Source organism: Apium graveolens, chromosome 8 (genome assembly GCF_009905375.1).
Source record: "Apium graveolens cultivar Ventura chromosome 8, ASM990537v1, whole genome shotgun sequence".
NCBI classification, from domain to species: Eukaryota; Viridiplantae; Streptophyta; class Magnoliopsida; order Apiales; family Apiaceae; genus Apium; species Apium graveolens.
This window is the reverse complement of record NC_133654.1, coordinates 231,499,917-231,572,005: the sequence shown is the minus strand read 5'-3', so window position 1 is coordinate 231,572,005 and position 72,089 is coordinate 231,499,917. Positions and strand designations below refer to the sequence as shown.

Below are 72,089 nucleotides of genomic sequence, written 5' to 3'. Positions count from 1 at the left end.
TTTTATGATTTTATAATTTCAATAATTATTTTTAGGATTTTATAAAATTGAGAAATCAATATTTTATTAATTATTTATCTTTAAATGATTTTCTGAATGCTTTTATTTGAAAAATCCATATTTAATTCAAGAACTCTTCAAAAATTATAAAACTCATATTTATTTAATTTGGGAATATTCCGGGAATTTTAAAATTATTTTGGAAATTTTCGGGATTAATTTCACCCGCACGTTGTTTCGTTTAATTGTTAAACGCGGGCATAAAGTGCATTTTAGAAATTGTTTTAAAATTTCAAAATTTATATTTTTATAAACTTCGGGATATTTGTAACCTTTTAAGGCGATTTTCGTAATTTTCTGAAGTTATTTTACGTGCACCTAGGTCCGTTAAATTCGAATTTCGAGATAAAACCGGGTCTCAGAATCTTCGTAATTATCCAATAATACACGTGATTAAATTACAGGAATTGTACTACTAATTGTACTGTTAATTGTACTACATTGATTTGTACAACAGAGATATTAAAAAAAGAAAAAAAAGAAAGAAAACAGACAAAAATGCAACACAGAGATCCTGTGTTTCTTCCCTTTCACCTCCATCTCGGTTCTCTCTCGACCCTGTTAGTCTCCCTCTGCAATTCTTTCTCTTAATTAATAGTTCCCCAGTCTTTCTCTTCTTAATTCCTTTTTCCTTTCATGTTCCCGTGTTCTTCCCGGGTGTGCTGTGATTATCTGCGTTTCCGGTGAAATTCCAGCCGCCTTATTCTGGTTGGTCACGATAGCTGCTGGTTTTCTTCTACTTATCGATATATATAAATATATATATACTCTTGTTTTATATGTGTATCTGTCAGTAAGGGGAGCCGCCTGTTGTGCTCACTGTTGCCGCTTGATTTCCATTTTTCCGGTTGCGCGTGTGCGCGTGGGTCGGTGGTCCTATGAATTGATCTCTTTTTGCTGATATTTTAATTTCTCAGTTAATTCGTGCTGAAATTATTTAATAATGTCGGGTTTTAATTATATATATCGGGGAAATTCGCGTAGGACACCCGATATAAACGGGAACCCACGAATTTTACCGCCGTCCGTGATGAATTTCAACGAGCGGACGGTGGACGATGATGATGTTTATATGAGTCCTAATATTTTAAAATGAATAAATTAATTCATGAAATTATCTTTGAAACAAGAATTTGATTTTATATTAAAGTTGAGTACGTAATTTAGTGAATGACTTTGTAATTAAATTGATTGTTGGGTTGAACTGGAGATTGTTGTGTAATTGATTGTGGTTGGTTTGACGTCGATTAATGTATCAACGGGTAGTCCGATAAACAGAGGAGACGCTGCCCGATTTCCAGAAAATTTACCTACAACAATACGGGCGCGTATCTAACGATTATCGGGACGTCAAATGGTTATATAGATATATATGTGTTCTATATGAAACTTGGTTGCACGATGTGATAAATAATTTGCTAAAATCCATAACCCTGATTTGTAAAATTACAAGTATACATATTTTCGGAAACCGAACACCAAACTGATTTCTCAAGAATGTGAACCCTGACTGTTGGGTGTGTTGTTATATTATAATAATCCATATAATTATGAATCGAGTTTGAATATCGTTGGGTAAGAATTAGTATCGAGGATATGTCAAGCATACCTAGACGTCTAACGTAGGGTATTTCTACCCTGTAGGTTATAGTCGGGAACCTGAAAATGGATGATGGACTAAAGATAACTTAGTGGTCAGTCGGCGAGCTCAGTAGAGTTTCAACAGGAAGACCTGAGTGCCGAAGTCGAATCCAATGGGATCTAGTGGTTGGACGTTAGAGCCTGAGCAGTAGAGTCGGCTCAGAGTTGATCAGTAATAGTTGTAAAGCCTTGTAAGGCAAGTGTTTCAGAACTTTTCTTCAAGATATATTACCAATATTTTCGAACTGTTTCATAACATGTGGCTATTATTAAACATAACTCCTGTTTTATAATACAAGTGCTTTAAACCGTTTAACCTTGTACTCTGATTTTCTTGATTTTGAGCCATAAGCCTTACTATTTGTAAATCATCCTTTGTTGATCCTCAGACACCAAACTACACAGATATGATACTACTTCCCAAATGTTTAACTACCAAACACCAAACACTAGAAGAAAATTGTTTGAAAACACAGAAACTTTTATACTCCAACCATTCTTTATAACATCAAAGAACTATACCTTGAAAAATCAGCATTCGTCTAACACCTGGTCATTTTACAAACTGAAAATCGTTTCCTACACATACCCTGATATACCCTTGAGATATCCATGAGTTTCCTTACGTTTTTATTCAAGTGTTTAACCATCATTGATTATGATCCTGTTTTATCGAATTATATTGTTTACCATATTGAACTGCTTTAGGATTGGATAGTTTTTATATATGTGGACTAGATTCGTGGTCAGACCATACCAATGGTCAAGTTAGGCCAATGTGTGCCTTGGATCCAGTAATTAGAGCAGTACTGTGTGCTTGCTCGGGGTTAGTGCGTAACTGATCAGCAGCCTAACCTTGGTTTTTTTTAAAACTTAAAATGAATATCCAATTCTAATGACTAGTTAAAAAGAAACTTGATTCCTCTGAATCATCTCATTTGATCATTGTTTAATCTCAGTTATCGTTATTGTGACTTGTTGAGCTAGTTAGCTCACTCTTGCGAAACTTTTTATATATTTTACAGTTAAAAAGGATATGGTTGATAGAGAAGTTCCTCAGTCCAAAATACGGGCTAAGGTTCCAGTTTGAGTTGGATCGAGCTAGCAGGAGCTTCGTGCAGTGGAAAGAGAGTGTGATTGTAAGAAAAACTTTATTATCAATTGTAAGTTAAGTCAGTCGGGTTTTGGTACGATGTAATAAATTAAGGTTGTGGCTTGTTTTCATACTTTAACCTGTTGCGATCATGGTTTTATGAAGTAGGGTCATTATAAATAATATTTCTTATACAGATTAATATATTGTGTTTGTGTTGTGGACCCCAAACTTCTGACCCGGGTTTGGAGGGCGCCACAGGTTGGTATCAGAGCTACAGGTTTTAAGTCATTGAAACAAGCCTAGATTGTCGGGATTGGGTAGAGGGTTAGGATTAGGATTAGGAAATAGAAAGCTAAGACGTCGTAAGGATGAGTGCGACTACATAGTAGGTCTCCGGCACGGTTCGTGTTGTGATTCGGGATTCTTAGTTTACGATGTGATTCCCAGACAACGGCAACGGCAGATCCTGATTTCCCTATATCATCTGATCGTTTGGAGCTTCTCGTTCAAGGATCGTCATCTTCTTTTAGATTGGATTTGCACCTTGTTCCTCCACCAGCATTAATGGTACTACCTTCTGTTATAACGGTTGCACTTCTTCAAGATATTCTACGCTAATTTTTCCGCCTCTTGATGCGAGGTTACCTATTCAAGAATTTCCATCTGTTTATTCTTGTTTTACTGGACATTCGGCTGTGAGTATATCTTTTTAGTTTACCTTATATCATGTTCTATACCCCCAGTTTAGAACTTGTCCTATGAAGCGATTGTACCTACGAGGATGGATTCGAGAGCTACAGTAAATGGTGAGCGCTTGAGATATAAATAAAGGTGAGAAGAAGTTTAGAGAGAAGATTTAAGTATTTCAGAGGATAGCTGTTATCGGGTTAAAAGAAGCCATTAGTGACTAAGCCACCGGTGAATAATTATGGGATGAATTAGATGAATTTTGAAAGAGTTAGGGAGAAAGGTATAAATCTGAAATTTTGGTGGAATTAAATGATGGTGCGATGATAAATGCGATATGTAAAGTAGTGATGTGATGTGATATGAGCAAATTTTGGTTCTATGAAATAGATTTGTTGATTATTTGATAGTCTGTTCCACTTAATGATTGCAAAGTTGATAACGGGAGTATTACCGGTATGGAAATTTTAATGTGAAGCTACGAATATAATAACATGTAACAACACTTGAAGTGATCGTCGATTAAGGAAGGCAAATGGACCCAATAAAGGAGAGAAGGTAGATTAAAGTGAATGGACCTTTATATGATCGTTCCATTAATTTGGTACCTTGTTATAGGTCGGAAGGACAACAACTAACTCATATAGTAAGGTCAACCAGGTTTGTGATTTTCCAAACTTTTTAAACAAATTTTCGAAAAAGATTTTCCTTTAAAAATTTCTAAAAGCCCTTTTCGAATAAAATGATTTTTAAACATTGGTTATCAAGTTACTACTTGAGTTCCTTGTTTGTTAGAAAGCCCGGATCACCTAGAAGGATGTTGTTTCAAACTTAGTATTGCTAATTCTGAGAACAAAGTAACCCGTGATTATGAAAAAGCTGATTATTCCTATCGGTAAGGTGTAAATGTTGTTTGACAAGGTTAATAACAGAATCCGTGTACGGAGTGATTATTCATCAAGTTGCAGAGACCATTAAAATTTAAAAGAATTTATCAATTTAAGAAGAGCCTGGGCGTGATCGAAGGAGATTGGGAAGATTTTCAGACTTTCCTAAAACAAGAGTATTATTAATAAAAAAAGATCGTTATGTTGAATGATTCGTGGTTATTCTAAATTAAAACGAGGAAACTCGAAGTTATCTGGTAGGATCGCCATTAAGATCGAATTGTTAAATTATTATCCGTGTGGGTGCGATATTAAAGACGCAAGACGTGACAAGTAGGAATCTACTATAATGCTTAATTTGCGAAGGCATTTCAGCGTACTTTCTAAAGTTGTTATCTGACACAATTGGGATATGATCGAACAAGCTCGGGAGATGAATACAAGTGAAATATGGATGGTGACCAATGGTATCGTTCTAGTTTTCAATATTACAGCGTATATTCCTTCTCAATTCCTAAAAATGTATGAACTTCTTTTCTTAAATAAACTATTTTCTATGATATCGAAAAGGAGGATATTCCATTCCTTTCAAACTTATTTGCTTCCCTCAAGTTTTGCTTTCTGATTGGGACAAACAGTGTTATGGTGAGACACTTTGTCAGAATGACGAAGAGTCGGGTGGGACGCCACCTAATCATGTGTTGTATGCCATATATTATGAAAGACTGGCCATCTTAAGTACCAATGTGGTTGTCTCATTCATATTCAAATCCCTGTTTCTCCTTTCTTTTCAACTCTATTTTTGTTGGACTTTGAATCCTTCTAGTCGTCTCGTTGTACTGTCGCTCTTTGCAAGAAGTTTTCAAACAGAAATTAACGTATCCTGAATTAAGTGGACGAAGTTCCATCTACATTTTACGCATGGAAAGCAGACAAAGGCATATGATGAAAATTGCAAATCACTAGCCCAGTCAGAGATGCACTAAGAGTCAAGGGAATCTACTCCAATGAGGAATACATCTCCAAGAACGAGAAACTGTGATGACATAGATGATTAAGGTGAATACCTTATGTGTTAAAGTATTGAAAGATGTGAGAGAAACTTAATTGTTTATCTCTCAAAGTTTTGTTGATAAGATGAATTACCCTATTGAATTGATAAGATTGTGATTAAAGGACTAGCAAGTCAAGAACGTGTAGTTGTTAAATAAGTGAGTACCAATGGTGAAATTGAGATTCCTGGAAATAAGTTGTGCATAATTTATATCATGGAAGATAAGAGGATTTGATATTATTCTAAGTAATGGATTGAATACTAAAGCGTGATGTCCAGACAGACCGTCGTGATGAAAAGATAATTCTGAGGATGCCAAATGAGAAGGTGAGGAGTTTCAAAAGATGAAAGAAGGTAAATAATTTGTTAATGATGATTATGATGATCAAGATATGAGCATTATGGTGATTATGGGGTACATAAAAGTCAGAAGCAAACAAAATTTGAAGATTTAATAGCAATTAAGGAGTTTCAAGATATGTTTTAGATGAGTTATCAACATTTCTTCCCGATAGAGAAAGGAAGCTCGCGATTGACTTAACGCCTGAGACGAAGCCAGTGACTACGGCCTTACCCAAAATGGCACCAGTTAAAATGAGGAAGTTAGCAAAGTAGACGCAAGAGATATTCGAAGAAGAAGCGATTAGACCCAGCATATCATATAAGGTGCACCAGTACTAATTGTTGATAAGAAAATGGAAGTATGAGATTATGCGTCGACTAGCGAAAGCTCAACAAGTTTACTATCAAAAGCAAGTATCTATTACCTTGACCCAATGATTTGTTTGATCAAACGAAGGAAGCAAAGTACTTTTATAAGACTGATTTAAGACTTGGTATTTCACCAATTAAAGATTAAACCTATGGATGTATCAAAGATAAATTTTCAGAACCAAGTACTGTTCTCGTATTGTCATTTGGATTAACCAATATATCAGTGATATTTGAACTTGATGGACATAATCTTTAAGGAATATCTGGAGAAGTTGTAGTTATGATACTTAAAGTCAACGGAGGACCAGGAAAAGCATTTAATGATGATTGGAAAGTTAGAGAAGAAAGAAGTTGTATGAAGTATAGTTTTTAGCATAAATAGTCAATGTGGAAAAGATCAAAAGGGATTCAGTATAAATTAAAGTTATTGTGAATGAAAAGAAACCAGAAACACCAAAAAAAGTAAGAAGTGTTATCATAAGCCGGTTACAATAAAAAATATTTCTTGAAAGTTTCCATCTTGGACGAAGCTAACCAGGAGAAGCAAGAAGTTTATATGAAGTAGAGAAGGGTAAAGAAAGTTTTACGGAGTTAAGTGAAAGAATGGTTACCAAAAAAATAACACAAGTCATTTTATTCCACATAATAAGTCATTACACCTCAAGAAGGTTCTGAATAAATTTACATTTCTTTGTCATTCTTACAATTCATATTATACATAAGTCTGGTTTATCAATAGTTGAAAACATAGCCTATTGGTAGCTCCTACCTCAGCTACGACGGCATCAACGCTTCCAGAAAACTGCGGAACATTTTCTAACCGCTTGCGAATTGGAAGCTTGGTCCTGTTCATCTTGTCTATCTGATGTTGTGTGATGAAAGAAGAAAGCAAGGGTGAGCAACAAGCCCACCAAAATAATATGTATAATGATTTACAATATATGAGCATTCTCATAGTACTCGTGAAAGTCTTGGTCAAAAGAAATGAACCAAGTTTGATCTCTTAATGCGATGAAGTCGCAAAATATTCAGTATATATACATATATACTTTTCAAAATCTTGGAAGTCCTCTTCCATGTATAATATACACAAAGTTCCAGTTTATAACTGTATAAAAATATCGTTGCAAGGTGATCTCATATATCTAACCTTGTCTCAACATTTTTCTGAAAGTCTTTGATATGCATAAGTTAATCATTTATTAGATATAAGTTTAAAAGATGAAGTTACAAGATACTCCAATATACTTATATCTTTTCCGAATACTACTTGAACTACCACCGTTCAAGTTATAATTAGTTTCAAAAGTTCATCACACTGATGAGACTACAAGATAAGACTTGAATAGATTCAATCTTTGAAATATTTTGAAGGAAATGAAGTTATGATATACTTCATTAAGTCCCGATATATATATATACACCTATATATATACATACGTTTCCTGAAAACCTCGGTCATGTAAAGTATGAACAGAATTGCAATATCCAATAAATTTGGAAAGGAAAGAATTTTGGCATAAACCTGATATCTTGTTGATCAGGCAAAGATATCAATAAGTAACATTTTCTACTAGTAGATGGACAAATTCCCCACTGGTCATCACCCTGGTCGCAATAGGACCTTATGCTGGACTGCCACTCAGCCACTTATGCATTTGATGGACTCCCACTGAGCCACTTACACTATCATGGACGCCCACTGAGCCCATGTTGCTTATGCTGACTCGATAGATGGACTTACTTCCCGAACGTTGGGTAAGTAATCAATTCATTTACCAAAATTGCAACCTTGTTGCGAATATAAAATACACCATAGAGCCGGATCCCTCAGGTTTTGAGCGAGTATTTAAATCCCCTTTTTAAAAGGAAGATCTTAAATATAAAAATGAGTTTTGGGGTCCGCTCTAACTTTTAAAAATCATTTTGAAGACTCGAAAACACTTTAAAGAGTGTTTGGAGTAATGCTGATTTAATGAAGTAAATCAGTCCCAATATATTTAGAAAATGTCTGAATATTATTATTTAAATAATATTCCCATAAAGAATAATCTTTATACAAATAATTGAAGTAGAAGTTGTAAGACTTATACTTGAAATGAGTATTAAATAACCAAAGATATACTTATACGAAAGTACTATCTTTATTTGAATAATCGAAAATAAGTTTGATTATCGAAACATTATTCTTTAATAAAATAAAAAATATTATTAAATAATAAGCGGAGTCATAATACCTCGAATTAATATTATAAATAATATTCATTAAATAAAATAACGGAGTCATACATCCTCAAATGAATATTCAATTAATAATCATTAATAATATAACTGAGGCATAAGCCCTCGAATGAATATTCGAAATAATATTCAATAATAAAATAAAGGAGTCATAAGTCCTCGGATGAATATTCGAAATAATATTCAATAATAAAATAAAGGAGTCATAAGTCCTCGGATGAATATTCGAAATAATATTCAATAATAAAATAAAGGAGTCATAAGTCCTCGGATGAATATTCGAAAATAATATTCAATAATAAAATAAAGTTAAAGTTATCGAATAAACCTTATTCGATTAATAGTTTTGAAAACTATAACCATATATATATAAAAATATATATATTATGCTCGGGAACATCGACTCCCGGTTTAGAAATATGTTCACCTTTTGATCCCCTATACTAAGGGTAAACTCAATACCGTTTATCTCTAGCATAGGTATTATGCAACTGTAAGCATTTTAACCAACAGATATATAATCCAAGAATATGAAACAGGCATGCATATATACCATATCACATGCTACAATATATCGCAAGAATTTGCTAATAACAAATATGCATTTATCGCAAGATCATGCATATACACATATACATCACAACAACTGTATAACGGGTAGAAAACTTGCCTGAGTGCTCCCGGATAGACTTAAGCTTAGAGTGGGTCCGATAACCTATGAACAACAACATAAGTCGGAATTAAACCCCGTTCGCTTAAGAAACTAGACTTTAACCATTTAGAGTCCTAACGTTCGCTTTCGCGCTTAACGATTCACTTAAGTCGCTCGAGTACTCTCGGCCCCACCATTTTTCATAAATTAATCATTAAGGGTTTTAAGGCGATTCTTTCGCAATTATCTTACCAACTGCCTATTACACCTTACTTAAATGTTTCATACTTCAATTAGTCCTTTAAGGTCTTTAACCTATGTTTCAAAGTAAGCGAGGGGTAATGATTCGTTCGCGAAACGTCGTTACTTAAAACGGCCGTTTCTCCTAAACCGTACATCGGAATCAAACGAACCACATATCAAAACGAAGCTCGTAACATGAACTATCTAAACATGGCAATGGTCAAAACCTAGCAGGGAGTTCTCGGGTCCTAATGTTATGAACAAAAGCAGTCTAAAGTAAATCGGACATTACGACGGCTATGTTTACGCGATTTCCCAAATTTAAACCATTTCAAAACAACCACCAATCAATCCCAATTCACAACCCAATCAAAACTCCATCCATCCTACATCATAACAGCCCCAACAACTCCACATTAACAATTTATACTTATTCCCCGCATGAACTAAAAGCTTTACTTAGGTTCCTTAACTAATTATCAAGATTTACAACCCCAAAAAATACCACAAAACCAACTAATCTCTACAAACTCAACCAAACTTTAAACAATCAAGCATCATGCTTCACATATACTATATCAATCATATTCATTCCTAATTACTCAAAACTAAAGCTAGGGTTTGGAGTTTATACCTTCCTTGGAGAGTGGAGAATCAAGAGAATGGCTTGGAATCACCCTTAAAGTCTTTATCCAAGCTTAAACTAAACAAAACTTCAAGAACAAAAATTTTAGTTCTTGAAAAACACTATTCACCATCTTCTTTCATGATTTATAGAAAAAGATTGGCTTAGAATTAGAAGCTTAAACTTATAGAAAGTATGTAACTATCCATGGGGAAGCTTAGATAAATACCTTGCTAAATAGTAAGTGGTGGAGCTTGGATCTTCATTTTGCTAAGAAAGAAGCCGAGAGCTTCATGAAGAAATGGAGGGTTTTGTGTTTTGTTTGGTGAAAATGAAATGTTTGGCTTGGTTGGTTGATTATTGATTTGTTTTGTTTTTGGTTAATTACCTTAATAACCTTGTCTTTGTGTGGTTATCATTCAACCACACTTCCTTCCCTCCTATGTCATGCTTACATCACATTGCTATGTCATCATCCCTTTCTTGCCCTCTTCTCATTGGTTGGATGACATCATCCCCTCTAATTTCTTTGATTAGCTTCTAATTGTTTGCCTAATGACCGCTGATCTGTTATACGGTTCGCTTAACTTTCGTTCTCGTTTCTTATTTGAGGGATCATACCCGGGATCTTATTACTTAGGTTCCCTTAACCTTTCTCAATATATTATATTCCTTTTATGATCCTCTCTTATTATCCTTTAATTTAAATCATTTTTATCCTGTTACCTTATTCTCGTTTCTCGTTTGAGGGATCATACCCGGGATCTTATTACTTAGGTTCCCTTAACCTTTCTCAATATATTATATTCCTTTTATGATCCTCTCTTATTATCCTTTAATTTAAATCCTTTTTATCCTGTTACCTTATACTCAATTCTTTCCGTATCTAGTGGATTTCCGGGAAAAATCAAAGTGTTCGGAATTGGATTCTGACGATCTTTACATACACTTATATACCATATAGAGTACTAATAAAATCTCAGAATATCCATAACAGAACCCCTACATAGTGTGGCATGAAAAGTTTTCTCATTCAGCATAATCTGCAAAATCACTATTCATAAGGGTTTCAAAAATTTCCAAAAATTGGGGTTATTACACAAACAATAAGCAAAAAGGAGAGAACGAATATAGAGACTGCACCAGAAGAATTAACTATAGAATTCTGGAGGTTGGAATGGAAAGCTAAAGTTCATAATCCAAAAGGAACAAAGATGGATAGTATGACCTTTCAGTTGAAGTTGTGAAGGGAAAGATAAAATGTCAAGAGAAGATACTGGATCACGGTGTTAACAGTTAGTAAGAGGAAATTTATGCGCCCAGAAAATGATCACGATATTCCCCGATTTTCTTCCAGCACTTGGATGCTACAAGCAGAAGAATTAAGAAATGAGATCCCATAGGGAATTCACAATATCGAGTATTTAATCTATTGAAGAAATGCCAAGATATATAGAAATTTAAAGAAAAATAGTGATAACCAGATATAAGAAGGGAAATTCAAAATATATTGGGAAGTGTTGAACATGTCAAAGAATTAAGGTGAAGTATCGGAGGCCTAGTGAACAAGGCAGACCAAGGAGTGGTTTTACAAGAAGCGAATCGTGAAATGTATCAATTGTGTTGTTAGAGAAAAGGAATGAAATTATGAGATTATGTACTGGTTAGCAGGAGTTCAATAAAATAACAAATAAGAATAAGTGACCCCTATAAAGATTGATTACCTATGAGACCTAATCCAAGAAGTGTGTTATGTCTCGAGGATTAACTTAAGATCCGACCTGAGAACATATCAGAGATTATGATAAAAGTGAGTTAAGGGTATTGCAAGCTCGGATGATATTATGTGAAATAACAAGTGTATCAGGTAATTATAAGAAATTAGGGATCATAGTGTATAAGGAGTATTTAGATGAGCAAACTGTATTTATTGATAACATCCTCAACTACTCAAGGAATAAGAAAGTCTGTGTGGGATGCCCAAGGATTTTTCTCCAAAGATCAGAAGGAAAGCAACTATACGTTGAGTTTTCAAGGATAAAATTTTGACTAAGGTTAACAAAAGATTCTGAATTAATCCATTAACAACTACCTAAGCAAAGCCGTATGGTAGCAGATGCATTATGCTGACAGAAAGGATTGGATGTAATTAAGACCACCAAGGAGTTAATAGACGAATTGGAAAAAAAATGGAATCTGAAGTTCAAATACTTAAAGATGATAATACGTGAATATATGAGATTACTTTTCAGCCTTAACTAATGAAAAGGAGTAAGAAATGTTTAAATGTTTGGAAACCAAGTTGAAAACGAGCACCGCCTATCATCCTTAAACGAAGAGTCAAAGTACGGAAGTGGTTCAGGAACTGTAAGATATGTTGAGAGGTTGAGTTTTAAGGAAACATTGGAATGACCATTTATCAGTGATGTCAGCTTTGGAATGCCACTTTACCAAGCTTCATATAAACGCAAGTGTAGGTCCCCATTTCTATTAAAATAAAGTGGGAGAAAGAAAGCTATCAAATTCTAAGTTAAATCGGCACACCAAGAGCGTAGTGATATTGATTGAAGCAGCTTGGTGTAGACAAAGAAAGAAGGTAAAATTGTATCGAGAGAGAATATGAGTATAGAAATAGGACCGTTAGTGTTAATACCAGTTTTATCTTGAAAGAGACTGCATAAGTCTAGGTAGAAGGGACATGTCAAGTCCTAAAATTAGTAAACCATTCGAAGTATTGATAAATATAGATAAAGTTATTCATGAGTTGATGTTACCATCACAATAGTGTGCACATATAGTGTGTTTAGCCTGTTAATGTTAAAGCGTTAAGTATCTGATTTGAATTAAGTGAGTGATTAGACCAGATTCTGAGGACAGAATCTTTTTAAGGAGGGAAGGATATAACGACTCGTGTGTTTTGAAATTATTTAAATATGTGATTATTACGGAAATTATTAAATAAAATATGTGTATTGGTTTTGACCGCTCTGTGTTGGTTGATTATTATATAGGTGTAATTTATGATGTACAGGGTTGTTCGTGTGATTAATTAAGGAATTGCATTGAATTGTTCCACTTTTAAAGTGAATTTAATGCAAATTTATTTGTATAAATATTTGAAGTGTCTCTAAAATAGTTTTATAATTTTATAATTTCAATAATTATTTTTAGGATTTTATAAAATTGAGAAATCAATATTTTATTAATTATTTATCTTTAAATGATTTTTTGAATGCTTTTATTTGTAAAATCCATATTTAATTCAAGAACTCTTCAAAAATTATAAAACTCATATTTATTTAAGTTGGGAATATTCCGGGAAATTTAAAATTATTTTGGAAATTTTCGGGATTAATTTCACCCGCGCGTTGTTTCGTTTATTTGTTAAACGCGGGAATAAAGTGCATTTTAGAAATTATTTTAAAATTTCGAAATTCATGTTTTTATAAATTTCGGGATATTTGTAACCTTTTAAGGCGATTTTCGTAATTTTTTGAAGTTATTTTACGTGCACCTCGGTCCGTTAAATTCGAATTTCGAGATAAAACCGGGTCTCAGAATCTTCATAATTATCCAATAATACACGTGATTAAATTACAGGAATTGTACTACTAATTGTACTTTTAATTGTACTACATTGATTTGTACAGCAGAGATATAAAATAAATAAAAAGAAAGAAAGAAAGAAAACAGACAAAAACGCAACACAGAGATCCTGTGTTTCTTCCCTTTCACCTCCATCTCGGTTCTCTCTCGACCCTGTTAGTCTCCCTCTGCAATTCTTTCTCTTAATTAATAGTTCCCCGGTCTTTCTCTTCTTAATTCCTTTTTCCTTTCATGTGCCCGTGTTCTTCCAGGGTGTGCTGTGATTCTCTGCGTTTCCGGTGAAATTCCAGCCGCCTTATTCTGGTTGGTCACGATAGCTGCTGGTTCTCTTCTACTTATCGATATATATATATATATACTCTTGTTTTATATGTGTATCTGTCAGTAAGGGGAGCCACCTGTTGTGCTCACTGTTGCCGCTTGATTTCCATTTTTCCGGTTGCGCGTGTGCGCGTGGGTCGGTGGTCCTATGAATTGATCTCTTTTTGCTGATATTTTAATTTCTCAGTTAATTCGTGCTGAAATTATTTAATAATGTCGGGTTTTAATTATATATATCGGGGAAATTCATGTAGGACACCCGATATAAACGGGAACCCGCGAATTTTACCGCCGTCCGCGATGAATTTCAACGAGCGGATGGTGGACGATGATGATGTTTATATGAGTCCTAATATTTTAAAATGAATAAATTAATTCATGAAATTATCTTTGAAACAAGAATTTGATTTTATATTAAAGTTGAGTACGTAATTTAGTGAATGACTTTGTAATTAAATTGATTGTTGGGTTGAACTGGAGATTGTTGTATACTTGATTGTGGCTGGTTTGACGTCGATTAATGTATCGACGGGTAGTCCGATAAACAGAGGAGACGCTGCCCGATTTCCGGAAAATTTACCTACAACAATACGGGCGCGTATCTAACGATTATCGGGACGTCAAATGGTTATATAGATATATATGTGTTCTATATGAAACTTGGTTGCACGATGTGATAAATAATTTTCTAAAATCCATAACCCTGATTTGTAAAATTACAAGTATACGTATTTTTGGAAAACGAACACCAAACCGATTTCTCGAGAATGTGAACCCTGACTGTTGGGTGTGTTGTTATATTATAATAATCCATATAATTATGAGTCGGGTTTGAATATCGTTGGGTAAGAATTAGTATCGAGGATATGTCAAGCATACCTAGACGTCTAACGTAGGGTATTTCGACCCTGTAGGTTATAGTCGGGAACCTGAAAATGGACGATGGACTAAAGATAACCTAGTGGTCAGTCGGTGAGCTCATTAGAATTTCAACAGGAAGACCTGAGTGCCGAAGTCAAATCCAATGGGATCTAGTGGTTGGACGTTAGAGCCTGAGCAGCAGAGTCGGCTCAGAGTTGATCAGTAATAGTTGTAAAGCCTTGTAAGGCAAGTGTATCTGAACTTTTCTTCAAGATATATTACCAATGTTTTCGAACTGTTTCATAACATGTGGCTATTATTAAACATAACTCATGTTTTATAATACAAGTGCTTTAAACCGTTTAACCTTGTACTCTGATTTTCTTGATTTTGAGCCATAAGCCTTACTCTTTGTAAATCATCCTTTGTTGATCCTCAGACACCAAACTACACAGATATGATACTACTTCCCAAATGTTTAACTACCAAACACCAAACACTAGAAGAAATTTTTATGAAAACACAGAAACTTTTATACTCCAACCATTCTTTATAACATCAAAGAACTATACCTTGAAAAATCAGCATTCGTCTAACACCTGATCATTTTACAAACTGAAAATCGTTTCCTACACATACCCTGATATACCCTTGAGATATTCATGAGTTTCCTTACGTTTTTATTCAAGTGTTTAACCATCGTTGATTATGATCCTGTTTTATCGAATTATATTGTTTACCATATTGAACTGCTTTAGGATTGGATAGTTTTTATATATGTGGACCAGATTCGTGGTCAGACCATACCAATGGTCAAGTTAGGCTAATGTGTGCCTTGGATCCAGTAATTAGAGTAGTGTTGTGTGCTTGCTCGGGGTTAGTGCGTGACTGATCAGCAGCCTAACCTTGGTTTTTTTTTAAACTTAAAATGAATATCCAATTTTAATGACTAGTTAAAAAGAAACTTGATTCCTCTGAATCATCTCATTTGATCATTGTTTAATCTCAGTTATCGTTATTGTGACTTGCTGAGCTAGTTAGCTCACTCTTGTTAAACTTTTTATATATTTTACAGTTAAAAAGGATATGGTTGATAGAGAAGTTCCTCAGTCCAAAATGCGGGCTAAGGTTCCAGTTTGAGTTGGATCGAGCTAGCAGGAGCTTCGTACAGTGGAAAGAGAGTGCGATTGTAAGAAAAACTTTATTATCAATTCTAAGTTAAGTCAGTCAGGTTTTGGTACGATGTAATAAATTAAGGTTGTCGCTTGTTTTCATACTTTAACCTGTTGTGATCCGTGGTTTTATGAAGCAGGGTCATTATAAATAATATTTCTTATACAGATTAAAATATTGTGTTTGTGTTGTGGACCCCAAACTTCTGACCCGGGTTTGGAGGGCGCCACAGTACCTTCATCCACATGTTCCCTTATGAAGTGGTACTGAAAGGCATATGTCATATCCTATTTGTTTATTCGAGGATTTAACTCAACTTAAATAAGAATGTAACAAGAAAATAGTGGATCTACCGTCAAAGAGATCTCACAAAGTAATATCTGTCAAAGGATTCAGAAACAAGGTTCATCTACAGACTTGAGGAATTAATTCACTGGAAGAAGTTCAAGAAATTGATCAAGCCTCAGTGATATAAATCAAGATTGTGGATTTAATCAAGTGACAAAGATCTTGTCAGGGTATCAGATAATTACAGGGATTTAATCTGAAGAAAATCAAGTGATCAAAGTCAAGACATGAAGAAACGTCGCGGAAGTTAGTCACTCATGAACCAGACAGTACATCGAGTGTCAACATTGAAGTGGTGGAATTGATTCATAATTTTCAGAAGATTTTCAGAAGAATGGTTGCAGTTCAAGAGTGGTATTAATTCTTTATTAATTAATTAAGTCATATAATTTAATTAAAAAAATAAATTATATCTGCAAAGATTAATTTATTGATTAATTGAATTAATTTATTAATTAATTCTGAATTAATATTAAGAATTTTCAGAATTATAATTGAATTAAAATCAGTTTAATTCAATAAGACAATTAAAACTTGAACTGGCATGACAATCGGATGACAATCTGGATTGTCATACCGATTGTCATGCCAGGTCATTTCAATTGTCTCACCGAATGTTCTACTGGTTCAGCATATTATCTTGCTAGTTCAACAGATTGTCATGCTAGTTCAAGAGATAGTCTTGCCGAAAGTCATGGTGGTTCAGGAGATTGTCATGCCGATTATCTTGCCAGTTCAATTCTATTCTGCTGATTGAAATATAAAACAAACGAAGCAGAATATAATTACAAGACACAGAACACAAGTCAACCATTCAAGAACAAAAAGAAAAGAAGCAGCAGCCAATATTTCATCTTTCATCTGCTGAATTCAAGATCATAATTTCTAGTTATTAAAGTTAAATCCAAACCACTAGAAATCATTCTCTTGTTCTTGTGTAACTATCTAGTGGATCAAAATCCCTAGAACTTAATCTCAGATTGCGTTTAGCATTTGATTCCTTTTATTGCAAAAATAGAAAAAGTTCATGTCGAATTCATTCTAGATTTGTGATAATTAATTTGAGATTAATCCCTTGTAATCGATACCGTTGTTGTAACACATTTCAAGTTTAATAATATTTTTATTTAACTTGAATTTTATTTCAATTTTTATTCCGCACTAAATTCGATTATTCGCTATAGTTTGTATTCAACCCCCCTTCTACAAACACATTGGGACCTAACAATTGGTATCAGAGCCTTCTGATTAACGAACAAATCAAAATCCTAGACTTTTATGAGTTTTTCAACTCCTTGAATTTTTATTTATTCAAAAATTCATAATGACTTCACAAAAAGTTGGAACCGTTAAAATTCTACTATTTGATAAAGAAAATTATATTATGTGGAAGAAGAAGATGCTCTTGTTTTTACAAGTTCCAAATCCCAAATATCTGAACTTGTTAAAGAAGGGTCCAAAAACTCCGATGGTTATTGAACCGGAGGTGAGAGTAGATGATGTTGTGATTACCAAAGCTAAAACCTATGCAAAAGAGCCTGAGGATTTTTCCCCTGCTGAAAAAGAAGAAGCCTCCTTGGATGCCAGCCTTCAGTTAATTTTAGTTGATTCCCTCGATCCCTTGATGAACAGACATGTGATGAACTGTACAAATTCCAAACACATCTGGGAAACTATTGAGGTGATTAATGAAGGTACAGAGGAAGTTAGGGAGAACAAGTTGGAGATCCTAACCTCTGAGTATGAACATTTTAAATCCAATCCAGGAGAAGGAATTACTGAAGTGTTTGAGAGGTACAATGCATTGATCAACAACTTGATCATAAATGGAAAATATTATTCAATCAGGGAGGTTAACAAAAAGTTCCTGTTAACACTGCCAACTCATCTTGAACATAGAATCACTGCCATAAGAGAAGCTCGAGATCTGAGTGAGATTTCTTTGGATAGACTCTATGGTGTGTTAAAAACCTATGAGTTGGAGCAGATTCAGCAGAATGAAGTTTACGGGAAAGATAGAGTGGTCAGTACATCTACTGCTCTAGTAGCTGAAGGTCAACAACAACAACAACAACAATCTCAACAGTCAGAGAGAATGGTATAATAAATCAAGGCTAAGGAAAATGTATTAGTAGCAGAATATGATCCTTCTACTACAAATCAATCTAGTGATATTTTTACTCCTTGGAAGAGCTGGAGCAATTGGAAGATGAGTCAATGGCCCAAATTGTCAAGAGATTCTCCAATGTCAGATTCAAGAGAAATCCCAAGTTCAAGTACAAGTCCAACTACAACAGATTCCAGACAGGTGGATCTTCATCCTCTAACACCAGTAGTGGTGGATACAAAACAGGGATGGTTGATCGGAGCACCATTAGATGCTATAACTACAATGAGTTGGGACACTTTGCCACAGAATGCAGGAAGCCAAAGCAAGTAAGGAAGAACTCTTATGATTCAAATCAGAAGAGTAACTCTGAAAGGGCTTACCTGGAAAAGGGAAGAAGCTGGGATGATACTGATAGTGAAGATGAAGAAGATGAGAATCTTGCTCTTATGGCTATTGATGGAAAAGCTTCATCGTCAAGAAAAGAGGTAAAATTTACTGATGCTGAATTAGTTTATCATCTAGGAGGTTCCTTAGATTATGCTCGTCGTGATAATGAACTGTTAAGTCAGCAGATCAAAGAACTTGAGAAATAGGTCAATGAATTAAGACTTGTGCACATTAATCAAGACAAGTTAAAAGAACAAGTATCTTTTCTAGAGAATAGAGTTAACTGTTATAGACAACTCGAAACTATTCTCAAAGACAAGATCACTGGTCTTGAGACTAAGGTTAGAGCCTACTTCAAATCTTGTTCGAAGGCTAAAGAGTTCTACAGTAAGCAAGATGTTAACCAAACATCTGAAATAGGTTATGATTACAATACTGCTATTGGAGAATTAGGCATAAACTCCCCTCCTCATGTATGTGCTAAAGGTAGGGAAGTACCACATGTGCTTAAGGGTGTTGATAAACCCCTCTATAAAGCATCAATTGCTGAACCATTTGATGCGACCTCCTCTATTATTCAAGAAGAAATACGTGTTGAAGATCATGCTAATGAGAAGGTTGTTTCCAAATCAAGTGTGTCGGAAGTTCCAGCCAAAGTTGTGAAAGAAACTGAGACTAACTCAGACACACATGAGTTGGATAACAAAACTGCCTTGTCTAAATGCATATTTTGCCTGTTGTTAATCCCTCTCATAAAGCATGTGGTGTTGCTAATTGTATGTCTTGTGCTTTTAATTTGATGTATGCTTATTTTAATGGTAAGCATGTTTCTAGTGATAAGACTACTCCTCGTCAGCATGTGAATAATAGGAAGCATGATAGGTCTAAGACTGCTAGTCCTTCTAAGGTTAGAAAGGAGACATTTGTGCCTAAGCCTAAACAGAAATTTGTTAAGGCTGTTTACAAGGTCAAATGTCCAGTCATTGAGAAAGTTGAGAACATTAAAGTTAAGAATGTTGTTTTCCTGACAAAGGTCAATTCTACAAGTATGCCGGGCCCAACCAAGTTTGGGTTCCGAAGAAGGTTTAATCCATTTGTGTTGCAGGGCATTAAACAGGTGAAACTGGTAGTGTGGATTCTTGACAGTGGATCGTCGACACATATGACCGGAGATAGAGCCCTGCTATCAAATGTGGTTGAGAAAGCTGGCCCATTGGTTACCTTTGGAGATAACAGTAAAGGTTTAACTGATGGATATGGCTGGTTACAAGCTGGTAATGTTATCATTGAACTCAAACTTCTTTCAACATTAGTGATTTCTTATTTCATTTAAAATCTTTTGAAGTCACTATTGTACATCATCTCTCTCAAAAGATTAAATGTATAATTTTAATTCATTATAGATCTTAAGTACATTGTATCTCTATAGTACCATATGTTCTGTGATACAGGTTCAGTCTCCAATTGCTTTCTTTCATTGACAGTCATGAGGTTGAAAACCCACAACTTCTATCCCAGACTGTAAAGACAAACATAGAAACAGAACCAACCAACACTCTCTTACCACTAAAATGAAGTATGAATGAGCGTGAGGGAGATAGTGCCTTAGTGCACCACATAAGGAAGGTTCTGTAGTCAACCCAGTAGCTCTGTCTCCTACAAAGATGAGTAGTATTTAAACCGAGACAACTGCTAGCTCCCATACATCTTCTCAAAAAGATGTAATGGCTGAAAAGGCACAAAAACAGTTACTAGACTCATTCTCTCAACAGGGTGCGTCTATTAAAATTTGCATGTCTGCCAGGGTATCCGTTGTAGTGTCACCACCTCAAACATAAACAATTCTTGATGTATAAGGAAAGGTTACACACACAAAGGATGAGTTGATGGAAATAAGAGTTTCGACCATTTTAAGGTCAGATTCGATTGTTCAAGGTTCTTTAATGGACCAATTGCCTTTACAGGTGTTAGGAGAGGATACTGATCCAAAAGCCATATATCAGTGGTCAGTGTCTACCTCCCCAGGCTTAAATCCCTTGGATGCATCTGCGGATAGTGGATCAGACATAGGTGCAGATCGACAACTTATTGACAATGATTCAGATATTACCTGATGAGTCACAAGGAAATATCTTCACGGACATTAGAAGGCAACTTTGATCTTTATGCTAAATTCTTTGGATCATTGTTTACCTTCCCAGAATTCAAATCTGGAACCCTAAAAGGGAAACTAACAACTTGTAGATTATGACTCAGATTCATCTGACGAGTTTAACAAGGATGGGGATTTGCGAACTCTCATTGCACCACCTGTGACCTCCTTAAGGATGGCTAAGGTGATTTTTCTTGCAGGTACAGCTGAATTTTGGAGCTATGAGAGGAGTGATACACTTGTGAGAATGAGTGTAAACACGAGTGCAGAGAAGAGTGACACACATGTGAGGTACACTAAACAGAATCACACACTCACAGTGAGGAAGAAAGAGAAACTACTTGTTATTTATTTTCCAACCAAGTGAAATATGAGAACTCCTTCAGACAATGGCATACATTTCTTCTCTAAGGGGGAGATAAAAGCTTAAGTAATAGTTTGGAGGATTCCTCAACTAAGGGGGAGAAATAGCAGGGAGGAAGAAAAAGATCCTACATATGTACACTACACCACACCATTGTTGTTTGTAACTACGGATCCTATTGTACGGGAGAGGTGGTAAACACAAGGTGATTTTCTAGTAAGAGAAGATCTATTTTCCGAAAGGGGAGTACCATTGGTTTTTATCTGCGGATCCTATTGCACGGGAGATGTGGTACACGAAGCTGATCTTCTTTAAGCAGTTGATTCTCATAGGGGGAGAAGCAAGAGAGATATGCGCTTCTCAACAGGAAATGTGGTTGTACAAAAGAAGATGAAACTACTTGAAGATATGTTCAGTCTACAGGAACATCTATTTGGAATCTGGAAAAGGTTAAATATAATCCAGAACTTTTCTTCTATTTACTTTGCATTTCTGATTACATCTTTTTCTTATTTGTTAGTTGAGTTATCCTCTAGGTATTTGTTGTTATTGTCTAACAAACAAATAGGGGGGATTGAAAGGCATATGTCATAGCCTATTTATTTATTCAAGGATTTAACTCAACTCAAATAAGAATGTAACAGGTAAATAGTGGATCTACCGTCAAAGAGATCTCACAAAGTAACATCTGTCAAAGGATTCGGAAACAAGGTTCATCTATAGACTTGAGGAATTAATTCACTGGAAGAAGTTCAAGAAATTGATCAAGCCTCAGTGATATAAATCAAGATTGTGGATTTAATCAAGTGACAGAGATCTTGTCAGGGTATCAGATAATTACAGGGATTTAATCTGAAGAAAATCAAGTGATCAAAGTCAAGACATGAAGAAAAGTCACAGAAGTCAGTCACTCATGAACCAGACAGTACATCGAGTGTCAACATTGAAGTGGTGGAATTGATTCATAATTTTCAGAAGATTTTCAGAAGAATGGTTGCAGTTCAAGAGTGGTATTAATTCTTTATTAATTAAGTATATAATTTAATTAAGAAAATAAATTATATCTGCAAAGATTAATTTATTGATTAATTGAATTAATTGATTAATTAATTCTGAATTAATATTAAGAATTTTCAGAATTATCATTGAATTAAAATTAGTTTAATTCAATAAGACAATTAAAACATGAACTGGCATGACAATCTGGATTGTCATACCGATTGTCATGCCAGTTCATTTCAATTGTCTCACCGAAAGTTCTACTGGTTCAGCATATTGTCTTGCTAGTTCAACAGATTGTCATGCTAGTTCAAGAGATAGTCTTGCCGAAAGTCATGGTGGTTCAGGAGATTGTCATGCCGATTGTCTTGCCAGTTCAATTCTATTATGTTGATTGAAATATAAAACAAACGAAGCAGAATACAATTACAAGACACAGAACAACAAGTCAACCATTCAAGAACAAAAAGCTAAATTCAAGATCATAATTTATAGTTATTAAAGTTAAATCCAAACCACTAGAAATCATTCTCTTGTTCTTGTGTAACTATCTAGCGGATCAAAATCCCTAGAACTTAATCTAAAATTACGTTTAGCATTTGATTCCTTTTATTACAAAAATAGAAAAAGTTCATGTCAAATTCATTCTAGATTTGTGATAATTAATTTGAGATTAATCCCTTGTAATCGATACCGTTGTTGTAACACATTTCAAGTTTAATAATATTTTTATTTAACTTGAATTTTGTTTCAATTTTTATTCCGCACTAAATTCGATTATTCAGTATAGTTTGTATTCAACCCCCCCCCCTTTTACAAACACATTGGGACCTAACAAGTACCTTCTGCTGATGTGGTTTATCATTGAGTGTTGAACTGGATTACCTGTTATAGCAATAACACTTTGATTATCACAGTAAATAGGGATTTTAAAATATGTTAACCCATAATCCAGTAACTGATTCTTCATCCAAAGAAGCTGTGCACAACAGTTTCCTGCAGCAATGTACTCTGCTTCTGCAGTTGATGTGGAAATTGACTTTTGTTTCTTGCTAAACCAAGAAACCAATCTGCCTCCAAGAAATTGGCAGCTTCCACTTGTGCTTTTCCTGTCAATTTTGCAACCTGCAAAATCTACATCTGAGTAACCTATTAGCTTAAAGTCTGATTCTCTAGGATACCACAATCCCAGATCAGCTGTTCCCTTAAGATACTTGAAAATTCTTTTCACAGCTGTTAAGTGAGGTTCTCTTAGATCTTCTTGAAATCTTGCACAAAGACATGTAGCATACATGATATCAGGTCTACTAGCAGTTAGATAGAGTAGTGAGCCAATCATACCCCTGTAATCAGTAATATCTACTGATTTACCAGTATCCTTATCCAATTTTGTTGCAGTGGCCATGGGAGTGGATGCACTTGAACAATCTTGCATTCCAAATTTCTTCAGCAAATTTCTGGTGTACTTGGTTTGACAAATAAAACTGCCTTCTTCATTCTGCTTGACTTGAAGGCCCAGAAAATAGCTAAGTTCTCCCATCATACTCATTTGATATCTGGACTGCATCAGTTTGGAAAACTTCTTGCAAAGTTTATCATTTGTAGAACCAAAGATGATATCATCAACATATATCTGAACCAAAAGTAAGTCCTTTCCATGGTTGAGATAGAACAGTGTTTTATCAATAGTTCCTCTATTAAATCCACTTTCTAGAAGAAACTGAGCTAAAGTCTCATACCATACTCTTGGAGCTTGCTTAAGGCCATAAAGTGCTTTATCAATCCTGTAGACATGATTTGGATATTTGGGATCTACAAAGCCTAGAGGTTGTTCAACATATACTTCCTCTTCCAACTCTCCATTGAGAAAAGCACTTTTCACATCCATTTGAAAGACAGTAAACTTTTTGTGAGCAGCATAAGCTAAAAATATCCTTATGGCTTCCAATCTAGCAACTGGTGCAAATGTTTCATCATAATCAATTCCCTCATGTTGAAAATATCCTTTTGCAACCAACCTTGCTTTATTCCTTGTAATTATTGATAAGTGGCATTTTATACCACTTAGAACGTCTTAAAATGGCTTAAATTGGTGTCTTGAAATCAAGTATTTTGTGTATTTGATGCGTTTTTCTAGTGTTCATGTATTTCAGGGTATTAGTTGCATTTCGGGGGAGGAATCATCAAGAATAAGCCTTGGCATGTGTTCATCATTGCGAGAGGAAAGGAACGGGCAGATTACGGCAAAGAAACGGAGCAAACTTGGATTTTTTCCAGTGGAGGCCTGCGCGCCCGTGCAGCTATGCTGAGCGGCCGCGCAGCAACCTGCGCGCCCGCGCAGCTATGCTGAGCGGCCGCGCAGGGTCGGGAATTTTGCTGAATTATTTTAGACTTCTACTTCTGTTTGGCTTCCAACTTCTATGTAATCTGAGTTTTATGGGACTATTATATAAGTAGATTTGAGACGTTTTCACAGGTGGATTTTAAGAAGAAGAAGATTGTGTTTTGCGCAAGAAGGGAAGATTGGGATACCAAGGAGAAGACCTAGAAGCACAGAACAACTCCGGAAAAGAAGATCTTGTTTTCAACTTGTGATTCTTTGAATTAGTTGTAACTTTGGATGCTCATTTTCGTTCTTGTTGAACCTAGATCTCGTTTATTCGTACTTTGATTATTATTTAGTTTATTAAGACCTTGTTTATACCATGCTTTCATTGGAACCCATGGTGACGATGAGTTCGATTATGGGCTAATCGTTGTCATGGGATTCTAGCGGATTTACTTATGGATTTCAATAGTTAATTGTTTCGATATCTTGGTGTGTGGTGATTGATTGATATCCTAGTATGGTTGTGCTTATTCGTCTTATGTGCGTAGCTAACATATAAGATAGCGTGTTAATCTCTATTGAAGCGACAGTGAATATAGAGGTTTAGAACTTGCCATGCTAACATAGGTTCATGTATGTGTATGCATGATTCGTAGGTAACTCTAACCGTTTTACTTGCCCTATGTAATCAAGATAGATAACTTGTTCTTAAACCGTTATGTTGTCAAATTCTATAGACATATAGGGTCTCAATATAATTGGTGCCTATTCAGCTTCTATCTCTTTTATGGATGTCTGGTAGAATGGTATTCGTGCAACGAAAGTTGGCGGTTATCAGTTTCGTGTTATCTGATTAGTGTCATCACCATCACATGCTAAGGTTAAGAACAATAAGGCTATTGAATGAAGTATTTAATGAAGATAGAATCCCATGTTTATCATATATATTAATTCAACTTCAATTCTCTTAGTTAATGTTATTTAGTATAATCTCTTAGTTTAATAAAAATCCAATTTGTTATTTGTCTTAGCATTGAGCGATAACCTTACATTGTTGCATAGGTGCATAAATTGAACTTAACCTAAACCAGTCTCTGTGGGAACGAATCTGATTTATATCTTATACTACTTGCGAACGCGTATACTTGCGTGAATATTAGCGCGTGTTTTCGCCCTAACAAGTTTTTGGCGCCGCTGCCGGGGACTCGGTATTAATTTTTAGTTTATGTGCTTGTCATCAGTGGTCGTTAAAGTTCACTGACTCGGATTCTTTTACTTTCACGGTTTATTTGTTTGTGTTTCAGGTACTCATTACAATGGGAGATCCAGCTGCAGGAACGAAAGCCTTGATGGATTTTTCTCAACCCAAGATCAATGACATTCAATCTAGCATTGTCCGGCCAGCTATCACAGCTAATACCTTTGAGATCAAGCCTGGCATAATTCAATGGGTACAGACTTCAGTCCAGTTTGGGGGTTCTCCAACGGAAGATCCCAATACATATTAGGGATTTCATTGCAATATGCGACACCTTCAAGTTCAACGGTGTTTCTGAAGATGCTGTGAAGCTGAGACTGTTCCCATTCTCTCTGAAGGACAAGGCTAAGAGCTGGTTACACTCTCTACCAGCTGGTTCGATTACTACTTGGGAAGATCTTGCTCAGACGTTTCTTACTAAATTCTTCCCTATGGCGAAGACAGCTGCACTCAGGAATGCTATTACTCAATTTGCGCAGCAAACGGGAGAATCGCTAAGTGAAGCTTGGGAGCGCTACAAGGAGATGCTTAGGAAGTGTCCTCATCATGGAATTCCTGATTGGATGATCATCACTTGTTTTTACAATGGGTTGGGAGCACAGTCCAGACCCATGCTCGATGCAGCATCAGGCGGAGCATTATGGGCAAAGAGCTATAAGGAAGCTTATGATCTAATTGAACTGATGGCTGCTAATGAATATCAGTATCCAACCCAGAGATATCCACAGGGCAAGGTAGCAGGAGTTCTTGAAGTGGATACAGCTACGGCTATCACTGCTCAACTAAAGGCGTTGTCTATGAAGATCGATTCTCTGGCTAACTATGGTGTTAAGCAGATAATTAGTGTTTGTGAGCTGTGTGCAGGTCCGCATGCGACAGAATAATGCGCTATATCTAGCGACTCAGCTCAGTTTGTGAGCAACTTTCAGAGATCGCAACAACCAGTTCCAGACACTTATCATCCTGACAACTGGAATCATCCTAACTTCAGCGGGAGCAACAATCAGAATGTGATGCAACAGCCATTCCAGCCGTTTGGAAATAAGCTGTTCAACTCTCTTGGTTTTCAGCAACAACTCCAACTTCAACAACAAACTAATGATGCAGGTCTATCTTCGAATGAAAAATCTGAATTGGAGGAGTTGAGGCTTATGTGCAAAAACCAGGCTCTTATATGCCAAAGCCAGGCTGTTTCTATCCAGAATCTGGAGAACCAAATAGGGCAAATTGCTAATGCCTTATTGAATCGACCACCAGGAATGCTTCCTAGTGATACAGAAGCCAATCCAGGAAAGAGGGAAGTTGAAGAACATGTGAACGCCATCACCTTAAGGTCTGGAAAGGTCGCAAGCCCCCAAATTCAGCAAGACGAAGAGCCTGAAAAATCTCAAGATTCAGAAAATGCAGTTGTGGCTGAAGAAGATGTGTAGAAGGGAGTAGAGGTGGAACCAAGGAAGACTACTTTGGAACACACTCCTCCTGAGGGTAATACAGGGGAGAAGCAGATCTATCCTCCACCTCCTTTTCCTAAAAGGCTGCAAAAGAAAAAGCTGGATAAGCAGTTTGAGAAGTTTCTGGAGGTGTTCAAGAAACTTCATATCAACATACCTTTCGCTGAAGCTCTTGAACAGATGCCTAGCTATGCGAGGTTTATGAAAGGTATTCTCTCTCGGAAAGTGAAGCTCGATGACTTAGAGACCGTTGCTCTAACGGAGGAATGCAGTGCTGTGCTGCAAAAGAAATTGCCTCTGAAGCTTAAAGATCGTGGAAGCTTCACTATTCCTTGCACCATCGGAAACTTGTCGTTCGACAAGTGTTTATGTGATTTAGGAGCTAGCATCAATCTGATGCCCTTATCTATCTTCAAGAAGCTTGGTCTGCCTGAGCCAAAACCAACATACATGTCATTGCAACTAGCTGACCGTTCCATCGCTTATCCACGAGGTATAGTGGAGGATGTCTTGGTCAAGGTGGATAAACTTTTCTTCCCTGCTGACTTTGTAATTCTTGATTTCGAGGAAGATAAGAAGATTCCCATTATCTTGGGAAGACCATTCTTGGCTACAGGCCGAACTATGATCGATGTGCAAAAAGGAGAGCTTACGATGAAGGTTCATGATCAGAAGGTCACTTTCAATGTGTTCAATGAAATAAAATTACCCACAGCTAAAGAGGAGTGCTTTAAAGTAGAGCAAATTCAGGTTTTGAATGCACCTCTGTGGAAGAGGAAGTTGGATGTGCCATTCGATTCTCTTGGGTTAGCAGAGCTGAAAATTTCTCAGGATCGTCTCGAGTCGTCTATTGAAGATGCTCCTACACTTGAGCTCAACCCACTGCCAAATCACTTGAGTTATTCATTCTTAGGTGCACCCCCTGACAAGGGGTTGGGATATATCTTTGATGATGTAGAGGGTAGCCGAACGGATCCTCCAGTGCCTATAGAGGGTTCTTCTCATGTGCAGCAGATAATTGATAGGACTGGTGTTGGTGATGAGCAGTACAGGCAAGTAACTAGGCGTATGGAGGCCATGCACGATATTCACCGTCATTTTGCTGCAGATTTGACCCATGCTTTCGGTACTGTTGTTCGAGACACTGGTGGCGAGGTTGATTGGCCACCTGATCCTCCACCCGACGAGGGTGAATCTCCCGCTAATTAGGTATGCCTGAAATCCTTATTATTGCCTTCAATGAGGACATTGAAAATTTTAAGTATGGGGGTGGTAGTTAAGGAATATTGTGTGTGTGTCATTTAGTTGCATATTCATGATAGTTTAGTTCATATAGTTGCATAATTTATGCCATATAGTTTTTTTTTTTATGAATGTCATGTAGCTCATGCATTTACCATGATCCCTTTTGTAATGATTTATCGACTGAATTGTGATATTGAGGTGAGTGTAGTGATAGCATTAAAGTGATATTAAGTTGTGTAGGTTGATATGCATGCTAGAAACAATTGTAAGTCCACTAAATCTTAGAGAATGCGAAAGGGCTAGATTGTGTTATGATTTGGTTATTTTCAAGGTCAATCTATTTATTATGCTTAGAATTCGATTATAGGTTCTTAGTGATAAAGACATGAAAAAGAAAAATTTTGGAGAAAAAAATATGGAAGTTGTTGCTAGTTGTGGCTAGGCGTCAAATGGCTAGTAGCCGGCTCGCGTATGTTGCGAGTAGTCTAGGGTTGAGCAAGATGGAGCGAAACGCACTTGCTCAGAGTTTAAAAAAAAAAAAAATTGGCATAATTGATCAAGAGTGGGCTCTTTGGTATTCGAGTTATTAAGTTCTTAGGGGACTTTGTGCCTAGCGACCTAAGGCTTTTAGAGTCTGGGATCCGCTAACCTAACGCTCGTTACATGGATATCATTGTATAAGTCTTTTGTGGACCTCACTCATTGCACGGTCAAATAAGTATTTGAGTTGTAAATAAAAAGCACGATTCCGTAGTATGCTCCAGAGTTCTTGTAGTGTTGTATATCACTTTGTGCCTGGAATTTTTATTCTTTGTATAATCGTAGGATTGCCTTGAGGATAGTCTAGTCATAGTAATTGGTCTAGTTCTGAAGCATATCTGTTAAGCATTTGCACACACCACGTTTCTGGCTGTATGTCCGTTTGCATGAGTTTATTGATCTTTAGTTGTCTAACTGCATTCGTTGAGATGTGGCAATTTGGTTGATTAATTGTAGTAAGGGGGATCGCTGTATTTTCATATAGATTGTATTCATTCATATTTTTATTTGTTTTTGAGTCTGTGACGCTTGAGGGCAAGCATCGATTTAAGTTTGGGGGTGTGATAAGTGGCATTTTATACCACTTAGAACGTCTTAAAATGGCTTAAATTGGTGTCTTAAAATCAAGTATTTTGTGTATTTGATGCGTTTTTCTAGTGTTCATGTATTTCAGGGTATTAGTTGCATTTCGGGGGAGGAATCATCAAGAATAAGCCTTGGCATGTGTTCACCATTGCGAGAGGAAAGGAACGGGCAGATTACGGCAAAGAAACGGAGCAAACTTGGATTTTTTCCAGTGGAGGCCTGCGCGCCCGCGCAGCTATGCCGAGCGGCTGCGCAGCAACCTGCGCACCCGCGCAGCTATGCTGAGCGGCCGCGCAGGGTCGGGAATTTTGCTGAATTATTTTAGACTTCTACTTCTGTGTGGCTTCCAACTTCTATGTAATCTGAGTTTTATGGGACTATTATATAAGTAGATTTGAGACGTTTTCACAGGTGGATATTAAGAAGAAGAAGATTGTGTTTTGCGCAAGAAGGGAAGATTGGGATACCAAGGAGAAGACCTAGAAGCACAGAACAACTCCGAAAAAGAAGATCTTGTTTTTAACTCGTGATTCTTTGAATTAGTTGTAACTTTGGATGCTCGTTTTCGTTCTTGTTGAACCTAGATCTCGTTTATTCGTACTTTGATTATTATTTAGTTTATTAAGACCTTGTTTATACCATGCTTTCATTGGAACCCATGGTGATGATGAGTTCGATTATGGGCTAATCGTTGTCATGGGATTCTAGCGGATTTACTTATGGATTTCAATAGTTAATTGTTTCGATATCTTGGTGTGTGGTGATTGATTAATATCCTAGTATGGTTGTGCTTATTCGTCTTATGTGCGTAGCTAACATATAAGATAGCGTGTTAATCTCTATTGAAGCGACAGTGAATATAGAGGTTTAGAACTTGCCATGCTAGCATAGGTTCATGTATGTGTATGCATGATTCGTAGGTAACTCTAACCGTTTTACTTGCCATATGTAATCAAGATAGATAACTTGTTCTTAAACCGTTATGTTGTCAAATTCTATAGACATATAGGGTCTCAATATAATTGGTGCATATTCAGCTTCTATCTCTTTTGTGGATGTCTGGTAGAATGGTATTCGTGCAACGAAAGTTGGCGGTTATCAGTTTCGTGTTATCTGATTAGTGTCATCACCATCACATGCTAAGGTTAAGAACAATAAGGCTATTGAATGAAGTATTTAATGAAGATAGAATCCTATGTTTATCATATATATTAATTCAACTTCAATTCTCTTAGTTAATGTTATTTAGTATAATCTCTTAGTTTAATAAAAACCCAATTTGTTATTTGTCTTAGCATTGAGCGATAACCTTACATTGTTGCATAGGTGCATAAATTGAACTTAACCTAAACCAGTCTCTGTGGGAACGAATCTGATTTATATCTTATACTACTTGCGAATGCGTATACTTGCGTGAATATTAGCGCGTGTTTTCGCCCTAACAATTATGCCATCACTATCAGTTTTGTTTCTGAACACCCACTTTGTACCAACAACGGATCTGTTCTTTGGTCTTGGCACTAGGGTCCAAACTTTGTTTCTTTCAAATTCATTTAACTCTTCCTGCATTGCTTGCACCCAATCAACATCTTGAAGAACTTCTTCCACTTTCTTTGGTTCAGTCTAAGAAAGAAAAGAATTATAGAGACATTCACTTTTGCATCATGATTTCCAATAATTAAGTCAGGTGTATATGATTTAGTCCACATCCTTGCAGATGGAAGGTTTTCTCTAGAACTGGATGTTCCTCATGATCTATGCTATCTTTATCAACATTTTCTGATGCTCCCCCTGAAACTATGCTCTCTGAGTTGGATCCTTCAGAAATTGAGTTTTCAGAATTATCAGAACTTGGCTTATCAGAACTTGATGAATCAGAACTTGAAGAGCCAGTTTTATGTTCTGATGCTTCTTGAGATGTGGTTGTATCTTCAATATGCCCCCCTACACAGGTGTATCTTCCTTTGACGTAGTCACCACAGTTTCAATAACATCAGAGTTTAATCCATCAGAGTTTGCAGTATCAGGATTTAGACTGTCAGGATTTTCAGTATCAGAATTTAAGTCTTCATTTTCAAATCTCAGCTGATCATGATCATTGAAATCTTCAAGTCCAGTAATCTTCTTATCATCAAAGGAGACATTGATAGATTCCATGACAACACTTGTTCTTAAATTGTAGACTCTGAAGGCTTTTGTGGAAAGTAGATACCCAATAAAAATTCCTTCATCAGCTTTTAAATCAAATTTGGATAATTGTTCAGGGTTAGTCTTAAGAACAAAACACTTGCATCCAAATACATGAAAATACTTCAGATTTGGCTTCTTTTTCTTCACCATCTCATATGGTGTCTTTCCATGCTTGTTAATGAGTGTTGCATTCTAAGTAAAACAAGCAGTCTGCACAGCTTCAGCCCAAAAATAGGTTGGTAGCTTTGCTTCATCAAGCATAGTTCGTGCAACTTCAATAAGAGTTATATTCTTTCTTTCAACAACTCCATTTTGCTGTGGAGTTCCAAGAACAGAAAATTCCTGCTTGATTCCATGGTCTTTGCAGAACTCTTCCATTGTCAAATTCTTAAACTCAGTGCCTTTATCACTTCTTATGATCTTCACAGAATTTTTGACCAATTTATCCAGTTGCTTAACATGATCAATCAAGATAGATGCAGTTTCACTTTTTATTTGCAAGAAATACACCCATGTGTATCTGGTGAACTCATCCACTATGACCATATCATATTTCTTCTTTGCAATAGACATGACATTCACTGGACCAAATAGATCTACATGAAGTAAGTGATAAGGCTCAAGAATTGATGATTCAGTCTTGCTCTTGAATGAAGATTTTCTTTGTTTAGACTTCTGACATGAATCACAAAGGCCATCAAGATCAAATACTGATTTTGGCAGTCCTCTCACAAGATTTTTCTTGACCAGTTCATTTATATTGTTGAAATTTAAATGAGAGAGTTTCTTGTGCCAATTCCAGCTTTCTTCAATTGATGCTCTACTCACCAGACAGATTGCAGACCCATCAGTACTTGTTGAAAGCTTGGCTTCATAAATGTTACCATGCATGTATCCTTTCAGAACAACTTTGCCTGTAGATTTGCTTACAATTTCACAGTATTCTTCAAAGAAATCCACATGATAACCTCTGTCACAGATTTGACTAACACTCAGCAGATTGTGTTTAAGTCCTGAGACTAGAGCTACTTCTTTAATGATGACATTCCCAAGATTGATATTGCCATATCCCAATGTTTTTTCAATGTTGCCATCTCCATAAGAAACACTTGGGCCAGCCTTCTCCACAAAGTCCGATAGCAGGGCTTTATTTCCAGTCATATGTCCTGAGCATCCACTGTCCAGTACTAGGATGTTTTTCCTGTTGCCCTTTAACTCAGCAGCTTCAGGACTGCTATCAGCATTTTCCATCAAGGCATAGTTCACCTCACTTTCAGAATCTGAAGTGTCTGTCCAGCTTTTCTTCTTTGTGAAAAGAGCCTTGCCTTTGTCACTCTTTACTTTCTTTCAATCAGGAGATATGTCTCCTTTCCTACCACAGTTGTAGCATTTGACATTTGTGTAATCTCCTCTGTCAAACTTTCCTCCTTTGCCTTCAGATTTTCTGAAATTCTTCTTATCAGAATTTGCACCTTTCCTGGAAAACTTCTTTCTCTTCCTGAACTTTCTGTATGCAATCCTTGTGATTCCTTTCACCATAAAAGCACACAGCTTCATCATCTCTTCATCAGCATCCATCTCAGGCAAGCTTTCAGTTTCTGAGTCATCATCACCATCAGAACTTGATGACTCAGTATCAGACTTTGTGATGAGCGCTTTTCCCTTGCCTTTCCTTGAGGTAGCTGCCTTGGGGGATTCTTCTTCAGCCTTAAGAGCAACTGTCCTTGACTTTCCTCATTTCCTCTTGCTTCTTTGTTCCATCTCAAGTTCATGAGTCTTGAGCATCCCATAAATTTCATCAAGAGTTGTTTCATCAAGATTATAGTTGTCTCTTATAATTGTTGCCTTCAAATCCCAACTTTCAGGAAGAGCTAACAGGAATTTAAGGTTTGAATCTTCAATATCATACTCCTTATTAACTAGTGACAAATCATTCAAGAGTTTGACAAATCTGTCATATAAATCAGTCAATAACTCATTAGGCTTTGAGTCAAAGTGTTCATACTCTTGAGTGAGTATTGTCTTCCTGTTCTTCTTAATCGAATTAGTTCCCTGGCACCTTGTCTCCAAGGCATCCCATATCTCCTTTGTAGTCTTGCAGTTGATTACCCTATTTGACATTACATTATCAATGGCACTATGCAGCAAGTGTCGTACCTTAGCATCCTTAGCAATTGATGCGATATCTTCAGCAGTGTAATCACTCTTCTCCTTTGGTACAGATTTTGCTGTTTCACCTGCAACTACAACAACGAGTTTTGTTGGCTTGTGAGGTCCTTCATGGATTCTGTCAAGATATTATGGATCAGTAGCTTCCAGAAACATAGTCATCCTCACCTTCCATATGGGATATTCAGATGGCTTCAGTATGAGAACTCTAATAGCCTCATATCGACTATGGATTTGAGTCTTTGGTGGTTCTTCAGTTTTGGTGGGCTTGGTTGGAGTTTCTGCTTCAGACATGATTGTTTTTGGATCTTAAACTGTTTGTGTGTTAACAGATAGGCTCTAATACCACTTGTTAGGTCACACACACTGTAGAAGGGGGTTGAATACAGTGTTTATCACAATCAAATCGAATTAAAGAACTCAAGTAACAGATTACAGACTTTATTTAATATAATAAACCCTGTTACAATATGGAATTGTCCTCTCTCAGTGATGAAAAAATATCACGAGAGCTGCTAGGGTTACAATGAATAATATTCTCGATAATGATAACACTTATAGTGTAAACCCTATGTCTGTGTTTATATATTATACAGTTACAAGATAATCGCTAACTGATATGGAATATAATTCTGCTTCCTAAAATATATCAATCAGTTATCTTTTCTTCCAAGTATTCCATTCTTCATAGAATTCCTTCTTCATGCATATCTCTTCTTACGTTTGTCTTGATCTTCTTTCCTTTCAATCAGCTGCCTTCCTTATCTGAAAGTTTCTTTTAAGTCCTGATATTATCTCCAGATAAATATCTCCTGAATCTTAAGTACTGATAACTTAAGTTCTGACTTCAGTATAAGTGCTGATTTCAGTTAAGTACTGATTTGTCATGTTTAAGTAAGATCTGAAAACTAAACATAAATTATATTAGACATGACATTATCAAATATATCTAACAAACAAGATAAAGTATGAGACAAGATTATAACTTACCAATCATAAAATATAACTTACAACCCCAAAATAATTTTAAATATACATAGTTGATCCCGGCTTGGAATCGACAGATAACCCATTATATCTTTACAACTTTCCTTCTAAGAGCTTGCTCACTCATAAATACCACTCCTGCTCTGGCAACCGGAAGCCCTCAACACGATAGGGACCACCAGGTACGCTGCTACGAGTAGTGCGCCTAAGCCTGGCCATCTTCTTGCTTAACTGCCATGGTTAGATTAAAACAAAACATATGAGTATAAAACTCAACAAGTATTTATAAAGCAGTTCTATGATATGAAATCCACAATTTACTTTACCAATCTCAGGGCATTCTACTTTATTTGTTCTAGGTTGCAGATTTCCATCTTTTGGGTTAAGGAAGGGTTATGAAGGAAAAATGTGGGGCTTTCAAGGAACAAGGCTCGAAGCAGGGTGCAAGCCGGCATTCATCATAAATCATTAAAGGATCAGAACAGATCTTTCAGAAAGGAAAGCAACAATATTTCACTATATGAAACCAATTATATGATCAACAGATTAAAATCAGGGTTCACGAGCTTTAAGCTTCACAATATCACAATCAACTCTTTTCAAAGCAATATAAACCATTTTCATTTTCAAGAATCAATTACTGAACAGGATGTTTCAGTTCCATTTTAAATAATCAATATAGAACCCTTGATTAGATCACTTTATCTTTTCATTTCATTATAATACGGGTGATCAGCCCGTACCGACCTCCATCCGGTCTTTAAGGTACCAATCGGCATAATTTCAGCCTTAAATTGGACTAGCCCCGCTAGCCTCTTACCATGACTGGACTAGTCCCACTAGCCTCTTACGTCCCAATCCAATCCATCAGGAATTCGTTTGGAAAACCTTGAGTTGGAAAAAGTAGGTTTTCTAAATTCATTTTATCATTACCAAGAATATGAAATCATTCAGACTCTTTCGAGTCGAAACTCATTCTTAAGTCAAATTTCAAGAAAACAAAGTTAAGGAAGTGATTCAAAGACAAGCAAGGAACAACTCTAAGGATTCTTAATCAGGGATAACAAGGTACTTAAATTAGAGTGATCAATATCTGTTTCAAGAATTAATAGGGTGATCAAGAAATAAGGTATCATTACAGAGGGTTCGTAAAGGTAATTATAGGGTTTATAACAGTTCATGGATTAACAACTAACTTGAACAGAAAAGACAAGTTACGAAAGGGTTGAATCAGTAAGCTTATCAATAACAGTTTATCAAGATCAAAGACAGGGTATCTCAAGTCATTAACAGGGGTTCATTATTTAGACAGTTCCATACTCTACAGGGTATGAACAATAACCTCTCTATAACCATTTTCACAAGTAATGAGAGTTACTTGCCTGAATTCGCTTTCCTGAAGGTTGAACTACTGCCACCTAGTATACCCTTTCCTTTCCTAGCCTAAATGCCCTCACGCTCCGAATCTACAATAAAAACCAAAACCTTAATCAGTTTCTCAACTCTCGTTCCCGGAACGATCACTCATTACGATGGCTCGATTATACCCTTGACTCAAATATACGAGTATAGCTTATACACATAAGCACATAGCACATCACACATCATATACTTTATTCTTAACCTTTACACCTTTATATAAACTCGACAATCGACTTATAAACATCCTTATCTCAACTCGAAGTCAAATCATACTTTATATTAGTACACATAGCTCTTTATACTTGAAATCCTTATATGAATAAACAAACGGCAAAACTTATAATAACGACCTTAAAGTTATCTTTAAACCAACACGACAACCATAGATAACACAAATCAATCATTCCCTTTCTTTTATACTTTAATTCGAACCAAACATAGCAAATTAGGCAAAAATCTCACATACAATCCCTAATTAATCTTCATGATCCATTCAAGCACTTAAATTAGAATTTGACCTTTTAAATGCTATAATCCATTCGGCCTTAACCACAAATCACAATTCGACAACCAAACAATGACATGAATCATCAATTCCTCTTTTAAATCAAGATACAATCTCATTTCTTCCTAGTTAAACTTAGATTATACCAAGATCAAGTTACAAAATCAGTTTTCCCTTTTATTAGTACAATGTCGAACAAAAATCTTCAACATGCAATCCTCAATTTTGATTTCTCAAGCATCCAATCAACTATACAAGTCCAAATACCTTTAAAACAATCATAAAAATCATTTTTATCAATCAACATACTTAAATCTCAAAAGAAACACAAACCCTTATTCGAAATTTCCAACAATCAAGACATGCATGCAACTATTTAAGTAATTTATCTACCAAACACTCTAATTATCCAATAATTTCCAAGGATAAACATCAACAAGTCATTTCCATTACTAAAAATTATTTTGATCTTCAAAAAAATCAAGATTCCATTCGGGTTTTTCAAGAAATAACACATGCAAATGTTTTTCTCAATCCTTAAATCATTAATCATTCTAATCCATCATCGTCATCCTATAATAAACATCCACAACCATTTAAATCAACAATAATCAACTCATTAACTTTTAGAAATGAAAAACCCATTCGGGTTTTAAACAAATCACTACATGCAATTACCAAAGATAAGATTTATGAATGCTAGAGCTCAGTTATAGCATCATCACTCACCACCGGTTCATCGGAGTTCATCACCGGTGGCGGTGGCTTCACGGTGGTGCCCTCATTCGAGGGTGTCCAACCACGAAACCCCCGTTTTCCCATTAATTCCTCAAAACAACTAACATGCACATCTCATATACCATTCATTTGCAAAGAATCATGCTTAAACAAGATGATATCAACAAGAACAACAAGAACCGAGAAGCTCTCGGATAAACACACACATATCGAGCATACACATCTACATGCAAGTGGATATACACACATGCACACTCTTCTACCTACATATATGTGTTTATCAAGAGATTTTGGGAAGAATTGGTGAGATTTATTAAAGGAACAAGAGGTATACCGAAAGAGAGAAGAGAGCCGAGAGAGAGAGAGTAACCGAGAGAGAGTGAAAAAGAAAGAGAGAAAGAGAGAAAAGTGTTCACGGGAGAAAGAAAGAAAAGGAAGGGGGGAGAAATGAGTTTATAAATGATAAGGACAAGGGCAATTTAGTAATTTACTAATTCCCTTTTTAAATTGATTTTCCTTTTTTTTACTCCCATAGAATATTGGTGGAATAATAAATATATCTCTCTCATAAAGTTGAAAATTATAGCTATTGACAATTTTAAAATGTAGATCTCGAAATTACCTTTCCAACCATTACTCACAATAGACTTTTGAGCGTACGGTTGATTTTACACGATTTTTACAAGTTTGTGCTAATAATAACATTTTATCACATAAAAATCATTTTAAAAACAACGATCATGAAATAAATCCATCTATCATTTTTAGAAAGTCTCTAGGACTATCATGACGATAACAGAACAAATCTCATGCCTTTATCTTACTCAGATAATTTTATAAAAATGCGCGAAGGTTAAATAAACCTTATTTAAATCAAATAATTCCCTTAAATTCATATAAATGTCAACAGATCACGTAGTCATGCACACAGACAAGCAATCACAAACACACGAACACATCACAACTCATGTCTGATCATAAAATTTGTCATTCTTTATTCTTTATTCTTTTCTATGCGTACCGGCTCACGTTCAGCCTGACGGCCCGACGCTCAGCATTTCAATTACGCTTCTCATTATCGACCGACACGTCACTAGGACGTAATATTTTACTTAAACATTTCATTTCACATAATAATACATAGTTCACATTTTAAATATCTTAACCCCTTTTTAGGACGGGTTCCGTTCTACCTGACGGCCCGACAACACAGCTTAACTCCTAAGCTGACTCTTTAAATTGGAACGCTTCTACTTACGCTCCTAGATTCTAATATACAGTGAAGACAATTAGTCAACACTTAATCACATAATTATAATCACTTCACATAAATCTCACTTTATTCACTTAATTATGTCGCAAAATTCTCAGTCATCACAATAAGGCTCAAGAATTGATGATTCAGTCTTGCTCTTGAATGAAGATTTTCTTTGTTTTGCCTTCTGACATGAATCACAAAGGCAATCAGGAGCAAATACTGATTTTGGCAGTCCTCTCACAAGATCTTTCTTGACTAGTTCATTTATATTGTTGAAATTTAAATGAGAGAGTTTTTTGTGCCAATTCCAGCTTTCTTCAATTGATGCTCTACTTAACAGACAGATTGCGAACCATCAGTACTTGTTGAAAGCTTGGCTTCATAAATGTTACCATACCTGTATCCTTTCAGAACAACTTTGCTTGTAGATTTGCTTACAACTTCACAGTGTTCTTCAAAGAAATCCACATGATAACCTCTGTCACAGATTTGACTAACACTCAGCAGATTGTGTTTAAGTCCTGAGACCAGAGCTACTTTTTCAATGATGACATTCTCAAGATTGATATTGCCATATCCCAGAGTTTTTCCAATGTTTCCTTCTCCACAAGAAACACCTGGGCCAGTTTTCTGCACAAAGTCTGATAGCAGGGCTTTATTTCCAGTCATATGTCCTGAACATCCACTATCTAGAACTAGGATGTTCTTCCTGTTGCCCTGCAATCACAAAGACCATTAATGATTAGTTTTAAGGACCCATACTTGCTTGGATCCTTTGGCCTTATCAAGTTTGTTAACATTTGCAGCGGATTTAGCATCAGAGTTTATGTTAATAGTTTTCTTATCAGAATTTGCAATATCAGACTTTGCATCAGAACTTACACTAGAAGGAATAATGCTAACTTTCTTTAAAGAAGGTTTTATTTGATAATAATCATAGTACAAACTATGATATTCCTTGCAAGTATAAATGGAATGCCATAAACTACCACAATGAAAACAAGGATTTTGTGGCTTATATCTAACAGACTGACTCTTAACTCCTGATTTTGAAGGTAAAGAGTTTATGTTCTCATTCTTCCTGCAAAAAGAAGCCAGATGGTTAGAGTTTCCACAGTTATGACATGTTTTTCTAGGAGCATTAGGAAAAGACTTATAATTGTTACTTTTGTTCACACCTTCCTTTCCATTCCTATTTTTCCTAGGTGGCTTTATCTTGTTTATAATTTTAACCTGTTTCAGCTTATGCTTAAGCTGCTTCTTGGTCATTAAGCCTATGTTAACTTCAGTTGGCTTATCCTGTTTAGGTTTATCAGAAGTTACTTTCTCCTTAAATTCTGATTTCTCAATATCAGACTTTGCAGTTACAAACTTAACAGGATTTATCTTCGGTTTTTGTTTAACAACTATATGCTCAGTTTCTACAGTTCCCTTACTGTTCGTATCATCTCCATAACCTAAGCCCTCTTTCCAGTTTCCACTACTAAGAATATCCTGAATTGCTTTACCAGAGTTAGTCAAAGTCCTGATAATCTATCTTTCCTTTTCTAACTCAGTTTTTAGAGATTCATTCATTTTTAGCACTTCATCCCTAACATAAAAGGCATCATCTCTATCTTTCTGAGACAAATTGAAGTCTTTACATGCATCAATTAAGATCAATACAACTTGAATTACATTCTCAATGATCATATAGATCAGACCAGATAAGTTAGATAAACTACTATAACAACCGACTGAGACAAATTGAAGCATACAACCGAACTTCAAACTAAAGAAACAGAGGATTGAGGAATTAGTACCGTAGTGTAGATTATCTGAGGATTGAGCTTGGTATGAGGATTGATAGACCTTCGACGCCGGGGATTTGAGCAGGAATCGAGAGAAACGGCCGGTCCTATATCTGCATGCAACCCCTTTTGTACGCTAGACAAAAGTAATAAATTCAACTACTTTTGACCTATATCCTTTTTATGAACCAATAAATAAATTTTTATTGTATCACTAAATAATTTAAAAATAATTTAATTTAATTACGTAATAAATCAAATGAGATATGTTGAAAATATTTGAATTTTACATAATTATTAAAATAAATTTAAAATTATATGAGTTATGAACGGAATGTTGTGTTAGCGGAGAAAAAATATTGATTAACAATTTTGTAATAAAAATATATTACATAATTTAAGAAAATTTTAAAAAAAAGCCTTTGGCATTTTTTATAAGCAAGACTCTGACATTTTTTAGAATACAATGAAAATTATATGAGCTGTGGACGAATTTAAGTGTTTGCGGGAAAAAAAAATATCCTTTCTATGAATCAATAATTTTTTTTATTGTACCACTAAATAATTTAAAACTAATTTAATTTAATTACATAATAAATCAAATGAGATATGTTGAAAATATGAGTTGTGGACGGAATGTTGTGTTAGCAGAGAAAAAATTAGTGATTACTAATTTTATAATTATAATATATTACATCATTTTTGAATATAATACGTAAATTTTTACAACTTTAAAATTTAAGACTTTAGCATTTTTTTTAAATAAGACTTTGACATTTTTTATAATATAATTAAAATTATATGAGTTGTGCACGAATTTTTGTGTTAGCGGACAAAACAAATATTTACTGGATTTTTTTAAAAAGTATTTAATTAAAAAAATATTTACTCAGTTTTGTTATACAAATTATTAAAATATTGACTACTAAAACGTAAAAGAGAAATGTTAAAATATGAGTTAAAAGACTTTTAATTGGTTAAAATGTGAGAGAAAGAAAACTAAAATAAAATACTGAGATTTAACGTTAAACTATAATATCAATTTTATATTTCAAAATAAACGGAACCTAAATAACTGTAATAAATAAATTAAATAAAATTCAAAGATAACCGTTTAAAATTGAAGAAATTTGGAGCGCGCGTAGCGCGGGCAAAAAGTCCCTAATTTTATATAAAATCATCAAGCTGTCATTAAATTTATAAAAAAATCACATGTCATTAGTTTAATATTATTTGGGGTTAATTATCAAATAGCTCACTTATTCCGTCCAAATATATCAAGTGAGTCATTGATTACAAAACTGATTCAAATAAGTCACTTATTTGAAAATTTATATAAAAATATCATTATATCACTAGTTGAAATTTATTTAAAATATTATATATTGAGTTTTGCACATTTTTTATGAATGATATTACATCCAAATGAAAGATTCTGAGTTCTAGTATTTTAGATAATATATTTAGATATTTAAAAATTTATCTACTATTTTTTTTATTTAAATCAAATAAAACAGTTAAATAATTAAAAAAAATAGTTGGTAAAATTTTAAAAATCTAACTACATTATCTAAAATAGTAGAATTCAGAATCTTTTATTTGGATGTAATATCATTTATAAAAAATGTGTGAAACTCACTATATAATATTTTTAAGAATTTTGATTAAGCATAGAGCAATATTTTCGATAAAATTTTTTAAATAAGTGACTCATTTGAGTCAATTTTGTAATCAGTGACTCATTTGGATACAGTAAATGACTTATTTGATAATTAACCCTATCATTTATCATAAAATTACAAAAAAACATAGATATCACTTGTTCAGATATGATATTTAAGTGATTTATACATTGTTACTATTGCTGTACATAAAGTTTGTGAACTGCTGATTACGTATATATTACAACAGTCATCGTGGTCCTGGTCAATATATGATTCTCAATTTATTTGTTTTTGAACTTTCATTTTGTTGGGGATTTTTTTTTAAAATTTGTTTGATTCAGCCGATTCTTGATCCGATTCGATTGCTTAATCCCACTTTTTCCAATTTTTGACTGATTTTTTAAATATCTTTTTGACCCGATTTCCGATTAATCAAGACTTGACCCTTCTGTCGATCGATTAATCAGTCAGCCGAAATCTATAAAAGTGATCGTAAAGTAGATTATAGATACATGATGCATTAATAATTAAAATACTTTTTTTTTTCAAAATTTTCCTAGTACACTATATAAGATAATTTTTATTCAAGAACGTACATCATGATTGTAAAAATTAGGAATCAGAATTAATTGAATGCCGGTTAGAATTGAATTCCGATTCGAGACTAATTGAAAAACGGGGAACAATCAAAATATAAATCAAATAAATTTTAATAATTTTGTAACGTTGATATATTAGCTTTATTATTATTAAGTATAAATTATACATTGTTACTACTGATGTACATAAAGTTTGTGAACTGCTAATTACGTATATATTACAGCAGTCATCGTGGTCCTAGTCAATATATGATTCTCAATTTATTTATTTTTGAACTTTCATTTTGTTAGGGAATTTTTTTTTTAAATTTGCTTGATTCGGCCGATTCTTGATCCGATTCGACTGCTTAATCCCACCTTTTCCAATTTTTGACTGATTTTTTTAAATATTTTTTTGACCCGATTTTCGATTAATCAAGACTTGACCCTTCTGTCGATCGATTAATCAGTCAGCCGAAATCTATAAAAGTGATCGTAAAGTATATTATAGACACATGATGCATTAATAATTCAAATATTTTTTTTTTCAAAATTTTCCTAGTACACTATATAAGATAATTTTTATTTAAGAACGTACATCATGATTATAAAAATTAGGAATCAGAATTAATTGAATGCCGGTTAGAATTGAATTCCGATTCGAGACTAATTGAAAAACGGGGAACAATCAAAATATAAATCAAATAAATTTTAATAATTTTGTAACGTTGATATATTAGCTTTATTATTATTAAGTATAAATAAGTACTACTTCATAAAAATTAGTCCGGATTTCGAATGGCTCAATTTTAATTGGACATTTTTTGCAAAAAAATCGAAAATATAAGCTGTACTATACTCGCACAGATACACTCCAAAAGTCCATTCAATCAGCAGTTACCGACTGACACTGTAATTTAGGGTTCATCAAATCTCATCACAACAAAGTGGGTTAGTACATCGAATCACTACTTCATTTCATCCATGTCTATTTATTTATGCAAGAACGTATCATCCCATTTGAAATGTTTCACTTCTTGTTCTTCATTCAACAAGCTTTTACATTTTCACAGTCATTTTATATCATCATTTACTACTAATTCTAGCACTAATTCTTCAGTTAAAGATTCATTTACAGTCTCATATCTCATTAATTCATGTGGGTTATCTTCAGAAAATGCTTTATTAGCTTCTAAAAATGTAAAATTGAAATCCCATGAAAAAGCTGATTTAGTTGTGGCATTGTTCAAGAAACATGGTTTTAGTAATACCCAGATTGAAAATGTTGTTAAGAAGCTTCCTTGTGTGCTTTTGAGTGATTCCGAAAAGACTATTACGCCCAAGCTTGAGTATTTTAGTTCTAGAGGGGTTTCGAGAACTGAACTTGCTAAGTTAGTTAGTGCTTCACCGTGTGTTTTGAGAATAAGTTTGGAGAAAAAAATTATTCCGACTTGGAATTTGTTTGAAAGTTTATTGATTTCTAGTGAAAGAACGTTTGCTGCCACTATACGTTTTTTTAACTCGAGGTGGGCTTCTAATCTTGAAGCTCGTGTGGTACCTAATGTAAAGATTTTAAGAGATTTTGGTGTCCAGGAGTCGAATATTGTGTCTTTGTTGACTTCGCAACCCTCTGTTCTCATGATTGCTAGTGATAGGTTTAGAATGAATGTGGAGCGAGTTAAGGAAATGGGGTTTAGTCCCCAAAAGTTTAAGTTTGTTTTTGCGGTTTGTGCGTTGACTGGTATGAGTAAATCAACTTGGGAAAGGAAAGTGGAGATTTGTAAGAAATGGGGTTGGTCCGAAGAAGATGTGTATGTCGCTTTTGAAAAGCATCCTTGGTGTATGATGGTATCGGAAGATAAAATGTCGTCCATAATGGACATGGTCATCAACAAGGCGGGTTTTGAGCCTTCTGACATTGTGCAAAGACCAAAATCTCTCACATGTAGCTTGGAGAAAAGGATTATTCCACGATGTTTGGTTTATCAGGATTTGCTGGAGAGAGGATTAATTATGAAGAAATGGAGCTTGAGGATATTGTTGGAGGTTCCAGAGAAACAATTTTTGAATAAGATTACAATGTGCTCTAACGAGGCTGCTCCTGATCTACTGAAATTATACAAGGAGAAATTGGAGCTCAAGATGTGAATGATACAGGTATAAAGCTTATAAATAATTAAATGTAGCTTTCTTTTTGAGCTATATTTTTTTGATGTACAAATATCATCCTTGATTTTACAAGTTATAATTTTTTGCTTATTTTTATATCGCGTGACAGTTAGGAACTTTAATATCTTTGCTCGTGGCTGTATGGAGTAAAACCCAGAAATTAGTGTCTACTGATATCTCCCTTAATAGAATAATGTAATGCAACATAATTGTTGTTCTGATAGGTGACTTTTATGTGAGTTGTATTTTTATTGTGTAGACACATAGGTGCACATCGACTAATGTAATACATCAATTGTTTGAATGTATTTTGATCTAGTTTCTGCTCCTGGCTTCTAATTGCATTCAGAATGCTGTTGACAGAACTAGTAATTTATCTGTCTTTTTCATTGGTAAGATTATACTCCAGCTTAGTCCTGACTTGGAATTGAACGTGCTCAAGAGATTAAAATTTTTCCCAGATGTTAAGGCTATGTATGAGGGCATTTTTGACAAATTAAGGGAGTTTTGTTTTTCTTCTGTTGTTTGATTATTCTTAGATACTTTATTAGTCAAGTAAGTGATGCTTTATGACAAACTGACTGTTAGTTTATTTTACATTGCACATGACTTTCTTATTTATCAAAGTTTAAAATTTTATCATTGTAATAGGTGTTGGCTGCATATGTGAAGTTAATAAGTTCATACGAAGAAGGTGAGTAATACAATTCAGTTACCACTACAGTACATCAATATCTCTCTATTTCTGCAAAAAATTATCAACCCACTGAGACTATGTACTAAATTTGCCCCAATCAAAGAAATTGTTGCATTTAAAGAATTATCATTTTACATCCTCTGCTCTTGATAATTTTTCACCCAACAATCCAGTTTGCCATCTCATTAGTTGCGTGCTTTCTCCAAAACATGCTTTAGTAGCTTCCAAATATGTTAAACTGAAAACTCCATAAAATGCAGCTTCACTAATAGCATTGTTGAAGAAATATGTATGGATTCTCAGATACCCGTATCTCAAATATTGTTAGAAGGTTACCTATAATACTCTCAACTCTCAAGTGATTGTGAGATCATTATCTTGCCAAACTTAAATAATTAGCCTCTATAGGTTTTTTAAGTACGGTGCTTGCAAACTTTATAGATTATGCACACATATATTGGGCAGAAGCTTGGTAAATTCATATATCCCAAATTGGAATTTTCTTAAAAGTCTTCTGAAAACTAAAGAAAGGACAATCATATTGGCTAGAAAGTTTTTCTTGTATGGGAGGGTATCATAATTCTGAAGCTCGGGTGATAGCCAACCTTGAAACTCTAAGAGGACTGTGTGTGAGGGAAATTATCATGTCTTTGTTTAAAACTAAATCTTCCATATTGGCGAGTCCTAGATAGTGATAGGTTTAAAATAAATGTGGAAAAGGTTAAGCAAATGGGTTTTACTCCTGATAACTTCAGTTTATCCGTGGGACCATTGTCGTGAGGAGTTTAAACAAATCAACTTGGGAAAAAAAGGTGGGGATTTTTAAGAAATGGGGTTAGTCCGTCTGGTTTTGATCTTTCTGATGTTGTCCAAAGGCCACAGAGCTTGGGATATCTAGGTGTGCTACTGAAGGGAGGACTAGCAATGAAGAAATGGACCTTCAGGATGTTGGAGTCCACAGGAAAACCAATTTATGAAAAAGTTTACATCGTGTTCTCCGGAGGCTGCTCCTGAACTACCAGAATTATATCAGGAGAAATTGGAACTGAATTCAGCGTGACTAGCAGAGGTGTTAAGCTTTAAGAATAGCATGCGGAAGAATTCTATAATATAGCTTTCTACTGATCTTGATTACAGATGTCTAGTAACTAGTGTCATGTCTTCATTCGTGAACATAATTAGAGCAGTGCTACATAATCAGTTTTTTGCGGGGAGATCTTTTTGTGAATTTAGTTTTACGTAGACACAGAAGCATGTACTTCAAATGCATTTTGATCTACATTTTTGTAAGTTGTCTCATTTTTTAGATCTAGAGTACTGTTAGGCGACATAACTAGTTAAGTTGTCATTTTCTGTATCTGTATGTTATTAGCCCAACACAGTTGCTGTTTTTCAAAAGGTTCATCTGCTCAACTGTCGGATATGTGTGAGTTCTGTCTGCAGAGATGGTGAATTGACTAAAATTTAGTCTCATGGCTAGCCTCCAGCTGGCTGTGCATATGGCTACACTCCTCCGCCGTCCAATGGCTACACTCCTCCACCATCTAATGCCTACCCTGTTCCTCCTCCAAATGGCTACCCTGGCTATGCATATGGCTACCCTCCTTCATATAATGGCTAACCTCCTCCGCCTCCATCTGGCTATACTATTCCGTCTCCACATGGTTACACTCCGCTGCCTTTGCATGGCTACTCTCCTCCATCGCCACAGCATCCTGCTATGCAGTAATCTCCCGGAGGTGGTGGATTGGGAGTAGGATTGGGGTGGTTGAGTGCTGCTAATATGCTTGTAAATCCCGGGACTCAGTTTTCTTTCTAATGAGATCTGTTGTAATGTTTTACGCTTGTGACTCTCTGTTGTATCTTGTTTTGAATCTTTTAGACATTCTGTATTTGCACTTCTTTTAAATTAATTATAAGAAGTTATTCATTTTGTTTGGATTATTATATGTTTATATATTTATGAAGTGTGTGGCACTAACCGAGGAACAATTGAAGCTTTATGAATGTTTTTCTAGTATTAAAAGAGCTTTATGAATAGTCTGTGGAAGATTGTAAACTATTCTAGCCTTCTACATATCGATCTTGGTTATAGATGTTTAGTTATCTCTTTTTTGAAGGAGGAACTCTATTTCAGACCTTAGTGTTGCTTCGATACAAGTTCGTTTTGGGGCTTGATGCTGCAGCTAAAAATTTAAGGCTAGGATGCATACATGGTAAAGGTGGTTTTGGTCGTGTTTATAAGGTAAAGGTCGGTTTGGTCGTGTTTGTAAAGGACCACTCAGAAATTGGGTCTGGTAACTTATGCTTTCTTCTAAGTTCTTTTGTCTATAAGTTTTTTTTTTAATATTTCATTTAAGCATTATATGTTGATCACTGATCATTGTTTTTGAATTGTTAGATCTACTAGTTGCTGTGACACAACTTGATCAGAATGGCCTTCAAAGGACCATAGAGTTTCTAGTGGAGGTTCATACATCTCTTGCATTGTCCAAATCTTGTCAACTTGACAAGTTATTGTGCTGATGCGGATTAGCGCCTCCTTATGAATTTATGCATTGGGATCACTGGAGGATCATTATATGGTTAGGTTGCAAATTAAACCTTTCTCTGAGTTATAATGTAGGAATTTCTTTTTACTACTGACAGATTTCTTGGTGTACAACACACACAGCATATAACAACATAAACATCACTGTGAAAATATATAATGTATTCCTAAAGGTAAGAATACCCAACTGGAGTTGAGCTTTTTTTTCCTGGTAACTGTAACTATTCTAACATGCTCAGTGTGTATCTTTGACAGGAAAGAAGGAATCAATACTATTATACATTGCACAGTGGTGGAGCCACTGTACAGCGAGTCAGTGACTCTAAGTGCTGGCTCACCCTGGAAAACATATATGCCCTACTATTTTCCTATATAGTTTTAATGATTAATGAGATTCTGCTTAACAGGATGTTTTAATGTTTGTTGAGTTTATTTTTTTCGCTTATTGGATTGGATACAGGCGGTGTCTTATCTGTTTTGGTTCATTAGAAGAGGCATGTAAAACTATAATGAAACAAAGAATGAAGAAGGATCTTTGAAGGAAAGGTTTTGCAACTTGGTCTCACAATCTTCCTAGACTTAGTTGAGGTAATAGAAGGTTGAGCAATTCATTTTTGGCATGTCGCCATGTTCACAAAGTTAATTATGGTCATAGAACGTTGCCAGTCGCCAGAGTTTGTACACGTAATGGAAGGTTCAGCAACTCTGTCTCACCATGTTGCTATAATTAGTTCAGGTAACGGAAGTCCTTGTAACATCGTAAAAATGCTAAATTTTGGAGTGATTTTACTTGATTTATGTTGGTGATTTATTGATGTGCTTTGGGTATAGTTTGTTTAAAATTGTTTGAGATTTTTCTTAACTGCTAAAGTCTAACATATGGACAGCACTTTTTGTTTCAGTTATGGCCTTTTATATATCTCTGTGCAATAATAAATCGTCAATAGGAACCGTGAATATTCAAATTGTAATCCTTTAATTTTTGCATTTTCTTCAATGAGATAACAAGCAAAGGAACAATTTCTCAGAAAGCGGCATTCAGTTTCAATTTGCCCTAACCTTAGTATTGCTTCACTACTACTTTTTAGATAAATTTAAATCAACCAGCCCTTCCAAAATATGGACACACATGTCCAAAATATGGGCCAAAACGGATATTCAAAATCTGAAAAATGCCATATTGCTGCATAGATATTAACGTTCCATGAGTTTGAAGCTGCAACTAAGAATGTTAGTGGCTTGAAAGCACAGGACAGGTAACTTTTGGTTCATTGTTTTTTCTATATAATCTTTGGTTTTGTTTCATATGAGCATTCTTTGTTGTTTTTGTTTATTAAATTATTACATCGACAGGTAGTAGGTAGTTGCCATGAAACAACTTGACTGGAATGGAGAAAACAGAGATTTTGAAGCGGAGGTTCTTACGCCTCTTACATTATCCGAACCTTGTCAAGTTGATAGGCTATTGTGCTGAGATGTTTTAACGTCTCCTTATTTGAATTTAATGACATCGGAATTTCCAGAGGAACATATTCAAGGTTTAGGCTACCCAACCTTTCTCTAAATTTATTTCTAAATGTCTTGTGCATATTGTTCACAAATTCCATTAACATGTAGCAATTTGTCTTCTACTACTAATAAATACTAGTAATTGCATGGTAAACAAGCACATTTAACACATGACAACGAACATCAGTGTGAAAGAATATCACATTGTTGCCTGGTTTTTAAAAAGGTTGCAGAAAAAGGTTTGTTTTATCAGGGTTTACTGAAGAAAGGACAAATTAGGAAGGAAGAAATGGAGTTTGAGGGTGTTGCTTGGGTCTCCAGACACAATTAATTAAAAAATTACAATGTGTTATGGGAGGCTGCTCCTGGACTACTATAGTATATCAGGACAAATTGGAAAACTCCAAGTGACTAGTAGAAGCTTCAAACTTTATGAATAGTCTGTGCAGGAATCGGTCTAAACTATTTTGGCTTTCTACTGATCTTAATAACAGATGTCTATTTTTCTTTTCATTCAGGGCTTAACATATATCCTGCTCTTAAAAGTATGCCATGTAGTATACATAAATCCTTAAACATAAAGGTTGTATATATTTGCCCCTCGACTACAAGTTTTGTACACCTTGACCCTTTTGCTGGAATTTCTTCGGATTATACTCTAGAGGACTGTATAATTTTTTCCCTTTAACTACAAGTTTTATACAGTTTAACCCTTTAATCATCATTTATTAATTTGTTATAGTTGCTTGTTAAACCTTTAACACTTTAACCCTTAAGGGTAAATATCGGAAGAATCTTTAGCAAAAGTGTTAAACTGAACAAATCTTATAGTTGAAGGGTTAAAATATACGTTTTTTTAAGGGTTTAAGTATACTACATGTCATACTTGAATGGCTAAGTTATAATTAAGCTTTTATTTTGGTCGGTCAGAAATGATGGGAGTTCTGCATCTTACTTGTCCAGAGGCCACAGTGCTTCACATTTAGCCTGGAGAAAAGGGAGGTTTTTGTTTTATCAATGTGTGCTGCTGAAGGGCTAGTTTTGTATATATGAACCTCGAGGATGTTTTTTTGCCAAGTAACAATTATATTAAGCCAAGAGAAAAATACAGAATCAGGGAGAATCCATGATTCAGCAACTAGAACTAGCTCCAAGTTACTAAAATACCAAACCGTTAATTTAGGATATTGTTCATACATCACAACTAGCCAATATATGAAAAATTACAATGTTTTGTATCAGGAAGATGCTCCTGAACTACTGAAATCTGTCTGCGTGTTGTCTTCTGGCAAGTGCCATATGCTTCAACTACAATAGGCTGCTGTGTTGAACTCTTCCCAATACTGGCCTCTTTTGGTGATTGGCATCTAAATTTGCAAGCCTGCCCAAGTACTAAAGAGGTTCATCTTTGATTGATAAAGATATATAATTATGCTCAAAACCTTAACATTTGCGATCAGCTCATCCAAATAATATTATTTTTAAATATATATGGTGTTTATTTATATCTTTGAATGCAGGAATTTATTTATGGATTCTACATTGGAATAGCTAAAAAGGTGCAAAAGCGCATTCAAATATTTGGGTTAATTTTATCAAAATATAACTTAAGAAGAGAAATAGAAAATAAAACCACGGGAATATATAAGGGGTGATTTTGTTTCAAAAATTATATATTTGAGAATGTTGTCGACTTGTTTCAGAAATTATATATTTCATAATATTGTCGAGCAAAATCAATTATTTGAGAATTGATATTATAAATTGAAATTTGTGCATTATATATTAATAATTGTTAACTTAATCGCGTTTAACATGATAATACGAAAATTTTAATATATATTTTTTATGTAGTAATTTTTGTTATACGTAAAGTGTTTCCTATAACCTTTTGGTATAAATTACAGAGCTGATGATTCATTTTAAATTTTACAATAATTAATATCAAATTAAATGTTATTTAGTATAAAAATATCATAGAAAATATTAATTAAATAAATTGTTGAATTTCAATACATTTTTTTGTTAACACCACGCTTATTGTTTGAAAGTGGGAAGGGATCGTTTGAATCATGATTTTTAACCCAAATAACGTGAATAAAAGTGAGATTTCTATAGAAAAGACTCGGATTTTTCTCCCATTTACAGTTAATGGTTAACCAGGTTGAAATTACAGGTTATAACGATCATTTATCTTCCATGAGAATTAATCCAGAGATTTTGTAGAAGAGAAGAGAATTATATCCATAATATTTTTAGAGAACGATTTGTTTAAGTTGAAACAAAGAAGAAAACATGTTTTACTTAAAAAAAGTATAAATTAAATATAATTGTCTAAAATATTTGGCGATATAGAGTTATTTTAGTTGGTGAAAATAAAAAAGGTAGCGTATTTTACTTATAAAGTTAATTGGTTATATATTAACTAAAGACAATTGAGTAAAATATTAAAATATTTTAAGGAAGGGCAATTATGTAATTGAAGGAAGGACCGTAGCAACCAAACATAAAATGTCTCGTCTATTCTATAATAGTATAGATAGTAATAGTAACTATATATAATTATTTATTATTTTAAATTTAATTTACACAAATTCATAAGTAAAGTTAGTTATGTAAATTCAGTACACAAATTCATAAGTAAAATTAGTTATGTAAATTCACTGGTTACCAAAAAATAAGTACCGTACCAAAACTTTTAATGTTTCGTCTTTATATAATAAGAATAGATAGCTTATAGTATAGATTAATAATTTATCAATTTAGTAGTTTAACATGTGTACAACACTATTTATTTTTATTTTAAATAATCAAAATAGGGGGATAACCGTTGAATCAAAATACCTCATTACGGTTATTATATTGTAGCACAGAAGTAATAAATATATGAGTAAGGGTAATTCGGTAAATTTAGCGTGTATGAAAAAACAGTTACCATACCAAAATTTTCAATATTTCGTCTGTTATATAATAGTGTTAGATAACCTGTAACCTGTTTGTTTTAAGTAATTGTTAATTAATTAATTTTATTTTTAAGTATTTTAGGATATTGTAGGAATAGAAAAAATCCATAATTATATAAACCCGTTATATAAACCAAATTCAAGTAATTATATTTAGTTTATTATACTTTTATTTTAGTTTAGGTTGTATGTTATTTTGTTTTAGTCCGAATGAGTACTACAATTTTTTACCGATATCATTATATTGACCAACGAATTATTTTTCAATTATAACTTTGCCTTAGTCTGGTTCAATAATATATTTTTTTTAACTACGTCAATAATATTTATTATTTTTCAACCATATGGGGCAAATTCAACTAACTAAATTTAATATTTCAGACTATACCAATAGTATAATTTTGTTTTTGAACCCGGATAAATAGTGTGTATAATTTTGTTTTATCATAGGGTCATTTTAAATTTTTTTCCCGAGTAAATAAGATATATTATTTTATTTTGGCCCGAAACAATTGTACATATTTTTTTTGCCAAAAGCCGTTGTAAAAATTTAATTATATATATCTCTATATAATTATATTATGAATATTAATCTATTAATTAAAGTGTTTTATGTTAAATATAAATATAAATTTAGTGGATCACCATATTACAGACGACTATGAACAAAATTTCCAATATTTCATCGTTAATATTACGTTAAATTGTGTAGATATTATAGATATAAATAAAAATTTGTAAATATATAAATCTGTTACATTAACCAAATCTAAATACTTATATTTTATTTTAGTCCGGGATAAAATAACTTTTTAAACTCGAATTAATATTTTTCCCCAATATCATTATATCGATTAACAAATTATTTTTAAATTCTAATTATCTCTTAGCCTAATTCAGCAATAGTGTAATTTTAAATTGGCTCATAAATATGTCTTTTTTTTTTAATAAATGTCTAATTATTTGAGATCCTGCAGAACAAAATTTTTAATACTTCATCGAAATCCCAAGCTTGATGCCAAATTGATGGTTAAAAGAATTTTCATTAAAATAAATACCATGGGTATTATACCAAGCATAACATAACTTGTTAAAAAATAAAAACTGAATTTATAGTTTTGTTTTGACCGAGAAAGGCTGGTTTGAATTAATATAGTTAATAATTAATAGTGATTCGAAAACATAAATTGATATTTTAGGAAAACAATTTTTATATAATATAACGGTAATTAGATAAAATCATCGTGTACTCAAAAACATGTACCGTACCAAAATTTTCAATATTTCGTCTTTTATATAATAGTAATAGATATTTTACCTACACTAATACATTCCTAAAAATGATGTATTCACCTGGAGAACAACCCTCAAGAATTGCCTTAATGTCTTTTAGGGTTGAACAAAATCAAAATGAAATCAAAAAATTGAACTGAATCGTACTAATTCAATTTTGGTTCTATAATGATAATTTTCAAAAATTCATTCTATTCGATTTTCAGCAATTCAGAATAAAAACTGGTTCAATTTGGTTCTCTTAAAAAATAATTTGTACGCACTGAATAAACCGTATCATAAATGCTATAATTTCTATATATTATATATATATTTCACAAATATCTTAAAAATTTATTATTTGTGATTTATAATTATATTTATACACCCATAAAACTCTCAATATCACATTACTTCAATGATATTTTAGATTTTATAATTTTTGGTATAATTTTTACATAAATTTTTGAAAAAATTCAGTCCATTTATTTCAAAATCGGATCGAATTATTTTGATTCTGTCAGGTCCATAACACACCTTTGTTTTGATTTGATCCAAGAAAAAAGTAATATTTCAATTTTCAGTCTATTCGGTTCGGTCTGATTTTGAACTTAAATAACCGATATTTGGCAAAAAATCCGCATATGTATCTGAAATAAAATATATATTATTTGTGTCCGATTAAAAATAAAATAAAAAATCTGATTGAAAATCGGATTCATATCCGGATATTATCCGTATCCGGATAGTATGGATAATATCCTTCGGATCCGGATTCTGATATTATTCTTTAAATATTTCTGGATTCGGATACGGATACGGATACGAATTTTCGGATTCGGATCCGGATACGGATATGGACAGATCCGTATCCAAATTATCCATTTGACAGCCCTACCTCAAAGCCTAAGCCGGATATATAACATCTTTTTTTTCATCCGTTGTCCACCCTAAATCCTATGAGAGAAGCACATGTTAACAATAAAACCTCAGGGTGTACGCGGTTAGATTTGGTGCGGTTGAAAGGTCAAAATCGCATCAAAACATATATATCTGTTTTCTTAAATCTCCAACCTCAGTCGCATTTGCGGTTGCGGTTAATCGCAACTTTTTCAACCGCGCGGTTGCGGTTGTTGCAGATCGATTTGCGGTTCAACCATCGACTTGTACGATAAATGACAAATAAAAATAGTTCCTTACAATTATACTTATCAAATCTTAGAAATTTGTAAAAATAAAATATACTGCAAGAGTACAAGTGGTTACTGCAAATTATATATGTTGTTTCTGTGTTTGATGATATATATTATATCACAAAGCCCCAAACTCTTTATCTTTTAAGTCTTATATATGGCTGTTTCTGCGTTTGATGATCTATATTATATATTATATTATATATATAGCATTTTGCGATTACGGTTTGACTTTTGCGATTATTTAAAAATCAAATCCGTAGTCAATCTACAGATATGCGGTTCCTGTAATTTCAATCCGCATTCGATCCACATTTGCGGTTATTTGTAAAAAGCGGTGTGATAGCGAGCGGTGCGAGCGATTTGTGCGATTGAGCGAATTACCAATACAACCCTAAAACCTATATAACATCAAATAAATTTAAAAATATAGATGATATGTAAAAACAGAACTCCAACGGAGACACCTGTTAGGTATATTTTTAGATGCCGATAAATAAGCACGCTAAATTTGTTGATTGCAGGATCATCATCTATATTCGCTTCATGTCATTTACCTCTCAAAAAACTCTAGCCCCAGCTTTATTTTCTCCAACCTTATTTTCCTCTAAACTGAATAATTCTCCGGCTTTAATCTAGGACATATTGATGTATATGTACTTGTAATCTCACACACACACATATATTATTTTAATTTTATATAATATGAAGTGTGAAATTATTTTATAAAAACTGTAAATTTTTTCATCGTTAACCAAATTTATTAAATACTTATATAATAATTTTAATAATATATTTTATATTTTAAAATTATTAATAAACTAATATAATAAAAAATTAGTTAAATATTTTATAATATATAAACATAATATTTTAACTAATTCTTCTGATGTTTATATTATAAGAATAATATCCTTGAATATGTTTTAATTAATTTAATATTTTAGTTTCACTTGTATTTACTAAAAAAATAATTAGTTTGATATTAACAATTTCTTCACAACTATATATATTATAAAAATCATTTAATATAATTATTGAAATTTGAAAATAATAATAAAACTCTTTTCAAATATAGCTAATCATTTTAGCAAATACCACTAAAGTACAATTTTTTACGGGTTCAACAAATTTATATAATATCTAATTTGTATTATTTTAGCTAATGAATATAAGTAATAACCTTGGAGATATTATTATCTGTAGATAATTTAGTCTTTGAATAATAAGTTGAAGCAACTTCTTTAAAAACATGTATCCCCATCCGCCCAAGAGTTGAATGGTAAGTTGATGCAATTTTGATAACTTAGAACTTCAATAATTGAGTGGCCTCTTTGAGCTCTTGCCTAATGGTCATGGGAAATATAATTATTTCTTCCACGTTTGAATCACAATAGACCATCTTGAATAATGCATTATTGAATAATATATCCACCAAAAGTCCGTTATCAACCAGAACTTGTTGTCACAGGTACAATGACTAGTGGGTCGACATGGGAAAATTTTATTCCCTCCATGTCGGTGTCGTCGAATGAGATCATAACTTCTGTCTTCGCACGCTTTGGTGCCTCTCCGACCCTTTATATATCTTCACATGCATATGTCTTTCTCGAGTTTCTTGAAATTTCAGCTGTTGTTGGACCTCCAGATATCATGTTGACTACCTGACCCTCAGGAGGGGAATGTATATCCCTATTATCATTCCCCTTTCTCCGATTATCGCGATCGTATCTGCATATATTCACTGTCTCCGTTTCGGGAGAAACTACCAAGTTTCATCATCGAACCAGGCACTTAATCTCATCATTCAATTGCCTATAATTGTCAGTATCATGGCCAACGTCATGGTGAAATCTTCGGAACAAATTCTTATTCAGCTTTGCGAAATCAGTTTTGGAAAGGTCTTGACTAGGGATGAGCAAACAACCAAAATAAACCAAAATTGAAGCAAAATTGATAAAAATCGGTAAAAAGCGATCTGATAAAAACTAAGTCGAAACCAAAACTTTGAAATTAAAAATTGAACCGGTTTCATTAGTCCGGTTTCGATTATTAGCAAAGCCGAACCGAATCAATTATTAAAATAATATAATAAATATATATATATATATTAATTTATATAATTTATGTGAATTTTAAAACAGAATTATTGAGGAAAAAGAGTAAATAATATAAGAGTAATGTTATTATTAATGTTTTGGGTATTTGGAATCACGAAGCTCTTATTGAGTACAAAACAAGATTGAACAATTCTCTGTACATTATCATATTTTATTTTTTTGTTAATCATATGTTCTGTAGAAAAATACCATATCCATTTGGTTGTACTCAGGCTCCACAAGATAAATAATTTGAATAATTTTTGTATAATACTGTGGAAAGGATATACTGCATACGTATTTAGGCTAAGATTCAGTTTTTCAGGTTTCCTCTGTTATAGCTTATATTTCTTTCATGTTATATATTTTTTATTATACTTATCGATCAACAGCGATAAATGTTAATTTGTAATCAATATTCTAGCCTCGTTGATATTTATTTTTGCACTTATATTTTTCAATTTTGCAACCGAAACTGAAACGATTACAATCGAACCGGGGTTTTTAAAAACCAAAACCGAGCTGACGGTTGGATTTTAGATTTGAACACTCGAAGTTACATGGTTCAGGTTTTATTCAAAAAATCGAGACGAATCGGCCCAATACTCACCCCTAGTCTTGATAACCTTAAGTATTTATTATGCTCTGTTTTAATCGAGATCTGATTTTTAAGAGTATTTTATTTGGCTATACTTGGTAAACCTAACTTCTAGCCCGAGGGTATTTTCCTTTGACTCCATATTCCCGGGTGTTCTTCCGTTCTTATCACCTGCGTCGTCCCTTTTACAGGTGTGATGTTTTTTCATATTTTCTTCAGCTTTGATGTACTTTCTAGCTCTCTCTTGGAGTTCGAGCATGCTTTCAGGGGTGTTTTTTAAGTGACATCCTGAAGTGTTCAATCCTAGTTCTTTGTTGTAAGGATATCATAACTACCTTCTTGTTCCTAGTTCATTGATCCTAAATGAACAAATCTACTTGGGAGGTAGGTGACTGTACCATCTTTGTGACATTCCCTCATAGTTTATGGAAATGATTTACACCATGATAGCTTCAGTCATTGATTGTAACATCAGTATGTTAGAGAAGGTTTTTCATATGATTGGTCGGATCACCCGTTTCGTTGTCAACCTTTAATTTATGGTTGGCATCTTGAACTTCCTTGATATAATGACATTTATGATCTCCCCCCTGAAAGGATGTATATGACAATTAGGATCTCTAAGAGGCATCAAGTCATTATGACATGCCCTCAAAGTTTGTGGAAAATCTTTACACTACGGTGTTAGATATTGAGTGCAGTAAAATATAACACAGAGAGGGGAGGGGGGTGAATGTGTTTCCTTGGATTTTAATTGGCTTTGAAAGTGTTTGACTTATAAATGAACAAAGCAGATATGAACTTGTAGAGATAAATTGTTTAACTGTAAGCACACAAACAAAATATCAAAATTTCACTTGATTGTATTCATCAAATTTGTTTTCCTATAAATCTGTGTTCTTGAAAATAAGAACTGTGACGACCTCAATCTCGGGGTTAGGAAATGAGGACTCACACACCTCTAATCTACTAATTAAATATGCATAAACCCCGATTAACTACTAACAGGATCAACAAGATAAAGTATGAGACAAGATTACAACTACCAATCACAGAATATAACTTACAAACCCAAAATATTATTAAATAATCAGTATCGATTCCGGCTGGGAACCGACAGATAACCCATTGTATCTTTAAACACCTCTTACTAGGCGCGAGCTCACTCATAACCTGTACTACCTGCTCTGGCAACTGGAAGCCCTCAACACGGTAGGGACCACCAGGTATGCTCTTACGAGCAGTGCGCCTAAGCCTGGCCATCTTCTTGCTTAACTGCCATAGTTAGATTAAGACAAAACAATGAGTATAAAACTCAGCAAGTAACTAAATTGCAGTTCAACAATAACAATTCTCAATTTCTACTTTAGCTAATCTAGGTGGCAGATTTCCATATATTTATTTTTGTTTTCTTTGAGATAAGGAAAGGGTATCCGAAGAATAGTTGGGCTTTCAAGGAAACAAAGCTCGAAACAGGACAAAAGCCGACATTCATCACAATTTATTATAGGATCAAAATAGATCTTTCGATAGAGGAAAGCAACAGTATTTCAAGATATAGAATCATTCATATGATCAACAATTTCAGGAATCAGGGTTCTGAACCTTAAGCTCTACAATAACATAATCAACTCTTTTCAAAACAGTATAAACCATTTTCATTTCCAAAAATCAATTTACTGAATAAAAGTTTCAATTCCTTTTCTTTTTAATAATCATTTAGAACCCATGATTGGATCACTTATCTTTCCATTTCATTATATACGGGTGATCAGCCCGTATCGACCTCCATTCCGGTCTTTAAGGTACCATTCGGCATAATTTCAGCCTTAAATTGGACTAGTCCCACTAGCCTCTTACCATGACTGAACTAGTCCCACTAGCCTCTTACGTCTCAATCCAATCCATCAGGAATTCATTTGGAAAACCTTGAGTTGGAATACAATAGGTTTTCTAAAATTCATTTTATCATTACCAAGCCTTTGAAATCATTCGGACTCTTTCAAGTCGAAACTCATTCTTAATTCAGATTTTAAAGAAACAAAGTTCAGGGAGTGAATCAAAGATACGCAAGGAACAATTCTCAAGGATTCTGCATCAAAGATAATAAGGTACTAAATTTGAAGGATCAGTAATAACTTAGGGATCATTAGGGCGATCAAGAGAAACATGGTATCATTAACAGAGTTATCCAAGATAATTTTAAGGTTCAATATGATCATGGCATTATAGGAAACTTAAACAGAAAGGCAGATTATCAACGGGTGAAATCAATAGGATTATCAATAACAGGTTATCAAGAACAAAGGGTACTTCAAATCAATATCAGGGTTTCATAAAGCAAGGGTTTCATACTTTAACAGTTCAATACTCTACATGGTATGAACAACATTTCCTTTACAATCATTTATACAAGTAATCAGAGTTACTTGCCTGAAATTGCTTTCCTGAGGGTTAAACTACTGCCACCTAGTATACTTTTCCCTTTCCTAGCCCGAATGCCCTCACGCTCCGAATCTACAATAAAACCAGAAATCTTAATTAGATTCCCAACTCTCGTTCCCGGAATGATCACTCTATATGATAACTCGATTATATTCTTGACTCGAACTATACGAGTATAGCTTATACAAATAGGCACACAACACATAGCACATAGCACAATTCTTTCTCGAAGTTTTTATATCCTCATATACCTAGCAATCAAAGCGTACTCGCTTGACCTAGGCTATTTCTCAAATCACACTAACACGACTCTTTTACGAGTATTAGACCCATTTACAACCAAACATTTACGTGCATACTATCACTTATATCAATTGACTTAATTCCCTTTTCTTTTATTCCTTAATTCGAATCAAAACAACAATCCAATCAAGAAAAATCAAAGATTTTCACATATAACACTCAATCATTCTTTCAATTACCAAAATCAAGTTTTGACCTTTATTTCTTATGGCCTATTCGGCCTTATTGCAAATACTCACCATAAAATCAATCAAATACTCACTTTAATTCACATAAACACGTATCTCATTCAACAACCTTTAAAGAACCACTCTCCTTTCTTTTAATCATAAAAATTCCGAACCATAATCATACATATACAATCAAATTTCTCAAAAATCACACCATGCAACTTTAGTTCTAGCATGATCCAACATTTAAACTAGCACCATTTTCTTTATTAACAAATTTCGAACATAAACACCACTCAATTATGGTCATGAAATCAAGTTCTCATTAGTCACTAAGATTTTTAGCAAAGAAATCCACTCAATTCTCTTTTTAAGCCTAAGACCCATTCGGGTTTATCAAGAAAACACACATGTAAAGTTCAATCTTGACATGCAAAGTCCTATATCACATTTTCAACTTGTTTTAATCCTTAACTTAGTCATTGCTCTCATTTTCATCAAGATTTTTGAAGCACAAAGCCAAACATCACCTAATGACTCAAACCTTAATCAAATTATTCAATCAACATGCATGCATTCACTTAATCACAAATCAATCTCTTCTAAACCCATTTTCTATTCGGCAAAAATTCAAAAACTCACAATCCAAGAACCAAACAATTGACATGCATCACTAACTCCTCTTTCAAATCAACATGCAACTCTATTTCTTACTAATTAAACTTAGTTTACACCAAGATCACGTCACAAAATTCAATTCCCTTTTTATTAGCATAAAAGCCGAACCAAAACCTCAACATGCAATCATAAATTCTGATTTTCTAAGCAACAATCACTTGCACACATTCATTTTATAACCAAGGAAATCATTTTACCAAGCACCCACTCGATTTTTATCAAAGAAGCCAAAACCCCTTTTTTTCAAATTTTCAAGAAATCATAACATGCAACATTAAAATCTATCTTGATTGTGGATGTTGGTAGAATGGTATTAGTACAATGAAAGTTGGCTTTTATCAGTTTTGTGTTATTCGATTAATATCATCACTGTCACATGCTAAAGGTAATAATAATGACTATTGAAGGAAGTAGTAATGAAGTTGTGATCTTATGAGTGTTTTATTATTGATAATTTGAAGTGTTAATTAAGTGATTAATTAAGTAGTTAATTGTAGTTAATATTTAGTCAACAATTCTAAGTGTTAGTGTCTTAACATTGAGAAGTAATCATACATTGGTGAGTGAGTTTAATTAGACAATAAATTAGTCTGAGTCTCTGTGGGAACGAACTAGAAAGTATTCTATATTACTTGCGAACGCGTATACTTGCGTGAATATTAGCGTGTGTTTTCGCCTAACAAGTTTTTGGCGCCGCTGCCGGGGACTCGGCGTATTTGTTTAGTTTATGTACTTACCATCATTGGTCATTAGGACTCAGTGATTAGGACGTAGTAGTTACTTATTATTTCCGGTTGTGTTTTAGGTACTTTAGCAAGCGTTTATGCAAACTCATTCTCGTACTCGCAAGAGGACTTTAGATACAGCTGAGGAGACAGACGAAGTTCTTGATATTCCGGAGAAGTTAGATTTTGAAGATTCGGATTCAGGAACTGAGCGGAAAGAACCAGTAAACATGGGTGATCGTATTGTTCAAGCTGATCCAGCTCTTATGGATTTTTCTCGGCCAAAAATTGATGACATTCAGTCAAGCATTCTTTATCCGGCTATTCAAGCTAACACCTTTGAAATCAAGTCGGGCACTATTCAGATGGTGCAGAATTCTGTTTCTTTTGGAGGAGCGGCGACTGAAGACCCCAACATGCACATAAGGAATTTTGTCGAGATCTGCAGCACTTTTAAGTATAATGGCGTGACTGATGAGGCTATCAAGTTGAGGCTTTTCCCATTCTCACTGAGGGACAAGGCTAAAGACTGGTTACATTCTGAACCAGCTGGGTCCATCACTACGTGGCAAGATCTTGCGCAAAAGTTTCTGGTGAAGTTTTATCCGATGGCAAAGACTGCTGCTATGAGGAGTGCTCTTACTCAGTTTGCGCAGCAACCTACAGAATCTATGTGCGAGGCTTGGGAACGCTACAAGGAAATGTTGAGAAAATGTCCACATCATGGAATGCCTGATTGGATGGTGATCACTGGTTTCTATAATGGTTTGGGGGCCCAATCTCGGCCCATGCTCGATGCAGCAGCTGGAGGCGCCTTATGGGCTAAAAGCTATACTGAGGCGTATAATATTATAGAGACTATGGCTGCAAATGAGCATCAAAACCCAACTCAGAGGATGATGTCAGGTAAGGTAGCAGGTATTCTGGAAGTTGATGCAGCCACCGCTATTGCAGCCCAGCTTCAAGCGCTATCAATGAAGGTTGATTCTCTGGCTACATATGGAGTTAATCAAATAGCTATGGTTTGTGAGCTTTGTGCAGGTTCTCATGCTACGGATCAGTGTTCTCTTGTCAACGAATCTGTTCAGTATGTGAATAATTATCAGCGACAACAGCAGCCTGTGCCAGCGACCTATCATCCTAATAACAGAAATCATCCAAATTTCAGCTGGGGGAATAATCAGAATGCTATTCAGCCACCATATCAGCAAGGAGTGAGTAAACAGTTTAACCCACCTGGATTCCAGCAACCACAGCAGTATGCTACAAGGCAATCATATCCTCAACAGGGAAGTACAGCTGCACCTACTAGTGCTGATTTTGAGGAACTTAAGCTGTTATGCAAGAGTCAGGCGGTTTCTATCAAGACCTTGGAAAATCAAATCGGTCAATTAGCCAATGCAGTGCTCAATCGTCAACCTGGCACTCTTCCCAGTGACACGGAAGTACCAGGCAGGAAGGAAGCTAAAGAGCAAGTCAAGGCTATTACCTTAAGGTCTGGAAAAGTTGCTGATGCTGAAAAGGCAAAAGAAGGAGAAGCTGAAATTAGAGATGAAGAAGCTAAGCAAAAGAAGAAAGTGGCGAAACCAAGGAAGACTACTGTTGAACACACTCTGCCTGAGGCTAATACAGGGGAGAAACAGCTCTATCCTCCACCACCTTTTCCTAAGAGATTGCAGCAACAAAAGCTGGATAGACAGTTCGGTAAGTTTCTGGAGGTGTTCAAGAAACTTCACATCAATATACCTTTCGCTGAGGCTCTGGAGCAAATGCCTAGTTATGCGAAGTTTATGAAGAGTATTCTTTCAAGGAAGGTGAAACTGGATGACCTTGAGACCGTTCCTCTCACGGAAGAATGCAGCGCTGTTCTGCAGCAAAAGTTACCACCAAAACTGAAAGATCCAGGTAGCTTCACCATTCCTTGCACCATTGGCAATTTGACTTTTGACAAGTGCCTTTGTGATTTGGGAGCAAGCATTAATCTGATGCCGTTGTCGATCTTTAAAAAGCTGGATCTGCCTGATCCAAAACCCACATACATGTCTCTACAATTGGCTGATCTTTCCATTACTTACCCAAGGGGCATAGTGGAGGATGTGCTCGTCAAGGTGGATAAGCTCTTCTCTCCTGCAGATTTTGTTATTCTGGATTTTGAGGAAGATAAGAAGATTCCCATAATCTTGGGAAGACCTTTCTTGGCTACTGGCCGTACCATGATAGATGTGCAAAAAGGTGAACTTACTATGCGGGTACAAGATCAGGATGTGACCTTCAACGTATTCAAGTTAATGAAATTCCCTACAGAAGATGAGGAGTGCTTTAAAGTGGATGTGATTGATTCTGCGGTTACTTCGGAACTCGATCGCATGCTAATGTCTGATGCATTGGAAAAGGCCTTAGTGGGGGATTTTGACAGCGATGATGAAGATGGCAACGAGCAATTACAATATCTGAACGCTTCTCTCTGGAAGCGAAAGCTGGACATGCCGTTTGAATCTCTTGGTACTTCTGACCTCAAGAATGCTGAAGGAAAGCTCAAACCATCAATAAAGGAAACACCTACCTTGGAGCTCAAGCCATTACCTGAACACTTGAGGTATGCTTTTTTAGGTGATGCATCTACTTTACCTGTTATTATTTCATCTGACATTTCAGGTAGTGAGGAAGATAAGCTCTTAAGGATTTTGAGAGAATTCAAATCGGCTATTGGATCCATAGCAGACATCAAGGGGATAAGTCCTTCATATTGTATGCATAAAATTCTGCTAGAGGAAGGTAGTAAGCCGACTGTGGAACAGCAGCGAAGATTGAATCCTATCATGAAGGAGGTGGTGAAGAAAGAAATTCTGAAATGGCTGGATGCAGGCATCATTTATCCTATTTCTGACAGCTCGTGGGTAAGCCCCGTACAATGTGTACCTAAGAAAGGAGGTATCACTATAGTAGCAAATGAAAAGAATGAGCTCATCCCCACTCGAACAGTTACAGGATGGAGAGTATGCATGGATTATAGAAAATTGAACAAAGCCACAAGGAAGGATCACTTCACTCTTCCGTTTATTGATCAGATGCTTGACAGGTTGGCGGATCATGAGTATTTTTGTCTTCTGGATGGTTATTCAGGGTATAATCAGATTTGTATTGCACCAGAGGATCAGGAAAAGACTACCTTCACTTGTCCATTTGGCACGTTTGCTTTTCGCAGAGTTTCGTTTGGGTTATGTGGCGCCCCGACCACTTTTCAGAGATGTATGATGGCTATATTCTCTGATATGATTGGAAATAATGTCGAAGTGTTCATGGATGACTTCTCCGTTTTTGGACATTCATATGATGAATGTTTGAATAATCTGCGCGCCGTACTCAAAAGGTGCGTGGAAACTAATTTGGTGCTCAATTGGGAGAAATGTCATTTTATGGTGCGTGAAGGCATTATTCTTGGGCATAAGGTCTCTAACAAGGGTCTGGAGGTGGACAAAGCCAAGGTGGGAGTCATTGAAAATCTTCCACCACCTAATTCTGTGAAAGGAATCCGTAGTTTTCTTGGTCATGCGGGTTTTTATCGGCGATTCATCAAGGACTTTTCAAAGATATCTAAGCCGTTGTGCAATTCGCTTGAGAAAGATGTGCCTTTCAAATTTGATGATGAATGTTTGGCAGCATTCGAGACTCTCAAGAAGAATTTGATCACTGCACCAGTTATTACAGCACCAGATTGGAAAAAACCGTTTGAGATGATGTGTGATGCGAGTGATTATGCGGTAGGTGCAGTTCTGGGATAGCGCAAGAAAAATCTCTTCCATGTGGTCTACTATGCGAGTAAGACTTTAAATGGGGCCCAAATGAACTACACCACTACTGAAAAGGAGCTATTAGCTATAGTCTTTGATTTCGAGAAATTTTGATCTTATCTACTTGGTACAAAAGTAACAGTATTCACTGATCATGTGGCTATTCGCTATCTGGTTTCCAAGAAGGATTCGAAGCTGAGACTCATTCGTTGGGTGCTTTTACTTCAGGAATTTGAGTTAGAGATCAAGGATAGAAAAGGTACCGAGAATCAAGTAGCTGACCATCTCTCTAGGTTGGAGAATCCCAATTCTACTTCACAAGATAGGACACTAATCAATGAATCTTTTCCGGATGAGCAGTTGTTTGCAATTCAGGAGGAAGAACCATGGTTTGCAGATATTGTAAACTATCTCGTCAGCAATGTAATGCCTCCTAATTTGACCTCCGCTCAAAAGAAGAAGTTTCTGCATGAGGTGAAGTGGTATATGTGGGATGAACCATATTTGTTTAGATAGGGAGCTGACCAGATCATCAGGAGATGTATCCCGTTCTGTGAGACGGAGGGGATATTACGAGACTACCACTCCACATTTTATGGTGGACACTATGGTGGTGAGAAGACGGCAGCTCGTATTCTGCAAGCAGGTTTTTTTTGGCCTACTTTGTTCAAGGATGCTCATCAGTTTGTTTTAAGGTATGATCATTGCCAAAGAGTGGGAAATTTGACAAGAAAGGATGAGATGCCATTAAATGTGATGCTTGAAGTCGAGGTCTTTGATGTTTGGGGAATCGATTTCATGGGACCTTTTATCTCATCTTGCAATAATCAGTACATCTTGCTGGCAGTCGATTATGTCTCAAAATGGGTAGAAGTTAAAGCTTAACCGACAAATGATGCAAAGGCAGTGCTAAATTTTCTTCATAAGCAAATTTTCACAAGGTTTGGAACATCTCGGGTAATCATAAGTGATAAGTTCACTTCTATGATGCAGCGTTATAATGTGAATCATCGAGTGGCTACTGCCTATCATCCGCAAACAAATGGTCAAGCGGAAGTGTCTTATAGAGAGATAAAGCGCATTCTAGAGAAGGTTGTTTGTCCGTCAAGGAAGGATTGGTCTTTAAAGCTCGATGAAGCTGTTTGGGCTTACAGAACAACATACAAAACTCCACTTGGTATGTCCCCGTTTCAGTTGGTGTACGGTAAGGGATGTCATCTATCTGTGGAGCTTGAGCATAAGGCCTACTGGGCATTGAAAAAGTTGAACCTGGATTTAGATGCAGCTGGTAAGAAAAGAATGCTTCAGCTTAATGAACTTGATGAATTTCGACTTCAAGCGTACGAGAATAACAAAATGTATAAGGAAAAGGTGAAGAGGTGGCACGATAGGAAGCTACATCCTAAGTTATTTGTGCCGGGGCAACAAGTTCTCTTATTCAACTCTCGGCTCTGACTTTTTCCTGGGAAGTTGAAATCGAGGTGGTCTGGACCTTTTATTGTCAAAACTGTATTTCCACATGGAGCGGTGGAAATTTTTGAGAATGATCCGGACCAAGCATTTAAGGTTAACGGTCAGCGTTTGAAGCACTACTATGGGGACATGGCAAACCGAGAAGTGGCTAGCGCCATTTTGTTGACTACTTGAGAAGGGTACGCAACGTCAAGCTAATGACGAAAAAGAAGCGCTGCATGGGAGGCAACCCATGAATTGTTGTTACAGGAACCCTTAGAAGTTAATAACCTATCCAAAAACACAAAAAAATCAGAAAATCGGGACTGAATTTTTTTTTTCCAGTGACCCCCTGAGCGCCCGCTCAGCTTTGCTGAGCGACCGCTTAGCAAGCTGAGCGCCCGCTCAGCTTTGCTGAGCGACTGCTCAGGGATCGACTGCCAGAAATTTTTTTAAGTTCAGCAAAAAAAAAAAATCATTTGTGGCCCATAAACCCACGATTTGTTCCCACTACCCCATCATTTTAACCCTTAATCCCCAAACCCTAATCTAATTTAACCTATTCCACACCCTATATATACATACACATATCCTACATATCTCCCACAAACTTCCTACACTTAAACTCTCTCCCAAGCACCAAAACTCAGTTCTTAAACACTTTTATTGGAGAATCAATGGCACCCAAGAGAGCACGGACTATCGATAGAAGCAGCACAGTCCCTACTGCTGATTCATCAAGGGGTACTGCTGCAAGGCCTCGGTTGACTGACAGAGCTGCGGAGGAGGAGTACACTAGGCTTTTGGGGAAGCCGATTCTGAAGGAGAGAAGGTTTTTACCATCGGGGAGGGATGGTGAGTTGCTACCCATGATTGCAGAAAAGGGGTGGATAGCTTTTTGTGAGTCGCCCGAAGCAGTACCGATAAGCGTGGTTCGCGAGTTCTATGCGAACACGAAGGCCGAAAAGAATGGGTTTTCTGTGGTCCGAGGGCTGACGGTTGATTATCACCCTGCGGCGATTCGCCAGGTGATTGGACAGAGAGAGAGGAAGCCCAAGGAGGAGAACTGGAATGAGAAGACTGCTGAGGATTTTGACTTGGATTTGATTTGTGCGACTCTATGTAGGCCGGACACAGTTTGGACCTTCAAGACCGGCACTAATGAGTATCGTCACTTCCCGACGATCGCTATGAACAGGTATGCCCGTGCATGGAATGCATTTATTTGTGCTAATATTTTGCCTTCTTCGCATGCACACGAGGTCACAGTTGAGAGAGCACAGTTGTTATGGGGAATTCTTCATGAGGAGTACTATGTGGACCTTGGTGAGTTTATCTACCAAGGAATTCTGAAGTTTTTGAGGGGAGCTAAGCATATGAACATCCCTTATGCATCCACGGTTACGAAGCTGTGCCGAGCAGTAGGAGTGAACTGGCCGACTCATGAGCAGTTGCAGTTGCCGGCAGCTCCGATTGATTCTGGAACTTTGAATGGGATGCAGGAGTGGACCGGTGGTGAGCCCGAGGAGCATGGGCTGGGTTATCGCCTTCCAGGAGGGCGTCCAGCACGAGGTGCTATTATGGCTAGGCCTGGGCGTGATGAGGCTGGTTCTTCGAGAGCTCAGGAGGGTGCTGGGATGGCTGATACCCAGTATAGGAGGCTTTCACGACGGATGGATGCCATGTACGAGACGCAGAGCAGGTTTGCTCAGGAGCTCACCCTTGCGTTAGGGACTGCTTTTCGGGGCCTTGGAGCTGATATCCAGTGGCCAGTTTTTGGTGAGGACTCTGCATACCCGCCGCCTGATACTCCACCCACTGAGGGTGATGATGATGATGACTCCGAGTAGGTATACCCTGTGTTCCTTTCTACTACCTTCACTGAGGACAGTGAAGATTTTAAGTTTGGGGGTGGTAGTTAAGGAATACTGTGTGTGTGTCATATAGCTGCATATTCATGATAGTTTAGTTCATATAGTTGCATAATTTATGCCATATAGTTTTTTTTATATAGCTTTAATTGTTTATCATGTCATGTAGCTCATGCATTTACCATGATCCCTTTTGCGATGATTTATCGACTAAATTGTGATATTGATGCGAGTGTAGTGATAGCATTAAAGTGATATTAAGTCGTGTAGGTTGATATGCATGCTAGAAGCACTTGTAATTCCACTAAGTCTTAGAGAATGCGTAAGGGCTAGATTGTTGTTATGATTTGATTGTTTTCGAGGTCAATCTATTTATTATGCTTAGAATTCGATAATAGGCTCTTAGTGATAAAGGCATGAAAAAAGAAAAAAATTGGAGTACAAAAAAAATGGAATTTGTTGCTAGTTGTGGCTAGGCGTCAAATGGCTAGTAGCCGGCTCGCATGTTGTGCGAGTAGTCTAGGGTTGAGCAAGATGGAGCGAAACGCACTTGCTCAGAAATTTAAAAAAAAATGTTGTGATGTTTATGCATAATTGATCAAGAGTGGGCTCTTTGGTATTCGAGTTATTAAGTTCTTAGGGGACTTTGTGCCTAGTGCCCTAAGGCTTTCAGAGTCTGGGATCCGCTAACCTAACGCTCGTTACATGGATACCATTGTATAAGTCTTTTGTGGACCTCACTCATTGCACGGTCAAATAAGCATTTGTGTTGTGAATAAAAAGCATGATTCCGTAATAAGCTCCAGAATTCTTGTAGTGTTGTATATCACTTTGTACCTAGAATTTTTATTCTTTGTATAATCATGTGATTGCCTTGAGGATAGTCGAGTCATAATAATTGGTCTAGTTCCGAAGCATATCTGTTAAGCATTTGCACACACCACGTTTCTGGCTGTATGTCCGTTTGCATGAGTTTATTGATCTTTAGTGTCTAACTGCATTTGTTGAGATGTTGCAATTTGGTTGGTTTATTCGTAGTAAGGGGGACCGCTGCATTTTCATATAGATTGCATTCATGCATGTTTTTATTTGTTTTTGAGTCTGTGATGCTTGAGGACAAGCATCGATTTAAGTTTGGGGGTGTGATAAGTGGCATTTTATACCACTTAGAACGTCTTAAAATGGCTTAAATTGGTGTCTTGAAATCAAGTATTTTGTGTATTTGATGCGTTTTTCTAGTGTTTATGCATTTCAGGGTATTAGTTGCATTTTGGGGGAGTAATCATCAAGAATAAGCCTTGGCATGTGTTCATCATTGAGAGAGGGAAGAAATGGGCAGATTACGGCGAAGGAACGGAGCAAACTCAGGAATTTTCCAGAAGGGTCCTGAGCGCCCGCTCAGCTATGCTGAGCGGCCGCGCAGGGTCGGGGAAAAAATAATTTATTTTAGGACTTCTATTTCTATTTGGCTTCCACTTCTATGTAATCTGAGTTTTATGGGACTATTATATAAGTAGATTTGGAGACGTTTTCACGAGAGAGGATCGTGGTATTACGCAAGGAGCAAAGGAGATAAGGAAGAAGATCGTTTAGTACACAGCAACGAAGAGGAAGCATATTTTCTTGTGATTCTTATTTCGTTGTAACGTTAGATGCTAGTTTTCTTACCTTGAACCTATTTACTCTTGTGACGTACTCTGATTTAATATAATTAGTTTAGTTATTATTTTCTTGTGTTTGTTTATCATGATTTCATATGAACCCATGATGACGATAAGTGCTATTATGGGCTAATCGTGATCATGGGGTTGTAACGGATTTATTATGGAATTCTTTAGTTAATTGTTTAATACTTTAGTGTGTGATGATTGTATGATATCTAGTTTTGGTTGTGCATATTCGTCTTATGTGCGTCGCGAACATATAAGATAGGGTGTTAATCTCTTGTGAAGCGACGGTGGATCTTGAGATTTAGAACTTGCCATGCTAGCATAGGTTCATGTACGTTGTGCATGATTAGTGGGTAACTCTAACAGTTTTATTTGCCCTATGTAATCAAAAGGAATAACTTGTGCTTAAATCATTGTGTTGTCAATTTCTGTAGACATATAGGAACTCAACATAATTGATGACTATTCAACTTCTATCTTGATTGTGGATGTTGGTAGAATGGTATTAGTACAATGAAAGTTGGCTTTTATCAGTTTTGTGTTATTCGATTAATATCATCACTGTCACATGCTAAAGGTAATAATAATGACTATTGAAGGAAGTAGTAATGAAGTTGTGATCTCATGAGTGTTTTATTATTGATAATTTGAAGTGTTAATTAAGTGATTAATTAAGTAGTTAATTGTAGTTAATATTTAGTCAACAATTCTAAGTGTTAGTGTTTCAACATTGAGAAGTAATCATACATTGGTGAGTGAGTTTAATTAGACAATAAATTAGTCTGAGTCTCTGTGGGAATGAACTAGAAAGTATTCTATATTACTTGCGAACGCGTATACTTGCGTAAATATTAGCGTGTGTTTTCGCCCTAACAATTGGCTACCTCTATAATCAAATTAGGCTCTAGAGGGTACGCAACACAATTTAACTTATCAAGAATGCTTTCAGAAATAAAAGATCTGGTTGCTCCAGAATCCATCAAAACTTTTACTTCTACTGAGT

At 35.2% G+C, this 72,089-nt stretch overlaps 1 protein-coding gene and 2 non-coding genes across 19 annotated transcripts; 1 reads left to right on the top strand and 2 right to left on the bottom strand.

Moving 5' to 3' along the window:
- Nucleotides 1–26,254: 26,254 nt before the first annotated feature.
- Nucleotides 26,255–26,361, bottom strand: LOC141682033 (small nucleolar RNA R71). The gene has a single exon (XR_012559438.1). It is a non-coding gene; the product is annotated as a small nucleolar RNA R71 (small nucleolar RNA).
- Nucleotides 26,362–43,752: 17,391 nt separating this feature from the next.
- LOC141677244 (putative serine/threonine-protein kinase PBL5) lies at nucleotides 43,753–51,361 on the top strand. Of its 17 annotated transcripts, XM_074483080.1 has the most exons (7): nucleotides 43,758–45,087; nucleotides 45,751–45,793; nucleotides 47,917–48,093; nucleotides 48,198–48,381; nucleotides 48,471–48,520; nucleotides 48,603–49,885; nucleotides 50,787–51,361. In XM_074483080.1, exon 1 carries the CDS (start codon nucleotides 43,915–43,917, stop codon nucleotides 45,076–45,078), a length of 1,164 nt encoding a protein of 387 aa, XP_074339181.1. In that variant the 5' UTR covers nucleotides 43,758–43,914; the 3' UTR covers nucleotides 45,079–45,087; nucleotides 45,751–45,793; nucleotides 47,917–48,093; nucleotides 48,198–48,381; nucleotides 48,471–48,520; nucleotides 48,603–49,885; nucleotides 50,787–51,361. The 17 variants fall into 17 exon arrangements, with proteins under 17 accessions (XP_074339189.1, XP_074339188.1, XP_074339182.1 ...); XM_074483088.1 differs by having other exon boundaries at nucleotides 43,753–45,087; nucleotides 48,471–49,885; XM_074483079.1 differs by having other exon boundaries at nucleotides 48,471–49,885.
- An 11,564-nt stretch (nucleotides 51,362–62,925) lies between these two features.
- LOC141681577 (small nucleolar RNA R71) lies at nucleotides 62,926–63,032 on the bottom strand. The gene has a single exon (XR_012559005.1). It is a non-coding gene; the product is annotated as a small nucleolar RNA R71 (small nucleolar RNA).
- Nucleotides 63,033–72,089: the final 9,057 nt, after the last annotated feature.

Excerpts from the sequence above, each read along its gene's own strand:
- LOC141677244 (XM_074483081.1), top strand. The coding sequence starts at position 43,915 with ATGTCTATTTATTTATGCAAGAACGTATCATCCCATTTGAAATGTTTC.